The following is a 72,089-nucleotide window of genomic DNA, read 5'->3' on the forward strand; positions in this document are numbered from 1 at the left end:
ATCATGAAGGGAACATAACTCAGCTGAAATGGAAAAGATCAGGAGAAATTTAAGGAATGAAGACACCGGATATCTAACACCGGGTCCATATGGGTATTGACTGACTGCGTAGGATGAAGGCAAGAGTTGAAAAATAGAAGATGGAAAATCAAGTCTTAATAAGAAGAATTGATGTCAAGGAGAAACTCAAATAAGGATTCAGAGAATGGGGGAATCATGGTGGGGATATTTGAGCCCCAAGTTTGCAAAGTTTTATAAAAACTGGGTAAACAGGTTAGAAAATAAGGTGAATAAAGTGGTTTAATAGCTCCTAAGTAACCAATAGAAAGGATAGGCAAGAGCAGTCTTATTTTGATAAAAGTTGAGACTGTTTTGGCTAGAGCAGAGATATACTTCAAAGTGCATGGATTGACTTGAACATCCAGCACTGCTCATGCTGTAAGCAATGGAGTCAAGATTTAAATGCCAGCAGCTTGACTGCAGAGTGCATGCAATCAATCCCCAAAGGCTTGTCACAGGAGGAGAATTTAAGCAAATTGTGTTCTTTATATTGAGCTGCTGTTGATGCTCCGACAATTAATATCCTTTGGAAGTGTACTGCAGTTGAATAAGCTTGGCAGAGGTTTCTAGAAGTTTACAGACCCTGTAAACAATACTGTTCTCTAGTTGGGGGACAATCAAATACCATTGAGAGGGAAATAAAATTGTACAAAATATTTATGCACTTAGAGGTTCCAACCTTGAGAAGATTTGTGGATTCATTGTTGTCAGCTTCAGAGACCCCCTTGAATTCTTCGTCTCCACTCGGAAGTGACCAGGAGCCAGCAGACTGCTTGTCTAGGTACCCTTGATGATCCCAAGCCCAAGGCATCAGATCTCTATAGCACAGCATACTTTTGAACCTGTAATCTAATAGAGTGTTGTAGAATATTATTTTAACGTGTGTTACTTTTGCTCATGCTGTGGAACATTTGCTTTAATGATGCAAAGATGTGCTGCATTCCTTCATGTTGCATTTGTTTAACTCTGTGAAGCTGTGTTACATTACCTGTCTAAAACACCTCATGGTCTAATAAAGAGCTGAACGACCAATTGTGAGGAAGGAGGAAGGATAGGCCAGGCTGGCAGGCAGAGGGGATAAACAGGAGAAATGAGAAGGAAGAGAGAACAAGAGAGCAAGTAGAGGAGGATGCTGGGGACCAGCCATCCAGCCACACATCCAGTCACAGTAAGAGTGAAGTAAGATACACAGAAATGAGAGAAAGGAAAGAGCCCAGAGGCAAAAGGTAGATGGATAATTTAAGAAAAGCTGGCTAGCAACAAGCCAAATTAAGGACGGGTGTTTATAAGTAATAATAAGAGTCCGTGTGTGATTTATTTGGGAGCTGGGTGGCAGGCCGCCAAAAGAACAAAGAGCCCCAAAGAATAAAGAATAAAAAAAAAAAAAAACAGCAATAGAGTCTCACAAACAGACCTGTTTGTTAGCATTGCATGTCTCCAGTTCTTTGAGTACCTGTTTAATAGTCATTTTCTTAAAGATGTGTAGGGAATTACATTATGCGATGATTTAAAACACATCTGGTGTATGAATCATGAACAGGTCCAAAGCATATGTCTTACTTGAGAAATTATACAATAGCATTTTGTAATTTGATCTTTATTTCTAAACAAAAAGTGAGATTATGATTGATATTTATGAAGATGGTCTTAATATTATCTCCTTCGTGTAAACAAAAGGTGATATGGCTGTCAGTGGTATTATAAACTAGTAATGATCTAAAAAAAAAAAAAAAAAACTACATACAAGATCCTTGTGGCATAATGTGCTGGCTTACCCCGAGACATGGGAAATCATCTGTTTCCTGGTGATCAAAAATGCAATTTCTCAAAGCAATGCATGTGTGGCTGCAGGACTTTCAGGCTCTACTTAAGCGCACTAAGGGTTTTGCTTCAGGGGTCAGGCACTTATTGTGGCCTTGAAATACCAGCATTGCCCTCTTACATTTGAGACCTGCCCTATTTCATAACAATCACTTTGCCCCTTAAAATGACAAAAAAGACTGCTTATGGCTGCAGAAATTGGGTTTTTCTCTGGAATCACTTTTATTTTCGCTTTACTTCTTCTCATGACATGGCATCAATGTACAAGATTTTGGGATAAAGAGCAAAGTCTCAGCCATCCTCCCTTCATCTGAACCACCCTCTGATAAGTGGGAGATGGGCATCTTAGCATCTCTACAGCCGAAGCAAGAGACAGGCATCTTGGCATATCTCCCGTACAGTCAGTGACAGGCTGTGTATACCAGCTTCATAAGAGCCAGCGGTTAGGGGAGATCGGTTGTAAGGATTGACGGGTTGTTAATACAGTGAGACAGTTACATTGTCTCTTTTGGACAGTGCTGCCACTTAGCATCCTCATGGGCGGGCACTGTGACCCAGCCTCATAGCTAATGAGGCTTGGCACACCCAGTTCACTCTCTCTGACTCTTAGTTAACATCAGTGTCCATAAACACAAAAGCTCAGCCAGCCCGTGGCATTAGAGAATGGAACACAGTGGTCTTTATACTCAGAAGGAAGGTCCCTGGAGTCTGCTAAGATCCTGCAGATGAAGCTATGCTAGACATAGGAGCCTTCTTCACACTGAGCACTAAATGAAGGCATTGGAGGGTGTCTCAAAAATGCATCTTGCCTGGAGTCTTTACTTTATGAGAAAAGAATCTGAAAGCTTTAGGGGAGGGGACTCCAATCCAATGCTTCTGAGTCTGGTGACTACCTGCTCCACAACAGAAGGTTTCTCATACAGAACCTATTTCCAAAGGAGACTTAGATTTCTATTCCCCTCTGGCTTAACCTGTGATGGTGCCTTGTGGATAAGTGGGAGATGCTGGACCATGACCAGGACTGGACCTCTTGTGTCTGGACCTCTTCCCACACCCACCTGATAGGGCACACATGGCTTCTTTCCTCACCATAGCTACAGCTTCCCAAATGACCATTATCACCCTCCTGGGATTGGGCTTACTGTGTCCTTCGTATGAGATGCATAAATCCTTTTCCTCACAATTCTTTTCTCTCTACTTAAAGAATCTACGTGGAGCCAGGCGGTGGTGGTGCACATCTTTATCCCAGCACTCAGGGGGGCAGAGGCAGATCTCTGTGAGTTTGAGGCCAGCCTGGCCTATAGAGTGAGTTCCAGGACAGTAAGACTGTTACACAGATGAAACCCTGTCTCAAAAAACCAAAACCAAAACAAAAAAAAAAAATCTACATGGTTCTCCATGCACGCTCTCCGTGTTCACTTGAATGCTTACTTAAATATTCAAGGCTCTATTTTCTGTCTTACTGTGTTTTAAATGCTTTCCCTTAAAGTTCCCATCAAAACAGGTTCTTCAGCATCTCTAAACACATTATCAGCATTCTTCTATGCTTAATTTTTCCCCTTCCCACTTTGGAGCTCTTCTCTATTGCTTCCCAAGAGCAAACAACACTCTTTCAAACTTATGTCAAATTTCCATTTTGCAAGGAATGTTACTTAAATATGGCAGCTGCTCCATCCCTCACTCCTCTGTTCTGGACAGACAATGGTCTATGATAACCATTCTCTCAGATTTGAATGAGTGAGTTTATTAATTTTATATCAAGCAAAAGAATAAATGGCAGATAGAGAGCAGTAGGCTGGTAGCAGTATATCATCAAATCAGGTGCTTAGAATATCTAACATGATAGAGAGCGCAAACAAAGGTAATGCTATCACATGGGGGTTAGCAAATATCCATCAAAAATTGACTGGGGGAAGTTGAGGCGGTTGGCTGGCACTCTCCGAGAGAAAGCTTCCCATGGCTAAACTTCTGGCTCCTTGTTTCCACTGGAGTCATTTTTGTATCATTGGATCAACAATAACCAATGCCTGTTACTATATACCTTCTAGCTGACCTCAAATAGATGATATTTTTAATACTCTTGCTGCTTGCTGGATTTTGTTAGTTTGGTTTCTCTGCTTGCTTGCTTGTTTTTTCCCTGTTACAAAGCTAGGAGGCCAGTCTTGCCCAGAACAGGAAGTCATAGAGAACACTTCATATAAGCACGGTTGGGTTCTAGAGTCTGTTTCCCAATAAGTTTAAACAGCATACAGCAATTTATAAACTTAATATTCATTGCATTCTCTAACCACTGACCTCCTGCAGTTACCACCGAGCCTTCATATAACTTACCTGCATTGCTGTTTGTACTTCTGCAGCAGAAAGCAGTGTTTTTTCATGCAACTTATACATAGCTTACAGAAGGATATTATATCTATACTTTGGTTTCCCATAATAGAGGGGCAAACTATCATAGTGTTATTCATTCATTCCCATTCAGGGGGCCTGTAAGCCAAGTCTTTGTCCTCTGTATTTCTGGATAGCACTTATTGCCTGCCACCTTCTCCTGTGCCTTCTGGAGGTAGCACAGATTGTCCCCCAAACATCATAGAACCTCTGAAAACAATTATCACTGTCAAGTCCCCATTAACCTTAAGTGGCTCAAAGCGCAGTTATTCCTTTTTAAAGTGTTCAGTACAACAAACCCCCCAAAGATTCAATGTAATTCTTCAGAATTTGTCATCTAAAATGTGATACACAAGGGAAAACATGTCACAATTTAGTCTAGATATAATCATGTCCTAAGTCTTAAATCTGCCATAGCTCGGTGCTGTGTTAGGTCATACAACATTTCTGAGACCCATTTTCTTGGTCTATATGAATTCCTATTATCTTACTTTTAACAAAAGGAAAGACTAAATGTTTTTGTGAGCTTGAAAGTGCTTAGAATGATATTTGTTATATGTCAAGAGTTCGTTAAATGTTTAGTTTCCTTATGATCAATCAATTGATTGGAGCCCTAAAGAAATGGATCCAGGAACCCTTGATTAGTGAGGCTATTCTGTATTCTGCTGTGGGGTCAAAGGAAGAGTAAGTGCTGAGATCTTTTCAAAGAGAATAAAGGATCTGCCCGTTGGAAAGCAGCACACATTGTTCTCTACTCCTTATCTCTATGCTCGCGCATCTCGTCTCATCCTCTTCTCTCCCTCCCAGAATGGTTCAGACACTGGCAAAGCCCAGCTGTGTGTCACTCACCCCATCAGCACTTGCTTCTGTGCTGCAAAAACTGGGTCCGGGTTCCAAGCACTGGATGGAGCACAAGCAGCCAGTGGAGTAACATTTGAATTTTCTCTCCATCTCTAAGCCCAGTGAAGGCAGGACTCTAGGTTCACATGGAATGGATCTCCAACAGAATGTCTGTTAATCTGTGGTTAACCCATAGAGCTATCACTAAGAGAAGTTTAAATAATCAAGGAGAAATTAAAAGAGGAAAATAAGTGATTTTTTATATATGAATTTTTTTATAGATTTTTTTTTTCATTTTGTGTGTTTGGAGGGAAGACTGTGTGCATGCAAGGGAAGGTGTTTGCAAAGGCCAGAGGAGTCAGCGTCCCTCTGGAGTAGGAGCTACAGCTGTTGTGAGCCATCCAGTGTGGGTGCTGGAAACCAATTCTTGTCCTCTGCAAATACAGGACCTGCTCCTAACCGCTGAGCTATTTCTCCAGTCCCTAAGGATCCTATGGGGATGTTGATTCCCAGTGTGTTAGTCCACTTCTTGAGAGCTTAATATAGTATGTGGTGGTATTTTCTCCTCGAAGAGGCAATGGAGCAGGGACAGCACGGGGCACAGTGAGACCATTCATTGTCCTTGCTTCCGGCACCTCACAGATTTCCTTCATTCTCCAAGAGAGATGGCATTTCAGAACTGACAGCTTCTCTCTAAAGCTATGTACTAACTGTGATAAGTGAGAAAGGCAGGCCTTCCCTCCAGGTGGTGCATTGAAAACAAGAATGAACTGCACAAAATTAACCAGAGACATGAGACAGGGAAGGGAAGTGTGGGGACTCATTCCTACTTCCATCCCCTACCTTCCAAACAAGTGCTTCCGTGAGAATCATGGCAGAGCCATGAAGGAAAGAAACGTGATGTCTCCAGGTCTATCCCTCTGGTATACATCAGAGCTCACACCAAGTCCTCTGCCAGTACTTTGTGAAACAGAGATCTCGTGGCTATTAGCCATCCTTACCCTTATCTTGGGATTACACATGGAATTTAGAAGTTTGTGAAAATCAATGTTTAGATTTTTTTGTTTTGTTTTGCTTCTAGAGAAGCTACTTAAGATGAATCATCATTTAGCACATTGTAAAGCTTGATTTTACTCAGGAGGTATGCTGACAAAATTATAACAGTATTCAGAGGACAAAAGGAAGTAGATCAGAACATCAGGCAATAATGACCAATAATGGAGCAAACATTCCAGTAAGACAGTGAGGTCCTCATCAGTGGAGTGGTCCTAGATGGGCCTGATATGGTCATTATAATATATATAAAACATATTATATATTATATGTATATTATGTAATTCTTTGTGCATTTCATGCACAAAATACAATGTATTTTGATGATGTTCATCTCCTACTTCTCCACAATTCACTTTCTACTTTTTCACCACTTTCTAACTTATCTTTTTTTCTCGTGTGTGTGTGTGTGTGTGTGTGTGTGTGTGTGTGTGTGTTTGTATATGTACTATCTATTTGCTCATGGGCATGAGACCATCCACTGGAGTGGAAAGATGTATGGGAGCTACACCCTTACAGAAAACTGACTCTTCCCTCCTCTGGAAGCATTAACTGTCCCAAGCTACTCAGCCAGGGGTGGGTGCTCATAGCCCTGTTCATCTCTGTACTGGATCAGTGACTGGCTTGACCTTGGGTAGGCCTTTTACAGGCAACCACAGCTGCTGTGACATCATGAATGCAGTTTTCCTGTGCGTCCATGCCTGGAAGACACTGTTTCACTCTGGTACTCCCCAATATGTTCTCTGGTCTTTATGCTCCTTCTTCCTCAATGGTCCTGGAGACCTGGGAAGAGTATATGATACATATGTCCCCTTCGTGCCTAAGCATGTCACAGTCATTCTCTATACCCTGACCCGTTATGAGTTTCTGCATTAACCACCTTCCACTGCACAAAGAATTTTTCTAACGAGCTCTAAGAGCTCCTATGGGTAGGGAGATACAAACTTAGATAATATGTTTCTTTAGCAAATTAATAATAGTAAGTTATAGGATATTAATAGACAATGTGGGTGTGGAGTGGATCAACTTGATCATGCTTGTTTCCTGTACTCTGGGTCATGCAAGAGGTACAAGGCTTGATGTCAGCTGGCATGTGGCCAATATTCCTTTAGTTCTCCTCCTTCCTTGTATGGTCACTTTTTTCTAAGGATGCTTTCGCTTCTCTTTCTGGTGGGGACTTTTCGATGTTAACAAGATCACTGGGAAGTTTTCTCCTTGCCCTTCTTGGTTGTGATTACTCAGAGTCAGCATGTAAGTAGGAAGAGAGCAGAGATGGTTTCTGGTTCTCTTCATTTCTGACTCCTGTTAGTGTCTCACTGAGATTTACAGAGAGCTATTCTTCCTGAACCCTAGTGTGAGGGACAATGGACCATGCTCCTCATACACAGAAACCAATTATTGCTCCTATGAGTTAGAGCAGAAAGATGCAGGCCTGGATCTTGGCATTGCCCTTCACAAGTGCCAGCCATGGTATGATCTGAGCAAGTTGTTTCCACTCTATAAATCTCAGTTTCCTCATCAGTCAAAGGGCTGTGGATGACCTAACTAGCTCATGGGGATTTGGGGGACTCTCTTATATGTTATGTGCTGTCTTTAATAGACTACAAGAGATCAGGTAATTTGCCAATGAAAGAAGCTCTCATTTGGTCTATGGCTTTGGAGGCTAAAAGTACAAGAGCCAGATGTTGACCTCTGATGAGGGTCTCACACTGCAGTATCACATGCCAGAAAGCAGAAGGACAAGAAAGAAACCATAAATACCTCATTGATGGATAAGAGCCTGCTCTCACAGAAGCTAGGCCAATTCCACAAGCAAGATTTTAATTCCTTTAAATAGCCTATTACACCTTAAATAACCCACCTTCCTAAACTAACAACCATGAAGCAAGATTCTAACATGAACTTTGGGGGAACACCCTCAACCCAGAGTCAGTGCTTAAGCTATCTTACGCAGCATTTGTCTGTTTTCCCGTGCTCTATAGTGCTGTCTAGCCCTAATCCCAAGGTCTCTGCCCTTCCAAAGCCAGCCTCCGCACTTGCTTCTACTTCTCTCTCGCATATTCAAGGACATTTCTTCCACAGTTCCGCAGGACCCCTGCATCATCGATTTTTTTCATTTTCTCCTGAAACAGTTCTATCAATATGCAAAAATATTGCTCTGTTTCTATTTCTCTTATCTTAAAGAAAAAAAAAAAAACTTCTTATGATTCTCACTTCCCTTCCAGCCACTAACCTACTTTTTCTCTCCCCTTTGCAGCCAAATCCTTAAAAAAGTTATCTCTACTCTCTACCTCCAATTCCCCCTCTACTATTCTACTAAAGTCACTCTGAGCAATTCCTTGGCTGCATCAGTCCACTGAAACTGCACTTTTCGAGGTCACCTGTGACCTTCGCATTGCTAAATCAATTTTCTGTCCTCATCCACCGTGGCCTGGTGGAAAGCACACTCCTCGTGTATAGCTTTGTCTTACTCAGTTGGCAAGCTGTCAGGTTCTCTCCTGATGCTTTGTCTCCGGCCTCAGCGGCCACACCTTTTCAGCTTCCTTCTGGGTCACTTCTCTCCATCTCTACCTTCTAATGATGGGGTGCTGTGTGAGCATCTCTTGGTTCTTCGTCTCTTCAGTTGAGTTAATACTCCATAGCTTATTATAGCCCGATAAGCTTTACATGATGCCTATGTTCCAAGGATGCTAAGCTGACATTTTCCAGCAAGATTCTGCAAAATCTAAGAATTCACTAGCTCCTTGCCTGCTGCACGGATAAATTGGGCAGTCAATGCTACTGTGTGACAAGCAGATCGTGGGGTTGTCTGCACCAGGGTACATATTTGAAGGGACCTGAATCTATCTTCTAGGTGTGATGGTTGACTTTTCAATCAGTCAATCAGTCAACCAATCCTTTCAACCATCTACTGAACCACTGCACTCTTCACTATGAGAAGATGGGAGAAGTTAACACAAGGTCCTGCCCAAAAGGCAACACTTAGCCACATAAAACAATAAGCAGACAGTGCCAGGCAGTATATCATCAAGTGCTAAATTGGGTGTTATTGACTCTAAGTGCTGCCAGAGTTCAGAGAGGGGAGAAATCAATGACACTAGGGCTGTGTACAAAGCCCTGGGCCATCACTCCTCAAGTTTCTTGAGGGCAGGGGCTGTATCCCATTTGTCTTTTCTTTCTGTTTTTCTTGCTTGCCTTTTTCCTTCCTTTATCTTCCCTCTTGTGCACCCAGTAGAGTGCTTCCCCGTCATGGATATGTAGCAAAGCCTTTCTTTATGTTTCCCTTAACTACTCTCCAAATGGATTTGAAGAAATGTTTAGGGATATAAAATAAATAAACATGTTTCAAAGGTGGGTGTTGAAGAAAAATGCAAAACAAGGCCAGAGAGAGAAAACAGTATGAGGGACGAGGAAACAGAATGGTAATACACAGCCCGTGAACTCTCATTCCTTTGTAACAAACGAGTCATGGATCTGGCTCTAAGGTTTCAGTGCAAAGTCTGAGCAGGAGCACCTGATTCATTACACAGTTCATATTGTCCCTTTGATAAAACAGACCAGTTTCGCAGCAGACACAAAACTATTCTGGATACTTAAGACTTAAATAAAGCCATCTCGAGAGTTCTTACAGAGCAGGCATGATGTAAGGTAATGAACATCACCCTCAAGGAGATCTCAGTGCACACTAAGCTTGGAGCTTTATACAACTGTTTGTTCCATCCGTGTTTTCCACCGTCTGGAAATATTCCCGTGTTAGTAATCTTGAGTGTTGATGGACAACTTTGGCTTAAGTATATAAGTTGAGCAAGATGGAAGGGAATGGGACAAATTCAAGAGGCGAACAACAGCTGTTAGAACTTTATAGTATATAATAACATTTCTACCATATATACCCGCCCCCCACATACACACACTCAGACCCTACAAGGGCAGAAATAATCTTACAATCTCCCACATATGCTATGTTCTTTTTTGCTGTTGTTTTACATTTTTATTGCTACACAATAGCTGGACATATTCATGGATCAGTATGATCAGCACAATATCTGCGTACCATGTGTAGTCATCAGACCACCTTAATCATCTGTCACTCTTGTGTTGGAATGATTCCAAGAATGACTGTCTGTTATATATTTTGAAACCCACAATTAAGGGTCCTCCCTAATGTTATCCTTCTAATCTAGAGAACATTGTAAGGTATTCCAGGGATACACGGACACCCCTGGACTATGACAGCATCATCTCTCCCTCATTCTAACTTCCCATATTTTATCCTCTGCTTCCACGGGATCATCTATTTCTAGTCTCCACATATAAGCAAGACCACATGGAATTTGAATTTTCTCTCCCAGGGTTATTTCACTTAACTCGATGGCCTCCAGTCACAACCGTGTTGCCACAAATCACAGAATTTCATGCATTTTATTTTTGACACAGGTCTGAAAATTACTAAATTGTATACTAAAATGTAAACCACAGAAGTAGTGTCTGTTCTTCAGATAACTCTTTTGCTAGAGTTTATGTTCATCAAGGCCAAGTTTAAAATGGAATGGATCTTTATATATCTCTCATAGTGTCTTGTACCAGGCTTTGGTCTACATGAATAATTTTATTTCTATTAGAAAAACTTCCATCCACAATGGCTTCAAAGAAATTGAAATGCCAAGGACTATGTCTAATCAAGGAGTTGAGGGATCTCTGCAATGGAAACTTGAACATGAAGAATAGGAAATTGGAGAAGACATTAGAAGATGAAAAGGCTTTCCATTCTCATGGATTGGCAGAAATAGGATGGAAGAAATGGCTGCATTGGCAGAAGTAATCTGCACATTTGATTCCATTCTGTCAAAATTCCAATTACATTCTTTATAAATCTAGGAAAGCTAATACTAATATTTTTTATGGATGTAAGAAAGACGAAGTCTAGCCAAACCAACACATCCTAAACAAACACAACAACGCTGTAGGCATCATAATATCTGACCGAGAACCGCAATACAAACCCACAGTAACGAAACTGCATTGCACTGACACAAATAGGCATTTAGGTCAATAAACTGGAACAGAACAGGCTAGAGGACCCAAGAATAAGGCCTCACAGAACAGGCTGGAGGACCCCTGGAGGATCCAAGAATAAGGCCTCACAGAACAGGCTGGAGGACCCCTGGAGGATCCGAGAATAAGGCCTCACAGAACAGGCTGGAGGACCTGAGAATAAGGCCTCGGGGGAAAATGTGCTAGGAAACAGACACTGAAAAAACAAATGGCACTAGGGAAAGTAGACAATGCAAAATATTTCACAGGGGCTAAAAAATAAAAGAACTGAACTTCTGAGATTGCTAGAAAACAGTCAAAATACTTCAAATACAGGTATAGGCAGTAACTTTCTGGGGGGAAAAAAGATTCCAATCGCAGAGGAAATAATCCCAGGAATTGAAAGATGGGATTATGTGGAAATTTAAAAAGCTTTCAGAGAAAATGGTCCAATTTCGAGGATGAAGAGACAGCCTAAAGAATGAGAAAACTATTTTCCAGCAAACAATTGGACTATTGGTATCTAAAACATATGCAGAAGTACAAAAATTTAGTACCTCCAAAGAAATTATTCAATCACTAAATGGGTAAACAAACTGAATAAATGAGTCTCAAAAAAAAAGAAATAGAAATGTCCAAAATATATTTGTGTGTGTGGTAGTGGGCACAGTTCAACATCCTTAGCCAGCATGGGGATACAAAACGAAGTCCTTTGAGAGTCCATCTTACCTGAGTCACTACCGCTATTGTCCAGGAAGTAAACAGCAACAAGTTCGAGGGAACAAGAGGCCTATATACTGCAAGCAGGAAGTTAAACTCTTCTGGCTACTATGGAAGGTCATTGGTATGCTCATCTAAAAACTGCATTACCATTTGACCCCACTATTCTGCTCCTAGGGATACGTATGGAGTCCACATGTTACAGAGATACTCACATATTTGTGATTACCGAAACACTGCTCCATAGCTAAGAAAGTAGAAGAAGCTTAGATGTCCATCGACAGGCGAATGTGTAGAATGGGACACATTCGCACATGCTGTTTCATTGAATTTGCAAATGACATTATGACATTTGCAGGAAAATGGATGCAACTGGAGATCATTATGTTATTTGAAATAAGATGAATGCTGGACAAGTGTGACATTTTTCTCTAATATGAAGAATCTAGATTTGTGTGTGCGTGTGTGCATATATGCATGTGTGAACTTGTGTGTAGCTCATATAACTAAAGGAAACTACAAAATGGAAGGAAAAAATCATAAAGAAGAGGAAAAGAGATAAGAGAGAATGCCAACATGCATGTGACATAAAGGCAGAATGAATGGAATGAATGACTTATTTGGGAGAATAAAAGGGAGTGGCAATAATGAAATGCCATAATGAAACCCATAAACTTGTATGTTGAGTTGTATTCTCAATAACACCAATGAATAATTTTAAAAATTATATATATATTTAAATATATATTCAAATATATTGATATATACTCAATGAATATACCTCCTATTCATTGATGTTAGTGAGAATATAAGTCAGCACACACAGTTACAGGCATATATATATATACACACATATATATATAGTGTGTGTTAATATACTATTTACATTTTATATAGTATACATATATTGTTCTGAAGAATAATATGCCTATTATGCCCAGGTTGGAAGAGAAAGATCTTCAAAGTCTCAGGCTAGGTAATGCTGTAATAACAAACCTTGAAAGCTCATAAGATTGTTTTCTTCATGTAAATGTGATACGGTATCTCTCCAGAACAAATCTCTTTAGATCGTGGCTCAAGGATCCAAGTCATTGCTGACTCCAAGCGCTGCCCTCTTGCTTTCTGTTTCCATGGTAAACAAATCAGTGGTCAAAAAGCCTCATCATTCTTTTAACCTTTGGTTCTGAGTGACTCACACACTTATGTTATAGTTCATTAACCAAAGTAACCCCACATCTCAGCCTAATCACACGAATACAGAGAAACCCTGATTTCCTGTCATCTCAGGCAAAGGAAAGGAACTTAGTGAGCCAGCATTGCCTTTGACAGAGAAGAAAACAAGTCAGACAGCGTTTGAGTTTATGACATTGCGGGCAGGTTAACCTTGATTTAGATCTCATTCAGAAATGAGTCTGCATTATGACAGCAATTCCCAGAAATGAAGGGGTAAACTCGGTCAAGGTCATAATCAATAACAATATCTGGATGACTTGCTTTATGCCCTAGATCTTCAAAAGTTAATAAAATGATGATTGGAGAAGATTAAACCCGTGTTCTTCTGTAAGAGCGACACATATATTATCCTACCATCTCGTCTAACAAAATGACATAAAGTGAACCAAACACACCCGGCAGAAGAGTTCTATAAATTATGATGCTAAATATGTCCTAATAAAGATTTTATATTATTTACCTCTAAGGAATAATAAAAAATATCAATATGTACCTGAGAGACATTACCTACTCCAGAAAATCATTCTGCTAATTTCTCCTGGTGTATTTTGCAGTCTTCCTATTATCGTCTTAAACTAACCTGAGAACACACATTTAAATATTTCTGATCACATGTTCCATCAGTCCCATTCCAACTGGAGTTGGTGATCTCCCGTTAGTTCTGTCCCACCGTCTCCATGGGTGAACGACCAAACCGGACTCTCTGAATGTGGCCGACGGTGGAGGCTGACTGAGAAGCCAAGGACAAAGGTGCTGGGCTTTGATTCTTCTGCATGGACGGGCTCTGTGGGAGCCTTCTCAGCTTGGTTGATCACCTTCCTGGACCTGGGGGGAGTTGGGAGGACCTTGGTCTTAACATAGAGTAGGGAACCCGGATGGCTCCTTGGCCTGGAGAGGGAGGGAGGGGGGTATGGGTGGAGGGGAGGGGAGGGAAGGAGGAGGAGAAGGGGAGGAAATGGAAATTTTTAAATATAAAAAAACACCATAAAAAAGAAAAAATATTTCTGATCAGATACTGTTTGCTTCTTTCAGATGCTTCTCAGTCTGTGTCATCCATGGTTCATGCCTGGATATTAAATAACAGAGGGAAACTGGATTTCTGCCATAAGTAATGGTAAAATGTTTTCCCCCAGGTTCATGTTGTTTTGCTTTTCTCATCACCTAGTGGTTATTTCATACACTTATTGCCTGCTCGTTATCTTACTCTCTGCTTGGATGGTTTTCTCCATTTCCACCTTTGCTGGCCCTTGGTTTGTGGCTTCTCTTCCCACACATTCAGAGTACACTGCTTGCGTAATAGATAGAATACATTTTCCTCCCACCCAAGTACTAAACAAACTCCACCCTGGAGAAAACACATTTCTAAACTTGGATGGATGCGAAAAATCCCAGGTTTCTGACAGAGCTGGAAATCCTCTTGTGTCTTTAACATATTGTGGAGATGCAATGTCATGTTACAACCACACTTGGTTACAAGGCATCCATTTAGACTTTATAATCTTGCTTTTAGAAAATAGCAGTTGTCTAGTTCCAGCAGAAGACAGCCATGAAATCAACTGCTGGAAAATGGGCTCAGCATGGCTGAATTTTCTGCAGTTGAAAAGAAGATAAACAAGAAGGAGACAGAGATGTGGTTCATGGGTAATGATACCGTAATTTTGGAAGGTAATTTATATTTCACTCACTTGTTGTAATCAGAATGTGAAGGCTGCGTGTTCTTTCTGGGCTCATTTTGGTCAGTTCCTCTGCCAGCAAGTCATCCACTTCCTTAAGACGTTAAATAACATCTCAGAAAATTGAAATATACATCTTTTTGAATTTTAAGAACTATGGTTGGAATTTCATAATCTCGAACATGTTTGTGTTTAATCCCACTACTACTTCTGCTATTTATTTTGTATAAATATTTCTCAAACAGCTCTTTAATTTTTGTGTTCAATTTCTATTTTTCACTTTCTGAGTCACTGATTTCTGTTCTACCATTACTGTTTAAATTCTAATTTTCCTATTGATTTTTCTTGCATCTTAATTCTTAAATTATTAGTTTTTACTTTTAATTTATTTTTATTTTATAAAGAAATTATGATTTGCATTTACCTTTGCTCCCCAGGAGTTGAAAATAAAATGTTCATGAAACTGTACTTTGGGAAATTCATCAGTGTTTTTGTTTTGACCTTGGGCATTATTGATTTTTCATGAACATGTCACCATAATTTGAAGAAAACTATATTACCTTAGGCAACACATTTTGATATACATATATAAAATTAACTGTGCTTGTTATTATTCAATCATCATTTCACCTATTCATTTGAGTCAATTTGATCTATAAAGTGATATTTTAGAGCTTCATTCTTTGTGTGATGCAATTATTCATGTATTCTGAAGTCATTTCTGATCTTTAAAAGAGAAACTTTAATGACTGTTATATCTTTATCATGAAAATGACCTCATTAACCTGGTAAAAGGCTGATTTTGAATTCTCCTTTTCTGTTATTAATGACCACTCCTCATTGGTTTGATGTAACAGAATGTGTCATTTCATTCTAAAATTTTATAAGCAAATTTGCTGTACTTAGATCTTATAAATGATACACAGGGAGGCTGTAGGCTTTGTGCTTTGTGGTGTTCTAACAGTTTAGGAACCATTGTGCTTTTAATATGAATATTTAGCTTGTCATGGTTTATTTTTTAACACAAACATTTATTTTAAGTTATTTTCAGGGCTGCCAAGATGGCTTCATGGGCAAAGGTGGTCACTGTCAGGACTGACAGCCTAAATTTAGTCTCCAGCCTGAATTCTATTCCCAGAACCTACATGGTAGAGTTCTGTCATCTGTCATCTACATGACACCCTGTCATCTGACCTCTACATGTGCACAGATACACAGGCACTAACCCATACAAGCAAAATAAGTAAATATGGAATAAATAAATAAGTGTAAAAACGTTTTAGTTCTAGATTTAAGAAGAAATCACAAAGGTAGTACAGAATCCATTGCCTTGGTACCCAGCGCCACCTGTTATGCACACCTACATTAGTAAACTGCACTTGTCATAGCTGGAGCACCAACGTTGACATATGATTACCAACTAAAGCTGGGATCATTTTCAGGATCCCTTAGCTCTTACCAAATAACCCCTCTCTGTGGGATCCAACCAGGGATTCTCACATTACCCAGTATGATTTTAGTTTCCTCTTGTCTGGGAGAGTGTCTCAAATTTTCCTGGTTTTTGATGATCTCAGCAGTCTTGACATGTATCCTGATCATATATCTTACAAAATGTACTTGAATTGAACATTGTTTTCTTAAACTTAGGTTATGTGTTTGGGATAAAATGACCATAGATAGTAAATGTTATCTGGATTGTGTCTTGTCAAGAAAGCACATCTGGCTGAGGAGATGGCACAACTCAGCTGGTAACCTATTTGCAAAAACCCTCACACAAAAATGCACTTGGTCATTGGTACAAGCCCAGCACTGAGAAGGCAGAGAAGGTGGATATCTGGGACTCACTGACAGGCCAGCTTCAGCTACTGGACAGGCTCCAGGCTAAAAGAGAGACCCTGACTCAAAAACTAAGTGGGTTACTCCTGAGAGACCACATCCAAGATTGTCCTCAGGCATCCACATATTCACACACATGCACACACAAGTGTATATACATGAATATGTGCATATACACACAAGTGTACCTTCTGTGAATTTTTATTGCTGATATAAACCTGGATTGCCTACCTGAGGCATAATTGTAATGTTAGACTGTCCCTCTAGAAAGTTACTGATTTATATGTACATCATGGACTTCTATAGATCAATAAAAGGAGCACGCTGTTGACACGAGAATCAACCTGAATGGGTTTTAAAGGTATTACTTCTGGTCCAAAAGCTATTCTCTAAATTCTATATAGTACATGATTCTCTTTATGTAACACCTTCAAAATGGCAAACTGCAACTGTGGAAAGACATTTGGGTTGCATCTAGCTTGGGAGTATGGTGCACAAAGCTGCTATGCGATTTTTTGTGCGGATATATTTTAATCTTTCTGGGATAGGCTCCCAAGAGTGTGACTGCTGGAATCGCCTGTGCGTGGTTAATTATAAGAAACTGCAAAGCCATATTCCAGAGTGGCTGTACCACATTGCCTTACCATGCACAGATCCCATCAGATCTACCTCGTTTGACTTATCTCATCTTTTTATTCTTTAAAAATGTTAGCCATGTAATAGGCATATGGCAATATGTATGGTTTCAATTTAAATTTTCTAAGTGTTTTATGGTACCTAATACATTGAACCTTTGGTTATATGCTTCTGTAACCCCTCTGAAGCATGTCTGTGTTTCATTGGTGACCCATGAGGCTTCTTTGTATATTCTAGTGTGATGACATTAATTGTGAACTTGACTGAATTTAAGATCTCCTGGGAAAAAGAAATCTAAGTATTCAAGTGAGGAATTTTCCTGGTTACATTGAGACGGGAAGACCCATTCACTGTGGGTGGCACCATTCCCTTGGTGGCATCCTAGAATGTATAAATGGAGAGAGGGAAAGAAGCATACACTCATTCTCTGTTTCCTACTTGTGGATGCAACACAACCAGCAGCTTCAAGTCGCTGCCCCCTTGACTTCCCCTCCTCCCATGATTGAATATGCCAGCTGGGAGCCAGAATGGACGTTTTCTTTCCTGAGTGGCTTTTATTAAAGTATTTTATCCCAGCAACTAGAAAAGAAATTAAGATCTAGTTGTGAGTCCTGTTTAATGCTTTGGTAATTTTTTTCTCCCATTCTCCATCTTCATTTATTTATTTTTCATTTCATTCATAGAGCAGATATTTTTTTTATCTATGGAAGACAAATTCAGTAACATTTTCATGGATGATTTTTATTATCATATTTAACAGCTTTTCATATCTATGAACCTCTAAATCGAGACAATTTTCTCCTCTTTTATTCTAATAGTCTTATGGTTTTGTTTTATATATAAATCCATGACTGTCTATAATTAATTTAAATGTCTTTTGCCCACCTTCTTTCATCTAGTCTTATGCTGTATTATTTTTACATCCTTGGCGTTTGTGATGATTAGCCTTACCGATGTGACACAACATAGAATTATCTGGGGAAGAGTTTCAATAAGAGATTGCATATATGGTGGAGGGTTGTTTTATTCAGTTAATTGGTGTCGGAATAGTCAGTCTACTGTGGGCAGCAGCATTCCCTAGGTAGGGAGCCCTAACCTGTATCACAGTGGAGAAATCAAGGTGAATAAAAGCCAGTGAGTGTACATGCAATCATTTTCCCTACTCCAGACTGTGACTGTACCTAACCAGCTGATTCAAGCTACTACCACAATGGCACTTCTACTATGATTACTGGAATTGTAACCGCAAAGTCTTTCTTTCCTAAGATATTTTTGCCAGGGAGCTTCATCACAGAAATTTAATTAGGACATGATTCTTATTTTTCTCTGTCTATTCCTCCATGATTTTGAGTTGTATAATTACAAAGTTTAAAATAATAAAATGAATTTTCATAATAATCCATATTTAAATAAAACAAATCTATTGATTTTGTCATAATAAGATTAGCCTATTCTTGTTTTTCCTTCTATACTATAAAGATGAGTATTTTGGATAGACTTTTTGCCATTTGCATTATATTTTCTGATTACATCAATAACAATTAATTAAATAATTCTAGATTTACTTAATTTTATTGGTCATTGCAATTCTATTTTAAAACAAATGTTTTTCTATAATTTCACTGATTATGATTCATTATTTCCACAATTATTTGAATAATTAAATTTATAATATATAAATGAATGGTAATATTTTTAAATCATACCTAAACATAACTTTTGTGATATTTATCTGGGAATACCAATTTTGAGCAATATTATATTCTAGGCAGGTATCTGTTATCTCTGTATTTGGAAAGACAGGAGTTCAAGCTTATCCTCAGCTACACAATGAGTTCAAGGCCATAAACAAATAAATAATAAACAAATAAGTAAATTAATAAATTTCAAATATTGGAAAGTTTCAAGAGTAAGGAAAAAAAGAAGGAACACTAAGGCCTCTATTTCTTCATTTTGTTATGCTTTTTGTTGTAATATTTCATGGATACTTTATTTTTTAAAAATTTGACAATATGAAAAATAAAGCAAGGTACAGAAACAGTATAAGCTGCTAATTCTCAAACAAGAAAAGGCTGAGATCTGGTAAAGGAAAACTAAATCAAGAATTAAATGCTGTCCCAAAGGTCAAGTAGAATAATTACTGAGAAAAAAATTATTGAATTTGTAATTAGAAATTAATTATGACTTTTGAAAGAATGATTTCAGAGAGATTGTGAAACAAAAGCCCATTTCTTAGATGTGGGCTGAGACTTAGAGATAGCCTTGTATGAAGGATCCACCCTCCTGTCCAGGCTGTGGGGAAGTACTCCCCTAAGGTTAATAGTTAATATTGTATAACACTGCGCAACAGAGCAAGAATGCAGAGAAGCTGTGCACTTCTGCTTGCCTGTTCCGTCTGTGATAGGAGCAGACATGGAGAGAGAGGTACATTCATTGAGTCAAGTGGTTCTCAACCTTTGGTTCACATGACTCCTTGGGGTGGAATATCCGATATTTATATTGAAATTCATAACAGTAGCAAAATTACAGTTGTGAAATGCAACAAAATAATTTCTTTTTTTCTTGGTTGTTCAAGATACGGTTTCTCTGCAGCTTTGGAGTCTGTCTTGGAACTAGCTCTTGTAGACCAGGCTGGCCTTGAACTCACAGAGATACACCTGCCTCTGCCTCCTGAATGCTAAGATTAAAGGTGTGTGCCACCACCGCCCAGCTGTAATGAAATAATTTTATGGTTGGGGGTCACCTTAAAGTGAGGAACTGTATTCAAGGGTCACAACATTAGGAAGGTTGAGACTTCTTGATGTGGGATTTCCCTCTATATGCTCTGATTACCATTACTAAATAAAGAAACTGCTTTGAACCTATAGTAGGGCAGAACTTCAGTAAGTGGGGAAAACTAAACTGAATGCTGGGATAAAGAAGGGCAGAGCAAGGGAGAAGCTATGGAGCCACAGCCAGAGTCAGACATGCAGAAACTTTGCCAGTAAGCCACTGCCACGAGGTGATACACAGATCAATAGAAATAAGTTAAATTAGTATGTAAGAGTTAGCCAATAATATGCTAGAGCTAATGGACCAATCAGTGATTTAGCTAATATAGTGTCTTTGTGATTATTTTAGGTCTAAGCTAGCCGGGAGGCTGGGAATGAACAAGCGGCCCCCTCCAACCACCACTGTTCTAGAATCACTAGATTCTAGTCAGAAGAGAGAATCAGCAACAAGGAGCAGCTATAAGGATATAGAGAGACTCTTTGGGTGGTGTGAACGAAGCAAAATAAGAAATGTAGAATGGTAGGGAAATGGAGATATGCACAGGAAATCTGCAGAGCAGCATATGGTATTTTCAATTTGGAGGGGAAAAAAAACAACAAAAATGTCCTGAGATGCTGTTAGCATTGGAAAGGACCCCACTCTTTCCAAGTCACCGTGGAAATTGACAGTTGCCATAATAGACCTGGAAATCAGCAAAGCCAATAATGCTTTACATTTTCACCCTTACGTGTGGAAGCGGTGATGACAGAAAGTCCAATCAGAGCTGAGCTAGAGAGAATCTATCATATTTACTGTAATTCCTTTAGCCTAAATGACCTAGAACTATCAACACCAAGCTATGCACATCGCCTGTAGACTTTGATGCATGGAGGATGAGGAAGAACCCTCAGAGTCACGGAGAAACCACAGCCAGCCCCAGAGACTGCACTTTACTACACACACATTTCCAGATGTGAAGAAGCATGGGCACTAAAAGCAATTCCAGCTACAGTAGGTAACATATCTTACGTTCTTGGCACTGTCTATTTCAGCCATTCTCATTGATATTTTACTGTTTAATTTCCTGATTTTATATCATACTTGATTTTATACAATACCTTAAATCCTAGTAAAAATGGAAAAGCTATAGCTGTCCCTTCCTTCTACAATAAACCCTCACCTATAAAAGCAGAAGTCAGTAAGTCTGTCAAACGCAAACGGCTTCACTATTATCATCACGGGGACTGTGACAGTGATGGATCTCATGCTGTCCTGCAGGCCACAAAGGGCCTGGGGTCAGCGAGCTTCCCTGTTGGTTCTCCAATCACTCCAGTTCCGAGCCCTCCTAAGCCAGCTGGCAAGCAAACTGGGAGCGCTATCCATTAACATTTGTTCAGTTTTCTGCGGTGTACTCTAATTTATCCCTGTCATTTCGACCCAGGCAGTGGTCTTTAGCTTATTTCTGAGATCTTATTACATTTTTTATTCATAGAGAAGTAAGATTTAGGTATCGAAGATCAATAGCAACCTCTATCATGCTTACATTATTAATAAGAAAGATGTTGTGTGAAGACTGCCTGGTCTATTGGATTTGTTCAGCAGTTGGGCTCATTGCAGAGAGGTAAAAAAAAAAAACCACTTGCCTTGCATTTCCCTCTGACTGCTCTCTCCTCTAGTTGCAAGGTGCACCCCTTCTAGGAATGTGCTCCAGCACTCTCTTGCCTTTCATACCTTGGTTTGATACAAACAGCCATCAAAAGAAAGAAGCAGCATCATTTATTGTAAGGGGTCACAATAAAGAAGAGATCTATGTTTTCTTTGAGTTCTTGGGTTTCCGCTGCTTTGTAGGCTCTCATGACCTGACCAATATCAACAGCGTCATCAGGAGAACAAAAGGAAGGGAAATGTCTGTGCCTTGTTTACCAGGCTTCCTTTTTTTTTCTTTTCTTTTTTCTCATGTGACCCCATGTCAGGAGTCCCCCTCCCATCAGTTCTTCAGCACCAATTTGCTATCCATGTTGCTCTCATACCCTGCTATCTTGGTAAACAAATTAAACCAGTGTTCTACTGAGCCCAAATCAAGAATTTAGTCATTTGTATTGCCCTAGAGTTTACCATAGAAAATGGAAGAAAATCTCAGAGGCCTGGGATAGTCATTTTCCTTGGGTAAGAAAAGCCATAATCTCTCTCTGTCCCTGGCTGTTTTTGCCAAGTGGCCCTGAATATTATGCTATTGTTCAATAGTGATTCTATAACTGAGGAAAATACGTCAGGGTTATCCACACTTTGCTGTGGTCCAGTACCAAACAAAGCCAATGGTAGGCTGTCTAAGCTGTCATGTTAAATTATCTCTGTAGCACTCAACACCATTGGTAACTACCTTCTTGGTACCAACTCATTCTTGGCTCTGTCTTGTCTTCCTCCTGTCCCTTCTCTGATGAATTTTTCCCTGTCTGGGTTTGTTACCTCGTGCTTTCTCTCCAGTCTCTGCTCACCACGTTTCTACTCTCAGCTTGTTCAAATCAACCACCACATGGTTCCTTTACGATTTCATCTTCATTGCGGTGTCAACTACCTCTATACAGCATTGACGTTCAAACCATGAACTATGAATAACGGAAACTAGTGCAAGAAGCTCCAGAGTGGGTAGCTATACCACTATCTGCTTGATATTAGACTTTGAGGTCATTTACAGCTAACATGTCCAGAACAACTCCACTGTGGCCTTAAGTATTCTCCTTCTACCCATGTTTCTGTGTGATTGGCAGCACCTAACAACCGAGTCAATCTGACCCAGGTATGCTTTGCTGTTAACATCCTTCTCCATCATTGTCTCCCTTCAGTCTGTCACAGTTGTCCTACCATGGCTCTGGGGCGGCCTCAGCTGCCCTTTCCCTGCCATGTTCTAAGAGGCTAAGGTTTTTCTTATTTTCCTAGTTTTTAACAGCGCTTCCACAACAATTGTCCCAAAGCACAAGCAGGATCTTCATATTGCCACTTCTAGATCCTGTTAGTGGCTTTCTGATGGACAAAGGGAAACTTGAACCTCCTAGCCCAGTTCCAGCTCCAATTTCTTTGCTTGTTTTTTTATTGTTTTTATTGAGCTATATATTTTTAATCCCCCTTCTTCCTCCCCTCCTTCGACCCTCTCCTGTGACCTTCATGTTCCCAATTTACTCAAGAGAGCTTTTCTTTTTCTCCTTCCTATGTAGATCCATGTATGTCTCTCTTAGGGTTCTCTTTGTTGTCTAGGTTCTCTGGGGTTGTGGACTGTAGGCTAATTTTTTCTTTGCTTTATGTCTAAAAGCCACTTATGAGTAAGTACATATTGTTGGTGGGAGTACAAACTTGTACAGCTGCTTTGGAAATCAGTGTGGTGATTTCTCAGAAAATTAGGAAATAATCTACCACAAGACCCAGCAATACTGCTGTTGGGTAGCTACGCAAAGGATATTCAATCATACCACAAGGACATGTGCTCAACTTTGTTCATAGCAGCATTATTCATAATATCTAGAACCTGTAAGCAACCTAGATATTCCTCAACTGAAGAATGGATAAGGAAAATTTTGTACATTTACACAATGGAGTACTACGTGACAATAAAAATAATGATATCTTGAAATTTGCAAGCAAATGAAGGGATCTAGAAAAAACATATTGAGCGAGGTTACCCAGACCCAGAAAGACAAATACAATTTATGCTGTCCCCAATTTCTATCAATAACCAGTTTCTGCTAATCTCCATCCCCTACATTATATCCTATGCTCATTCATGGAGACCGGCTCATAATTCTATCTCAACGTTCTTTGTTTCTTTCTCTGCTGACCAACTGCATTCCTACCCGCTCCCATGTTCACCTAGTCATCCACCCTTCTCTCTATACCTGGCCAACAACTCTTCACCTTCAAAATCAAATCTTGGTTACCTCTTCTCCTGCTGTACACATTCCTCTTCATAAGACTTCCTCTGTTCTTAGGAATGTTTTACTCTGGTAAGCATAGAAATCCTATACAGATCTCTATACTATAATATCTCATTAGCCTGGAGTTCTCAGACTAGACTAGATTACCTTTCCAGCAAGCCCCAAATACTGTCGATCTCCCAAATACTGTAATTAAAAATCCATTCTACCACACCTAACATCTCACACAAGTTCTGAGGCTGTAACTCAGGTTCTGCCAGACAGGCTCTTTATCAACCAAGTTTTGCCTCAACCCCATAGTTCTTAAATATCATAATTCAAATGATTATTTTTTTTCTATCCCATCATTCCCCTATATTGAAGTTTCTACTTCCTTATTATTTCTTTCACCCTTCCAGGGAGAAAATTCTAAGTCTAAAAAACTGTAAAAAAACCAATAGGTTGATGAATGTCAACACCATCTTACAAAATTTATCTTGGTCTCAACACTATTTCATCTAACTACCAGATTGCTTTTCTCCTTAGTAGATATTGACAATAATCACAAAGGTAGACTCATGATATCCCTAGTAGTCAGAAGATGGCAATTTCTGTCTTACACTGCCTACATTTTTGTCCCTTTCTCACTTCCAAAGTTATTTCCTGCAAATTCTTCACAGTTAAATGCTATAATCTCTATTCTTTCACCACTCTCTGTGGATTTATTAAACATAACCTATATTCTCAACATAGAGCAAAAGTAGAGAGGAATTTTTTTGAGATAGGGCTCTCAAATTCACAAAGAAATAATATTGCTGTCTCAACACTAGAAAGATGAGAATACAGGCTTGCAAAGTTAAGTAACATGTCTAACATCAAACAGCCATCAATAGCAGAATCAAGATACCAGGCAGGTTTTTATAGTTCTAAATCTGTGTTCTTAAGAGAGCTACTCTCTTGTAATAACAATAGAATTCAGAGTGAGAGTTGGTAACTGGAACTAGGGCGGAGAGGATACTTGGAGGTTGCTATATATCAGATCTTAAATGTCATCCAAAGGCCAGTGTTTCAGACTTTGTCACTAGCCTATGATATACTCTGAGAGAGTAGTGGAACCTTTTAGGAAGTGAGTCCCAGTGAAAGAAAATTAGGCAGTGAGGTATGTTCTCAAACGAGATATTGAATGCCTGTTATTACTCTTTTCTCTCCTTTTGTGCTATGAGATAAGCATGTTCTTCTACTGTGGCCTCCTGCCATGATGCTCTATTTTACTTCAGAAACAAAAGCCAAGCCCAACGTGGGCCAAAACTTACAACATAAAGCCCCCAAAATACCTTCCTCTTAATAAGTTGATGGTGTCAGTATTTTATGACAGGGTTAGAAAGCCAACTAACACAGAAAAGATGGGGTCATCAACTAGACCTCAAAGCTCTCTGGAATTGGTTCTAGGAAGAAAATAGGAAAAGAATGTCTCAGGGGCTGGGGCAGAGTGAACACACACACAGAGAAAGAGCTGTGCTCCAGATCTCTAGGGGGGAATGAGAAAAAAGAAAGCAGTCAGCAAAGCAAACGTTGCCTGGAGAGAGCCAGGGGTGGCTCATGGTCTTTTGCCCATCTGCCCTTAAGATCAGGCATCTCTAAGATACTGCTGGCTCACTCCAGACAGACAAGGCCCTTGCAGTTCCCCCATATCCACTCTACCCTGGCTCCCCCTTCTGAACACCAACCAGTGGGCAGCCTAAACACATTTCTCAAAGTCTAATTAACATCAACAATGGTTCAAGCTAATCGGCATAATTAATGGAGAGACAAGGCAGTGACTGAGAGAATTATACATGGGCATAATCGGATGTGATTGAGTCTGGAGCAGCCGCTATTCAGGGAAGCTGGAGTGGGAATGTGTCCCTTCGTCCCCCCTTCTTTTCATTCCTCCTAGCTGGGCTCCCTTGCTACCCTGGCCCCCTGTCAGGCAGCATGAATGCAAGGAGGACAGTCTCATCAAATCAGATTCCATCCACAATGCAGGCAGTGACCTCTCCCAGAGAATTACTGTTATTAGACTTAATTATATAATAATAGTTTCACAATGGCCAGGGCCCCCTCCTCTTGTCTGATAACACCCACACACCCACAGGGAAGATGTTTGCAGAATGAAACTATGTTTTCTGTCCGTTATTGTCTCTCCAAGTCACATTCATTTGTCCTATCCGTCTCTTTACCATCTTCAGCAATCTTTATTCCTCATTTCTCTTTTCCCCTCCCTCCTGCCTCCTCCTCTCCCCCTTCTCTTCCTTTTACTCCCTCTTGCCCCTCTTCCCTTCTTTTAGTGTCTCTTCCCTTTCTCTGAGCACTCCATGTTTTGCAATCATTACGTAAACACTGGGCTTCTTCATTGCTTTGATTTTATCCACACGGTCCTCTTTGTCTCGGCATGTTTAGTATTCATGCAAAAGAGAAACACCAGAGTTCAATCATCTGTGGGGTTCCTCTGACACCAGTCAGAGCTGCCGCGTCTCCAGCTCTGCTGTACACATACTGCTCCACCTCCATCTTTCCTGCCTCTGCGTCACACTTGTGTTTTTCATTATACGGGCACTGGAAGCCACGGTGTCTCTGGAAGCCACAGTGTCTCTGGAAGCCACGGTGGTGTCTCTGGAAGCCACGGTGTCTCTGGAAGCCACGGTGTCTCTGGAAGCCACGGTGTCTCATGCAGTATACCCTTTTGTACAAACAGCTTTACTTGTGAGGAAGGGTTCATTGCAATGAGTTATTGGTTTGGTTTAAGGTCTCTGGCTTCTGCTACACCATCACTACTGGGCCCTTTCCTCCAATCGTCTCAGATATCCTGCTGTTGCCCAGAGTCATGGAGATCTTGTGGCAATGGCTCCGCAGGACTGACCCCTTCACCAGCTCCAGCAAGCTCACAAATAGGGTAGGTGTTGGGGTGGAGCCAACTCAAGGCCCTGGCTCTGGGCCTGGGTGGTAGCTGAGCTGGTCATTCTGAGCCTTCACCAGCCCTCCTTCTCCCTCAGCAAGGGGCAGGGCTAGCTCTCCCAAGTGTGGTGACCAGGGATGAGCAAGGCCAGCTCTCTTGCACCCATATCATTCCTTCCTTCTTTTAAATTCCCTCCTTCCCTTTTAACTTGTAGTGTTGACGGAATCCTTAAAGTATAGCAGACCCACAAATGGCTGAAAATGGCAGCTATGGAAATAAAGCAGGCCACTGCCTCAGAACATCCACCAATTTCCACCTTAGCCCCTCTCTAGCCACAGCATGCATGCAAGTGGTTCTGACTTTCTATGAGTAATGAGTGTTTTCTTTGTCCTGTTTCCTAGTTAGAAACTGTCAACGAACTGTGCTATCTTCAAGGCCGCTTCTTCTTTACATGAAAAAGCCTTCAGAATTCCCACCATTTCCACTTTTATCGCTTAAGCCTATCCCATCCACTTCAGGTCTGTATTTGATCATCAAGACCCTGGAGGCTGGAAGTCCAATTCCGGGCTTGGCCTGGTGTTCAGAGCTGAGGGCTGGATTGTCAGAATCTAACAGAGTGATGTTTCTCTTGTATCCAGGGCAGATGATCTCAATGATGGCTTTTGTTTCTCTTCTCCAAACTGTACCTGTAGCTCTACAAAGCCAGATGGCATATGTCTACTATAAAAACAAAACAGTATGGTGTGCAGCTTGATCCCATCAGTGGACCTCCCTAGACCAGCTCTGAGGACCCTGGAGAGAGAATGTGAGCATAACGGTTGGTGGGCAGACAGGAGTAAAGAGAGATTAAAGTAAATCAGAGAGTCTGTGATTCCAGCACTAGAGTCTGAGGCAGGAGAATCACCGCACATTCAGGGCCAACAGAGGCCACATGGTGAGATTCAAACTAGCTTGTTCTACAGAATGAGAGTTTCTCAAAAACATGAACAAACAAAACAAAAACCAGAAAGAGAGAACCGGGTATCACGTCCCTGTAAAGAAAGTCAATTCTAAGGCAGAGGAAAAGAACAGAGACAGAGCCCGTGAGGACCTGGCCTGCAAGGGTTAATCTATGTGCCCATGCTAGCACTTCATTAAGATGAGTAAATGTTTGGAGTTCAGGAGTTTCCTGGCAGGAAGGATGATTTATTTCCCCTCTCATTTATATATGCAACCCAGGGGTCAGCAAGATTTTTTGGAATTCATACTACATACAGCCCTGGATATTTCAGCAATAATCTTTAAACACCATACCTCTGCTCGCATATATTTGTAGAAAGTGGAATGGAATGATGAAGAATACAGGATTTAGAACCTAAAGATGGGCTCCATAGCATTACTATGTAATGTGGCTCACAGATTTGCTCTGCAAAACAGAATGCAGTAACAAAATTTCAAATAGTGTGTAATATTATCTTTGTATTAATAAGTATCTTTAGTCTGACCCTATGTATTTATAGCAAACATTTCATAATAAAATATGGGCTAAAATGTTTCATAATCATCCGTCACTATATAAGTTGGTTTTCATGTTGTTATCTCCAGAAGCAGGATACGTATAAAATTTCATATAATAGGTATGGACTGATAAGTATCTGCTTCTTGTTTAATACAGAAAGGAATGATTATAAAGAAATGACTAAGTCTGTAGTGTGAAGGTCACATCACGTAGAGAATGCTGCAAAGCTCTTTATGTTCCTAGGAGCCCCAAGGAACACCATGATGGTGACATCAAATAAAAATCCAGGATTGAAGGGAGGCGGTCCCACACATGGCACATCTCGTGCATGATGTGGGAGAGTCTTCTGTTTGAGTTGATTTCATTGGCTAATAAAGAAACTGCCTGGCCCATTTGATAGACCGCCCCTTAGGTGGGTGGAGTAGACAGAACAGGAAGAGGAAGTGAGGTAGAAGGATCAGTAAGATGCCACACCTCTCCTAAGTGAGACAGACCACTGTGCCTCTCCTGAGAGAGAGGCCAGACGCAATGAAGCTCCAGCCCAAGATGGACATACACTAGAAACTTCCCGGTAAGGCACCATTTCGTGGTGCTACACAGATTATTAGATATGGGTTAATCAAGATGTGAGTAAGAGCCTGAAAATAATGGGCCAGGCAGTCTTTAAAAGAATACAATTTGTGTGTTGTTATTTCGGGTTTTAAGCTAGCCAGTGGCCGGGAGCTGGGCAGGATGAAAAGCAGGCCTGCCCACAGCTCCTTACTACACGTACAGATGGGGTTCCTCCTCCCTGTTCAGGCTTGCAGGGCATCTCTTGAAGCCCTGGATAAATGTCCATTTCTGGTTTTCAAAGGTGAATCTTTCCTTTCCTGTGCAGTGTCCAGCCTCCAACATGACATCCAAAAATACCATGTGCCATAAAACAGGATAAAAGTCCTGGCCATTTTTCTTTTGTATGCTTTCTGGGGTGTATCTCCACAATCTAGGGAGCCAGTTTACAAGTATCACAATGAGTCCCATAAAGGCCATTTGAAAGCAAAGTTTGCTAAGCAAGCTGCTAATAGGTGAGACCTGGAGAGCCTTTGAGACGTGTGGTGTGGACTGTGCTTGAGAGTGTCTAGTTCAAATGTAATTGTCCATAATGTATATCCACCATCCCCATGTTACCACTACTGGATAATACTCTGGATGCCAGAGTATTGGCGACTTCTCTCTCAGTGGTGTTTTTTTTTTTTTTTTTTTTTTTTTTTTGGTTTTTCGAGACAGGGTTTCTCTGCAGCTTTTTTAGAGCCTGTCCTGGAACTAGCTCTTGTAGACCAGGCTGGCCTCGAACTCACAGAGATTCGCCTGCCTCTGCCTCCCGAGTGCTGGGATTAAAGGCGTGCGCCACCACCGCCCGGCTTTTCAGTGGTCTTTCTGTAGAGTGTTCTGCCCTCCTGCACAGGTTCATGATGCTCTATCTACTCTCACCCTGCTAACATTCTCACTAGACTGGACACCTAAAAGGTGGCAGGAGTAGAGCCATATTCTCCAACCCTCCCTTTCCTCTGGAGCACAGAGCACCATGTACCCCAAGGTGATATCTACCTCCAGGAACAGTGTCAAAGTTCCCTAAGTAAGATCTGCTCACGTCCAAGGCCTCCCATAGCTATCTAGCAACCTCCTTTGCACAGCCTTCCTTGAAGAAAACTGTTGCCTCTCCGTGCAGTCCAGAAAGGCAGATAGTAGAAAGCAAAAAAACCAGCAGGAAGCTAATAAAAGAACCTCGAGCTGCTATTATGTATTCAGAGCTCTACTTCATCAAATCTCCTGATATATTTGCAGTGCCTAAATCACCCCACTCTGCAGATGACAGAACCAAGACCCACAGTGGTGTCAGGGACAGTGACCAGCACAAGCATGTTCAACAAACCTCAGAGCTCCAGTTCTGAAAGGTTTCCTTGCCAGCCTCCCCCATGGAGGAGCCTGAGCGTGTGCTTGGTGGACCAGCAACACTAGCCAGTTCCCTAGGGCTCAGAATTAGAGCCCAGAGCCCAGAGAATGTGTGTCTGGGAGACTTACACTCTCCGGGGAAAAAAGACATGGTACCTGGGCTCAGTGCTGGCCATTGCACTAGAAACAGCAGAACATTTGTTCAGTCTACTTGGAAACCACCAAACATTCATCCCAGAACACTCTCCTGTTAAGAGCCCCATTCAGTTCCACCTGTGTCTCAGAACTTAAAATTGTTTATATATATGTATATATACATATATATACATATATATGTGTATATATATGTATATGTATATATATATATATATATATATATATATATATATATATATATATATATATATATATTCCTTTTATCCTCTACTGGAAATAAACTTAGTTCTTGATGGGAATGAGAATTTAAAAATGTTAAGTACTTTAAAATGCTCTATTTATTATACCATGGATTGTATTTGGTTTCTGAGATTCTTCTGTCGTTATGTGATTTTGGAGAGGGTTGGGTCCTTTTTACATATTTTTTTTCTACTATTCTCCGAGGAGCGTGTAGTGTGCTTTAAAACCGTGTTACATAATAGATAGTATAATCACTGTAAATTAAATGTGCCTCTGCCAAGCTCTGCTTTATGTTAATTCCATTGTACAGTGGCAGCTGTTTGTGGAAAAGAAACTATAGATTGGCAAGGGAGTGTGCGTTTCCAGATTGGACAAGCATCCGCAGCCACAGGTACCCTGTTCCATCTGCTGCATTGTCCTGTGGTGAACTGGTACTTTGGAAGGAAAGAGAAGCAAAGAATAAGCTAGGGTTCCCTGGTGTGGCCTAGCAAGACCAACCTTGACTTCCAGCACAATGGATTTCCTAGAGACCATCAGGAAGACCTGCGTCTAGATAAGTTCAGAATCATGTGTCTCAAAGCAAAGTGGTTACCCAGTGTTAGACGCTATTGTTATCTGCTGCTGCAGACCCTGGACCAGGACATCAAAGGGGTTTTGGATTTACTTAGAGAACTGGGGAGAAAAAAAACTGGTAAGGATAGACAGCCTTTCTCTGTTACATGACCTTGGAGACTGAAGAATCCTTCTACTTTTAGTGAGAGAGAAGATGTCAGGACAAAGAGGTGACACCACAGACCCAGTCCAGAAGTCAGTTGGAGTGGATAAGAAGCCGGAAAGATGCTCAGGAGAATCTCTTTATCGTGGACACAGAAGACCAAAGACACTAATGTGGAGAGAATATTCCAGAAGGAACAAAGCAGGCTTATTGTTTTGAACATCTATTATTTATCAGCCACTGTGTGATAAAAATTGTATTAAACCTCACTTCATTCATATTATTATTATTATACCAACTCATTAATCCAACACTAAGATTATTATTCTATGGAGAGAGAAACTGAATAGAACAGTGATTAATTTGGCCAAGGCAAATTAATAATAGTCATTGACCATAACTAAACTGTGACTGAAGATTTCCTGTAACTCCAAATGCAAAGTCAAGTGATGCTGAGAGGGAAGGCCAGGGGAAAAAAACTATCTCATCTCTGCAAGCACAGAACTAGCCTGGCAGTTCCAGAACCTGCCATGGTGTGAAAGGGCAGGATGCTAGCAGAAGGGGATGGCCCATTCAAGAGAAGGGAAGAGACCTAAGGACAAGGTTCCATACAGATTGCGCCCATCGGTCATTTTGGACTGACATGCTAAAGCATCCCACCTATATCACATGTTTATCAATTAGAGTCATGGTAGCTGGGTAGTCCCAGCCCAAGGTATCCATCTAGTAAGCTGCTGGCGTGGTCTCTCTTCCTGGCTACTTTCTCATTGTATCCTTGTGCATATGATAGAGAAAAAAGAGGCACTCTATACACACACACACACACACACACACACACACACACACACACACACACACATACTTTTCAGGTCTTTGGTGAAGGCACTCCTTTGAATGGGTTTTACATTTCAGTGGGATATATATTGCATGTTGAGCATATCCACCCCCACTGTCATCCCTTCCCTGGTTTTTTTTCTTTCTTTCTTTTTTCCAGTTTATTTATTTTTTATTAAAAATTGCCATCTCCTCCCCTCCTCCTCCCCCTTCCCTCCCCTCTCCTCCACCCACACCCCCACTCCCTCCCTCTTGAGGCCAAACAGCCATCAGGGTTCTCTACACTATGTTGAGACCAAGGTCCTCCCAACTCCCCCCAGGTCCAGGAAGGTGAGCAACCGAACTGACAAGGCTCACACAGAGCCCGTCCATGTCGTAGAGACCAAGCCCATCTCCATTGTCCTTGGCTCCTCGGTCAGCCTCCACCATCAGCCACCCTCAGAGAGTCCGATTTGGTCGCATGTTCCATCAGTCCCATTCCAAGTGGACTTGGTGGTCTCCCATTAGTTCTGTCCTGCCGTCTCAGTGGGTGAACGCGTCCCTCATGGTTCTGACTTTCTCATGATCTCTCTCCATCCGCTCCTCATCAGAACTTTGGGAGCTCAGTCCGGTGCTCCAATGTGGGGCTCTGTCTCTATCTCCATCCATCGCCAGGTGAAGGTTAAGGCTCACAGTGAGCCCGTCCATGCTGTAGAGTTCACATTCATTGCCGTTGTCCTTGGTTTCTCAGTCCTCCTCCACCGTCAGCCACATTCAGAGAGCCCGGTTTGGTCCCCTGTTCCATCAGTTCCATTCCAACTGGACTTGGTGGTCTCCCGTTAGATCTGTCCCACCGTCTCAATGGGTAAATGCACTCCTCACGGTCCTGACTTCCTTGCTCATGATCTCCCTCCTTTTGCTCCTCATCGGGACCTTGGGAGCTCAGTCCGGTGCTCCTATGTGGGGCTCTGTCATTTTCTCCATCCAATGCCAGGTGAAGGTTCTATGGAATTATATATCTTACTTAAGGGAGCCATTCTAGGGTTGGCAGAGGCTTGACTCTAGAGGGGTTCCCAGGTGTCCAGGAAGACGCCCCCAGCTAGGTCCTTGGGCAGCTGAGGAGAGGGTGCCAGAAATGGCCAGATCCTATTGCCATACTCATGAATATCTTGCATATCACCATAGAACCTTCCCTGGTTTTTAACCCTGCCCTTGCCTGCCTTTGTTCCAGTAGATCATCTCACTTCAACTTTCAAGTCATACATTCATCTATGATTTTGTGTAACCATAACAAAATCTGCCAGCCACAATAAGAGAAAATGTATGATATTTGTCTTTGGGAGATTGTTTTGATTCATTTATTACATTTATCTCTAGTTACATCTATTTTCTTGTAAATGGCGTACATTTTTTTTCTCCATAACTACAGAAAAACAAAACCTTCCACTGCTCTGAGGACTACATTTTCCTTGTCTATTTCTCTGCTGTTGGACACCTCGATTATTTCCATAACTCAGCTATTGTGAACGATGCTGCAATAACCATGGTGTACAAATATCCCTGTGATGAGTTGTGACATCCCTTCTTATAAGGATAGCAATCCTGTGGACCTCACTTAATGTCCATTCCCTCTAGGCAGACTGTTTCTCCAAGTAGTCACTTTGAAGACTGGAACTTTAATAAGGGATTTAACAAGGCCAAGGCTTGGGGAGACACATAAACATTCGATCCATAGCAGTATGATTTTATCCTTGTTTTTTAAAATAGAGTTGTCTTTGTAAGATAAACAGCAAGATGTTTTTGGACAGTTTCTCTTTGCTTGCCACAACTCTCTGAGCACATTTTTGTGGTTGCCCAAAGAACTAAGTTGAAAATCATTTTAGCCAATTAACCTCTCAGGTCCCTTAGCAAAGGCTGTGTGTGCAATGGTTACATTTAGACCCATCTCTTTAGCCTTACCAGCTGGACCCAAGTATTCTAGCATAGTAACTGGAGGTGGTGGGCAGAGGAAGATCCCTGGAATGGATCAACACCCCTCTTGCATCCTTTTAGGCGTCTCCTAGTAGTCCCTTAAATTTGGGGATTATCTTTTCTTTCTTCTCCATCTTTTGATGCTGAGGCCTCATGGGTATTGGGGCAGCTGCCTAAAACACAAAATGAGACCAGCAACAGGCTGCAGAGCCATTGATATGCAAGGAAGAGCTTTGACTGCCTTTGTATCAGGGATTCACAAAAGCAATTCTCTGTGTTGATATAAAAAGGTGTCGGTGGTGGTATAAGTACTGTATTACCAGCAGAGATTTATCTTCCTCGGAGCCCAGCCTCACCTACCAAGGGAATAAACAGCTCTCTGCTTATCTGTTTCACAGAACACAATATTTGTCAGGTCATTTCTGTCTCCAAAAGGACATTTTCTTTGCCTTCTGCAGTTGGTCTCCAGCAATGTCTGAATATAAACAATTCATTCCAATGATGATGATTGGGTTGATAATGGGAGATGCCCCTCACCACCCTCCTTCCTCACTTGGCTTCTGGGGAGGCTGCACAATAAGGACAAAGATAATCCAGAGGACTTTTAAATTGAAAGCAAGTGGGAACATTGAATTCCAAAGAAAGCAAAGCTGAGAGAGCGACAAGGAACATTCCTTTGCTCTAATGGGCTAGGAAGAGATTGGCTAGCTTGCGCACACAGTTACTACAGCTGGCACTATTCCTGACATCACTTATGAGATACTAGGCTTCTCTGGAGGAGGGTGAGGCCACGTGTCTATTTGTCATTTTGAGGATCTCGTTGGATGGTGACAATGCAGACAAATGTCTCCTCTAATGGCCAAGGTACCCGCTTCCCAGTCAGCTCATCTTCACTTTTAATGTCAAGCATGGAACTGTAGAAATCTTGACTTTACTCCTTCTGAGACTAAGACAAGTTGCTTGGCCTCTCTAAGCCTCAGTTTCTTTCCCCAAACAATGAAGATTCTACAAATGGCCCTTATATTTGATGCAGGTGTTATGAGAAGGGAAGACTATAAAACAGGCGCATTAACACTTGTACACGGAAGATGGTGTGCACTCACAAAGTGTGTCTATACACCGGTGCTTGAAATCTGGACAGGTAACAAGCCATATGCAGGGGCTTTGCAAGGCCTATTAAGGGATGGCACTACGTGTCAAAAGATCAAACATTGGAAGTATAATTGTGTGACTGGAGATAAAGATGAAGAAAAATGGTAGGCAGGAACTTGTGTGGAACAGTAATAACAGGGATGGGAAGCTGGGAGGGTTGTCTGTGTAACAGGTGGTATTGATGGACTCTTGGTTGACTGTCTAGTAGTCACCCTGGTCCTTCATTGCTTTGTCACTAACATCAGAGCTGTCAAGTGCTTAGGTTGAAGCTAAATCTAACAAGGTCTTCCCATTTTCCCTCCAATGAATGGTGTAGACAGGGCAGGTAATATTAGTTTATCCAAAACCTGCGAGTTATTACCCAAGCCAATTGCAATGGATACCCCAGGCTATTTAAAAGCTCTTCTAAGAGAAACAGTCACCACTTTGTCTGCCTTTTGATATGGCATCCTTACATATCATCTGGAAATGCTTTAGGTGTCTTGGGACCCCAAAGGGAACAAGTCTAAAAAAAGTCAAGTGACTACCCTCAAAAACAGAAAATTAACAGATGGAAGTACGTGCACATTAATGCCAGTAAATCCCTATCATGATTGGCTTTCAAGATAATAAATTACCACTACCATTAAAGTTAATTTTGTGCATCTTTCCATTAGATTCAGCCAAAACCACCCCAGGCTAATACACCAGAGGAGGACAATGGCATCGTATCTGTAGCCAGAAGTTTTGAGTCTGAAGATCCCTCAGGAAAAACAGATGCAACTCCATAGTGAGCTGTTAATAAAGACCTGGAGCTCCAGAAAGAAACACATCTGGCAGCATCTATGTAGATTTGCTCTTTGAAACCATGAGCAGAGAAAGTGGCAAGATAGCCAACACGCTGTAATGAGTGTTACAAAGAGGGCAGAATAGCCAGTCATGGGGGGCCTTCAGGTAACTTCAGTGCAGGGTAGAGACAGCACATTGTATTCATCAAGGAGGTGGAGGAGACATAAAGAAGAAATGATCCAGTAAAGAGAGTTTGTGTGTTTCAGGTCTGTTGGTAAAGGAGAGGAGAAGGGTGAGTTGGTAACTGAAGAGCAGAGCCATTCCAAGGGAAGAGGCTTCAAGGATGAGTGGTCCAAGCATGTATAGAGAGAAAACAACTGGAAAGGATGCTGAGTGTGGAGGGGAAGAGGGCTCATGGTACATACACAGCAGGCAGAGGACAGCCCCTCACTGGATCTTAACGTGAGAACATTTAGAACTGTGAAGAGAGATACTGACCTGGGGAGGGGAGGGGAGGAGTGCGCAGTCTTCTGTCGCTTAGGGAATGCTTACATCTATTACTACCCGAGGTTTCACCTAGACCCTGAACACCAGGCACTACCATTGTTTCTACTTTAAATATGAGGAGCCTGGGTGTTGGGAAAGTACACAGTAGGCAACTGAAGCTCTAGCGTGCTCCATGGCAAACCCTGTGCCTTTTTATTAGACTTGACTAGAGTGACTGACATCACTTGGGAACAGAAAGGTAGAAGAACAGTGGTGGTTTTTATGCTGGCTGTCTTTGAGAATCTCTGTGCAGAGTCTAAAAGTATAAAGTACTAGACTCTACCCTTTTATCATACTGTTGCTCTTGGCCTAAGACAACCAAAATAGGTCTGTTTTCTGTTAAAACAACAAAACAAAACATTGGAGACTTAGTAATATATAAAGAACGTGACTCACTGGGTTCTTGGTTCTGGAGGTTGGGAAGCCCAAGAGCATTAGCTTTAGCATCGCTTGGCCCCTGGGAAGGATTCCACCCTATATCACAATGATAGGATCACGGGTAGGCCAGGACAATGATATCAGCTCACATCTTTCAGTTTGGTTGCCCTGGGTACCTCCATACTTGAGACCTCACTAATCTCAATTACACTTCAGACCCTGCCTCCAACTTACAATCAAGTTTCAGAGGTAAGTTTGGAATCTTTGACAATTAGCAAACATGTACACAATGGCAGAGAAGTTCTATGAATTTGTTTTGTTAAATATCCTCCTAGGAGCATCACTATTTTATAGAATTAAAAAAATTATGGACACCGGTTTTTAAGCAATTCTATGGTACTTTTGAATCTTGGGCATATGTACTTCCCTGGATTACTTGTGAAAAGCTAAAATAAAGCAGAGAGAAAGAGGAGAGAAAGCAGGAAGTGAAAATCCACATTCATTCCCTTATCTTCTTTACATGGTTCTGTTGACTGGGAAATCTTTATGTTCTCATGTGTGAGACTTAGTTCTCAAAGTGAATACAGTGTATTCCAGCCCCGACTCTGATTGGCTTTGTCTTCAGGGAATAAGCACTATTCTATGCATAATTCTTGCCCAAATAGCTGTTCTCCGATCATTTTTAGGGGTAATTATCACCATGTTAGTCAGCTTTCCATTAATATAATAAAATGCCTGATGCAATTACTTATTGAGATAAAATTATTTCATTTCATGGTCTTGGGGGTTTCAGGTAAAGACTGAAAAGAGCCATTGATTGGCCTCATCTGCGCTGGGCCTGCTAGAAATGAACATACCATCATAGAAGGGTATGGCAGAGAAAACTAGGCAATATCACAAACCAGGAAGGGGCTAACAACCCACAATTTCTATTGAGGGCGTGGTCTCAGTTACCTAAAGATCACCCACAAATCTCCACCTCTCAGAGGTTTGACCCCTTTCCAAACAGGGATGTCTTGGGAACCAAGTATTTGGGTGTTGTTTTGTTTTGTTTCTAACGCATGTGCCTTGTGTGTGGGGGATTGAAGGTCCAGACAATCTCTACTTAAATTGCTTCAATTTATTCTGACCTTCTGACCAGAGAGTAGATAACATGACAGGAGGTGTTCTAAAGTTAGGGAATCTAACTTAGCATGTCTCGTGTTGTCCCTGTCGGAGATGGTTGTGAACTTAGCATACATGTTCACCAGGTCACTTCCACTATGAGCATCAGCAGCTAGTTCCTAATGATTAGGGCAAGAAGAACACGATATGCTGTGTGAAAGCTGATAGTGGGCATTTGTGAATAGAGCCAGGTAACATAAATAGTAAACCAAGCAGAAAAGCAAAACTCTCTAAGGGAGAGGGGTCCTCATATCCCAAGTTGGGACTGGAGAGCTGGCTCAGTGGGTGATCACACTTGCTGGGCACACATGATAGCAAGAGTCTGGATCTCTCTGTCCTTTTTAAAAGCCAGGTGTAGCCTCCCTCATGCCTGTGCCCCCAGCGTGTTGGGGGAACAGGATTACTGGTACTTGCTGGCCAGCAGTCGAGCTCCAGGTGTAGTGAGAGACCCTGTCTTAAAGGAATGAGAAAGTCACAGAGCAGAACGATGCCTTCCTCCAGCTTCATTGAGGGTGTTCATAGGTACATGTCCAAACACGCGAGCACATACAGTGCCTTCACATATGTCCATACAAAAACGGTCACATGTTAAGCTGTATCCTAGAAAGTCAAAGGCTACATCACAGATGGGGGAAGTCTTTCAAACCACCGTGCCTGTTCTTCCTGCTGTACAGTGTTTATTATTATTACTCTTTATTCCCTGCCTCCATCTGCCATAGAAAATCAATACAAGGGCAACATCTGACATATCCTCAACTGCCAATAGCTTGTTCTCAAAGGGAAAAGAAAGAGGAGAAAAGAAACCCTCTGCTTTCTTGTCTGACTGCCCAAAAGGCATGAGGAGGCTGGCACTGCTCCCTCCTGCACCTCGTATGTCTGCCCAGTCCCATATATTTTACATGCCTGCACAATGCATTTTATGAGGCATATAAAAGCCAGATGGGAATTATCTCCCTCTCTTGTATGGGCTCTCTCTTTTTTGGGGTAGAGATAACGGGAGAACTATTTCATTTTGCTGCTTGCTACTGGGTGCTCTGCTATAAATTGAGAAAAGCAGCTCTTTTTTGAAAAATGCTTTCTTTGACCCCATTGTCACTGAGAAACCACAGTGAGAGAAATACCATGCTCTGTGGGATCTCTTTTTAGAGCAGAGCAAGAGTGGGGAGCAGCTCTCTCTCTCTCTCTCTCTCTCTCTCTCTCTCTCTCTCTCTCTCTCTCTCTCTCTCTCCTGTTCTATTGTCTTTTCTTCCTCTGCATTTGCACAGAGAAGAATGCTTAGCAGCAGGGGTGGGGGTTCAGGGAGGAATGGGCTCTCATTTGGAGAAGGGGCTACCTATATGAAGGAAGTGGATAAGAAGAGCTCAGGGAACAGAGTCCTGGGAATCCACCCACCTCACCCCATACACAGAGACAGAGGTAGACTCCTGTGGGAATGCATACACTCCATCCTATGCTGCATCCGGGAATCTCAGAGTACTATCAAATATGCACCACCAATATTTCATTATCAGGTCCTATGCAGCCCAGTGCACGCCTGGGTGAACCTAGAAATTAAACTGTACTTTCACCTCTAAAGAATGTTGTCCCTGCAAGTACTGAAGGAGAGAGATTGCCAGGCCACTGGGCTATCAAGGGAGGAGAGAAGAGAGCGGAAGTACTCTGCTGGCCTTGATGGATGGCTCTGTCTGCAGACCACCTTCCTGGAGCAGAGTAGGCTCCTCTGCACAGTTCATGCACGCTCCTTGTGCAAATGGAAAAAGCGTAACTGTGGTACCTCACTGGAGCCTGGAATCTCTTCTCCTCACGCGTATTTCTTTGAAAGGCAGTATCTTCCCCTGTTAAAATCCAAATGCCTGATTTTAGCCTCTACTTACCTAGCTGGTTATTCTAGTAAGTCAATGCAGATGGGATTATCAAAAGCTGCCTTTCTGGGGGGATTTTCCAAAGCCAGTCAAGAACTTTGCACTTGTGAAGGTTGGGTGGGAGAATGCTAGTGGCGAGCTGTTGCCAAGAAACCAAAGCTGATGGTTTGATGGACAGGACGTATCCACTGGTCATTGCCTTTCTGACTGCCACCGTGTTGAGATAAGAATGGAAGGGAGGGAGTATGGGCTAAAGTACCCCTCTGCATTAGGCAGTGAGAGCCAGGAGGGCTAAGGAAGGGCAATGGGACAGGCATGACAGTTCTCACAATTGAAAGATGGTCATAGGACTCCTGCGTTCAAAATCTTTCAGAGGTTCCGCACACTTACAGTTCAGTCCAAAGCTCTCTATGGCCTGGTTCTGGCAACTCCCTGCCTTCATTGTCCACCGTTATCCCTCCCCTCACTACTCTTCAGCTGAACTGGCGTCTGATATTATTAGGGCCTTCTATGAAAGAGCCTATCTCAGGGGCATAGCAAAGATATATCTCTTTCCCAGGGAAAATACAGGAATGCCAATCCTATCATCCACAAAGGCTTCTGGATATGAGGAACTCACACCAAGTAGCAGAGCTGTCATAAGTACAATCAAGTTAGGGTGATAATTTGAGATCAGTCCCAGAATAGTATCAGGACAAGACATTTCTTGAGACCTATTCCATCTCCATCTCATGTCTAACATTAATGCAGTAACCTGAGGGACACACACACACGTGCGCAGAGAGAGAGAGAGAGAGAGAGAGAGAGAGAGAGAGAGAGAGAGAGAGAGAGAGAGAGAGAGAGACGGAGGGAGGGAGGGAGGGAGGGAGGGAGGAAAGGAGGGAGGGAGGGGGAGAGAGAGAGAGGAGGGGGAGGCCTCTACTCTCAACATTTTAATTAAGAATTTTCAAAAGAAAAGAAAAATATAATGTGAACAGATAATGAATTACATAGGTGTTTGAGATGAACAGAGTTAGTTTTGCCTGGGGAACCAGGAAAGAACTAATGGGAGATGGATAGTCTGGAGATAACAGATTAATATGAGCAGAAAAGAGGTGTCTATATGTTTCTTATGAAATAGGGCATTTTGTTTGAATGTCATCCATCTCACAGATGTGGGGAATGCTGTGCCCATAAGGCTTTGCCCACCTTATTTTATGTAAGGCTCCAAGTTCTCAATCTGTAACCAGGGAAGAGCCTCTCACATATAGGAACCATACACACATGCTCTGTTCTGGTCTCATGCTTGGAGTTGAAAACAGAATAAACTGTTGAGTGATAGTAGCCACAGAAATCTCAATGATTTCTTGGCTTCTTTGGATTGAGAAGAATGGCCCGGTGGTTGGTTCTAAGAGATGACCTACTCTGTCTGAGGTAGGGTCCTGAGGTTGTTGTGAGGTAAGCCCACCAGACACCACCACATGAATGTTCTCAAAGCCAAAAGAAAAAGTCTTATTGTCAGCCAGCAGCTGCACAGAGAACTTTCCCAAAGCACGCAGCCCCAAGCCTTACAGTTGTATGTACAGAAAGCACCTCCTGGCTGTCACAATTTGGTTAGCAAGAAGCAGAACTAGAGACTTTTTTAGAAGTAGAGACCAGGTCTTTGTTCTCATTTTGGCAGATATTAGGGCCTGTGTATTGGGTTTTAAGGTCAGAATTGTATCTCTAACATAACATTAGCCATGCTAAGGTCTAGGGGCTATTACATTCCCTACTGATTCTATGAATATGAGTGAAATTGTGGACTCATCTTGAAGCAGGGGGTTATATAGTCCCCTCAGAACTAAAAATTTCATAGAATTTGCTCTCTGTTTGGAGGTGCGTGGTTGATCGGCAGTTATGATTCACCAGACAAGCTTTAATATATATAATTCAGTTTTAATAAAGGAAAGGAAAGGGAACTTACAAATCCAAGGTTCCAGCGAGGAGGGCAGGAAAACAAAGAGAGAGAGCGGGCCGCAGGCCCGCAAGATTTTATAAGTCAATATTAGCCTAAGGGGGACACGCCCAAGAGGGACACGCCTAAGAGGGACACGCCTTTAGACCAAGGGGGACACGCCTTTAAACCAAGGGGGACACGCCTTACAAAACAAGGTTTTGGGCTAGGCTTCCCCTTCATCTGTTTACATAGCTAAGTAGGCAGTTGAGCAAGCAGGGTCCTATAATGTGGACTAGAAGCAAAAGGATCAATGGCTCAGCAATAGACATAAATAGAATGGTTAACCAGGGAGGGCAAGGAAAGAGTTGATACCAGTTATCAGGTTCTTGGCATCTCTTTCTTTAATGTTATTTCCGACTACAGGTAATTACCCGTGACTGGTCAGCATAGAAGCAACAAGTTTCTCCAGTGCCATACAGAGACAGCCCTGTTTCAGGAAGGGGGGGGGGGGGGCTAATCCTCTGCCATTGTGAAGAAAAAACCACCCCTCAGGAGTCCCTCTGAGTTTTTAGACCGGAAATAGATTTTTTTCCAGATGGCCTGGGTCTATGTCTCTCTGAGCACTGACTTTTTGAAAGGTTTTGTCCACCATGATAAGGGCTGGAGTTTCAATTGAAGCAGAGGCCACTATGCCCTGTCCCTAGCAACAGGGGAATTAGAATGAAGATGGTTAGCCACATAGGAGGAAGTACAGAATCTAGATTTAGGCTCCCTCTTCTGCATTATAGAGAAATACCTGTGGTATGACATACAAGAAGAGGCAAAGCAGTGGGGTCTCCTCCAGTGCAAATAATTCAGAAGATTCACCCTTGGTTAAACCATTAGAGCAAGCAAGCCAGGTAGTCTCTGGGGCCTGGAGGTATACTCGAACACCATTCCCAGGGTTATGTGTGGCTATAAGAGTTTGCATGGGGAGACCCTCTGGGGGAATCTTGGTGACATTAGGCAGGTATTCTTTTTACAGAGGTCTCCCAGGATGAGCTTATTTTGGTCCCATTTATAGTTGTAAGGACTGGAAGTGAAGCTTATTTGATTAATTTCAATTCCAACATAGTATGGGAGTTTGAGGTCCATGAATAGCCAACAGTCTTTATCTAAGTCTCTGTGAGAATTGATAGTGTACCTTTTCTAGCATCCCAAACACCAAGGAACTGGTCTTTGTTGTTTCCTGGATCTTAAACCCCCACCCCCCATGATTATCAAAGGAATGCCTAGAGAAACTGGAGTTTGGGGGCTTGTTCTTATTTACTCAAGTATATGTTACATATCTAAATTTTTAGCAGCTTGGTGTTAACTTATATGGGAGTAGGCCGAGTTATCATTCTATATGGTTTCACAATAGTAGGGGTTTTTCCAAACAATTATTTTATTTAAAGAGTCTACCATTTTATATATTTTCATCTTTCATCAAAGCTCACACAAAATTTCCCAAGGGGAAAGGCATAAGGGAATTTAGCACAGAGTGACAATCATTAAAAATGAGGGTAAAAGGGCGCTGGAGAATTGTGATCTGCAAAGTCAAAATACTGGAACTTTATCAAGCCACAATGGTTCTCATGAGGTAGGTCCACATCACATAGATTTATTTTAGAATAGGTCTCTCCCAATGAGGGGGAAGTCCAGTAATTACTAAGAAGCAGTTGGTCATAGTTCCTGTCCCAAGTCTACTGTCTAAGAGGTCAAGCAGAGGAAAAAAAATCAGCCTATCCTCCAGTTGCCACTTGAATGGAGACTTCCTTGGTCCCAGCATCTCTGTCAGGACTAAGTGGGCTGCTCCCAGCTGGGCAAAGTCCAAACTCTGCATCTCCATGCCTGATGTTAGAACACTCTTCAGAGTGCTTACTCCATTCAGCTGTGGTGACTACAACATACTTCTCTCTTGGGCTGGTTCCACTCCCTGTTAGCAGCTCTCCTCAGCAGGTATCCCATGACTCTGGCATCTTCAGAATATTGGGGTCTCCAAGACAATCCAGGCTTCACCTTCACAGCTTCACACAATGGACTCTCTAGGCCTCCATTCAGGGACACCCCTGACACATGCCTGGCCTCAGCAGCTCTCCTTAGGTGAGGAGGCCAATTCCATAACCTGTTTTTTTTTCTATCCTTAGCTCTAAAGCCAGAACCACGAGGCCAAAGTTGCTAAGTCTAGTGTTTGCTTGGGCTGGAACATGGTTCTCTCATTCAATTGCATCTTTGCCAGCTTTCTAGTTTTGGTTGTTACCTTTACTGCCTGAGCTTGGCTGCTCTTGAATTTACTCTATACACCAAACTGGCCTCAAACTCAGAGATCCATCAGCCTCTTCCTCCCAATGGTGGAATAAAGTAAAGATGTGCACCACCACGCCTGGCTCTAAGGTTTTTTTTTTTTTCTTTTAATTCCTTTTTACAAGTTGGAAATTTAGCTGAGTGGGATCATGCCCTGAGATCACCACTCCCTTTATTCAATTTCTTAGTCCATTTATCTCCTTGAACACCGAATTTAGCTCTGTTCTACTTCCTAGTGGCCCTTTTCTCAATCTGAACATTTTATATTTTAATTTGCTCAGTTTGCTCCTTTTCATCATAAATCTTCACCAGAGTTAACACTAATAAACACACAACATGGTCTCTACTAGGCTGTTTTGAAATTTCCTCTGCCAACAGAATTAATTTAATCCAAACCTGCATGAGGCTAAATTCACTTTCGCCTCATACAAATTCTGGGGACAAGGGCAAAGGATAGTCACTTTCTTTTCACCAAAATATCAGAAGAATAATCTCTAGGGAACATACTAAAACTCTTCTCCTCTGAAACCTCTTGAGTGAACTCCCCACCCCCATTCAAATAACTCAGCACCACTATCTTCAATGCTCCTACTAGTATGGCCAATCAAGCAGTGCCTAAAGCATGTCACTGTTTTCTTAACCCAACTCCCAAAGTCCCTATTTCTCCAAACAAAACATGGTCAAGCCTATCATAACAATACCCTAGTACCTGGTACCAAGTTCTGTCTTAGTTAGGGTTTCTATTACTGTGAAGAGACACCATGACCATGGCAACCCTTATCAAGGAAAACATTTAATTGAGGTGGCTCACTTACAGTTCAGAGGTTCAGTCCATTATCATGGCAGGTAGCATGGTAATGTGCAGGCAGACATGCTGCTGGCTCCATCTTGATCAGAAGGCAGCAGGAAACGGACTGTGACAAGGGAAGTAGCTTGAGCATAGAACACAAAGCCTACCCCCACAGTGACACACTTCCTGCAACCAGGTCACACCTACTCCAACAAAGTCACACCTCCTAATAGTGCCATTCCCTTTGAGTGCCATTTTCTTTCAAACCACATCTTTCCTCCCCAACTTGCTTTTGGTGATTCATTGCAGCAATAGAAACTCTAACTAAAATATATCCCTTACCTTTAATGTTACTTGGAGCTCCTGGAGGCTCAGTGGAATGGAGTCCTGAACTTGTTACTCCGTACCCAATTGAAGAATGGAGCATCCTTCTTCCTTCTTCCAATTCTGACATTCATTCTTTCAATGTCCTTTGTGTTTACAATAAGCACACTGGCTCTTTTTTCAGATGTTCTCCCTCTGGGTCTTTCTGAGCACTTCCATTACTGCTTGGGTCAATCTTTTGTGCTGCTTTTCTTCTACATCATCACAGATATTGTAAACTTTTTATGAACTCTCCAATAACCAGGATCTATTCATACTCTTGAACTCTTCTAACTTCTGAAGTTTCTAATATCTGGGGCTAGTTGCATAGCAAAAGCAATATTGGTTGCTTGCTATTTGTTGACGTGTGTGGGTCTGTGAGGGTAAACAGCTAGGAAACCTCACCCAGGCACTCAGGAATGCAATGGGAAATTTGGGGATTCTTGTATAACCTCACTCACCTTAGACATATCAGTGGGTTTCTAGCAGCTGTCTTTATCCTCCTAAAATGGCATCGTAAAATAATGAAATTGTCCATATCCTCCTTACCTTTGTCAGTGCTGGGAAATCCAGTTATGTCAGGCAGATGGGAAAATACTTCCTATTGGGACTTTCCTGTCCAATATCAATTCCTTTCCTACAATCAAGCCAGATCCTTTGCCACTCTTCAGCCATGAAGAGGGTGGTTAGCAGCTGTGGGCAATCTTCCCAGGTTATCTGGTGGGTATAAAGGATGGTCTCGGGGAAACAAATGAGAGCCTGAAGATTTTCAGAGAAGGGTGGGTTCCAAGATTTACAATTACACAGATCACTGGTTGAAAAGCAAAGCACAAAAGGGGTAGAAGGGAAATCTTCAGATATTGGGTACATTGGAAGGACCTCTCTTAGAGGGAAGATGGGCTCTGCCTCTGCCCCTGGGAAATTCTTCCTGGAGCCCCTGCAACCAGAGTCACTTAATACGTGTGGAGGGGGCAGGTGGCCTGAGGTAGAAGAGATTACCTGTATGGTAAGGGGGAACTATTTCCCTCTCCCTGGGTGTGGCCAGGTGTCACACTATAGCGGTGGGGGAAAGTCAACTTCATCCTTCGTCCAGTGGAACTGACAGAACAGCCAGAGGTTTCAGTTGCTCTGGGTAACCTCATCAAACCAAGAGGATTCAGGTCCCTAGCAGAAGGGGCATAGGTCTAACAGTAGAGCAAGCCACTGGTCAACACAGGGAAACTGGTTGGAGTGTCTGGAGTCTCTAACCACCATATTCTAGATACACCAGTCAGAATGGCTAAGATAAAAAACACCAATGATAGCTTATGCTGGAGAGGATGTGGATTGGGGGAACACTCCTCCATTGCTGGTGAGAATGCAAACTTGTACAACCACTCTGGAAATCAGTATGGTGGTATAGCGGAAAATTGGGAACCAACCTACCTCAGGACCCAGCAATACCACTCTTGGGCGTATACCTAAAGGATGTATAATCATACTACAAGGAAATTTGTTCAACTATGTTCATAGCAGCATTATTTGTAACAGCCAGAATCTGAAAAGAAAAACAAATTAAATGCCCCTCAACCGAAGAATGGCTAATGAAAATGTGCTACATTTACACAAGGGAGTACTACTCAGCAGTAAAAACCAATAATATCTTGAAATTTGCATTCAAATGGATAGAACTAGAAAAAAAAACATCCTGAGCGAGGTAACCCAGATCCAGAAAGGTGAACATGGCATGTTCTCTTCATAAGTGGATACTAGCTGTAAAGCAGGATAACAAGCCTACAGTCCACAACCCTAGAGAAGCTAAGTAACAAGATGAACCCCAAGACAACCATATATAGATATAAATAGATCCCCCTGGAAAGAAGAAATATACAAGATCTCCTGACAAAATTGGGAGTGTGGGGGTAGGAGAAGGAGGGAGGGGAAAAGGGGAAAGGGGGGAGGAGAACTTCAGGGAATGTGATAGTCAAATGGGGGAAGGACAGAGATGAGAGTAATAAAGGAGATATTTTGATTGAGGGATCCATTATGGGGCTAGCAAGAAACTTGGCACTACAGAAATTCCCAGGAATCTACAAGGATGACCCCAGCTAAGATCCTAAGCAATAGTGGAGAGGGTGCCTGAACTGGCCTTGCCCTATAGTCAGACTGATGAATATCTTAAATGTCACTATAGAACTTACATCCAGCAACTGATGGAGACAGGAGCAGAGACCGGCAACAGAGTACTGGGCTGAGCTCCCAAAGTCCAGTTGAAGAGTGGAAGGAGTGAGAATATGAGCAAAGAGGTAAATACCATGAAACAGCTTACCTGAGCTAATGGGAGCTCACCAACTCTGGCTGGACAGGGAAGAAAGCAGCATATGACCAAGCTAGACCCTCTGAATGTGGATGACAGTTGTATGGCTGGGGTAGACTGTAGGGCCACTAGTAGTGGCACCAGGATTTGTCCCTGCTGCTTGTACTAGCTTTTTGAAACCCATTCTCTTTGGATGGATACCTTGCTCAGCCTGGATATACTGGGGAGGGCCTTGGTCCTTCCTCAGAGCAATATGCCTTACCCTCTCTGAGGAGTGGATGGGGGTGGGGTGAGGGAGAAGGTGGAAGGAATGGGAGGAGGGGAAGGAGTGGGAACTGCGATTGGTAGGTAAAATGAAAAAATAGTTTGCAAAATTGGGAACTTGAGGGTTGGGCAAGACTGGGCCAAGGGAAGATGGGGAGAGAAAAGTGTGAAGGGGAGAGCGGGGGGAGCTCGGAGGAATGGGGTGCTTGGGATATAGGAAGGGTGGATATGAGAGCAGGGAAGCATATATCTGAATTTAAGGAGCTACCTGAGGGTTGTCAAGAGACTTGACCCTAGAGGGGTTCCCAGGTTTCCAGGGAGACGCCCCCAGTTAGTTCCTTGGGCAGCTGAGGAGAGGGAGCCTGAAAAGGCCAGTTCCTATAGCCATACTGATGAATTTCTTGCATATCACCATAGAACCTCCACCTGACGATAGATGAAGAAAATGACAGAGCCCCACCTTGGAGCACCGGACTGAGCTCCCAAGGTCCTGATGAGGAGCAGAAGGAGAGAGAACATGAGAAAGAAAGTCAGGACCGTGAGGGAACCTCCAGCTGGCGACAGATGGGGAAGGTGACTGAGCCCCACATTGGAGCACTGGACTGAGCTCCCAAGGTCCCGATGAGGAGCAGAAGGAGCGAGAACATGAGGGAGAAAGTCAGGAACGAGAGGGGTGCGTTCACTCATGGAGACGGTGGGACAGAACTAATGGGAGATCACCAACTCCAGTTGGAATGGGACTGATGGATCATGCGACCAAACCCGTCTCTCTGAGTGTGGCCAACAGCGGGGGCTGACTGAGAAGCAAAGGACAATGGCTCTGGGCTCTGATTGTTCTTCATGGACGGGCTCTGTGGGAGCCTTCTCAGCTTGGTCGATCACCTTCCTGGACCTGGGGGGAGTTGGGAGGACCTTGGTCTTAGCATAGAGTGGGGAACCCTGATGGCTCCTTGGCCTTGAGAGGGAGGGAGGGGAGGTATGGGTGGAGGGGAGGGGAGGGAAGGGGGAGAAGGAGGGGAGAGAAAGGGGAGAAGGAGGGGAGGGAGGGGGGAGGAGGAGGGAAGGAGATGGAAATTTTTAAATATAAAAAAAAAAAAAAAGAAAATAAAAAAAAATAAATAAAATAAAATAAAATAAAAAGTTAGGGAAAACAAAAACAAAATGAAACAACAACAACAACAAAAAACTCACCAGGGAGCCCTTTCAAAAAAAATAGAGAGAGAGATTTAGTTCCAGGACAGTTAGCAAAGTTACATAGAGAAAGTCTTGAAAACCAAAAACAAACAGTAACTCCAGATACCCTGAACCATCTTGGGGTTCAGAGACCCTTCACTGGCTACCTAACTCCAATGATGAGCAGATGAAGCAATTTTATAGAAGTGCTGAAGTTTTCCAAGTAATCAATGAGCACTCCCTTGTTCACAACATCGTCCTTGAAAAGTTTTTAACATACATTTCAACTGCGCCTTGGGAATGAACACTTCCCTTATGTTTTATATTTGTTTCCCCAAACAACAACTGCCAGAAACATACACAGATACACATAAGTAGGCAAGCGGCAAAGACAAGCAGGGGTGGTTACCACACAGACTTAAACCAGAGGTAACATGGATTCCAGGCACTGGAATTAGGGTCGTGCCCAGGCTTTCATTAGTATCCAATTCAAAAGGCACCATACACGGCCTTCTCTCTGGAGGTGACAGATTTAGATGACTTTCTGCAATTTCTCATTTTAGGGTAGAAGCACTGGGAGCCTCTCAGGATGTAGGACTAGAGGTGACCGAAGTTCATGGGGACCTGGAACGTCTCAGGGTTCACATTCCCTAGAAAACTGTTCATTTTCCAAACTATTGCCCTAGAGGGAATCCAAGATCTCAGTGTTCTAGATTCTCAATCTCTGGTGATTCTGATGTGCCCTCCAGAGTGTTGTGAGATAAACCCACCAGAGATAGTCATGCAGACATTTTTTTAAGCTAAAAGGAAAGTCTTCATTAATGGTTAGTAGCTGAGTGGGGAAAATTGTGAAAACCATGGAGCTCCAAGATTTGTTTTAAATGCACAAAACAGCATAGCCTGATTGGTCCACTTCAGTCAGCAAGAAATAGAACTATAGAGGTTAGCATATTTAGGGACTTCTTACTTCGGGACATCTCTAGAACTCTGGACTAGGTTGTTGTTCTTGTTTTGGCAGGTATTGGGGCCTGCACTCAGGGTTCTAAGGTCAGGTAGTGTCCCTAGCATGGTGCTTGCTAGTCATGCTAAGACCTATTACAAGGTCTCCTACCTCTCTTCTCCTCATTGATCAGGAAGCAGAATTTTCCATTCTTTCTAGATGGATCATGAGTATTTGATAGGTGATTGGTAGCACTCAAACTTGGAGACACTTCTTATCCCTGTTCACCAAAGCCTTTCAGTTGCAAGTAAATAAGGAGAGGGAAGGGTTAATCCTTTACTTGGGTATGTCTATGCAAGGATTTACTAGGCTAATATGAAAAGCTGAAACCTCTCAAGGACTGTCTATATGTATGATGCTCATCCTTCCTTTAAGAAATAAACACTTTTATATCAAGTTGTCTTAAGGAAGTAAGGAATGTAGTTCATCATAAGTTTCCATTTGATCAAGTTTTATAATGAGATTTTGGTCATGGAGTTTGTATTTCTATGGATGTTATTATACAAATACAGAGTTACACAATAAATATTAGAATAAAGATGACAGATGATACCTAGGAGATAGACAGATGATAGATAAATGATAGATAGATAGATAGATAGATAGATAGATAGATAGATAGATAGATAGATAATAGATAGATAGATAGATAGATAGATAGATAGATAGATAGATAGATATTAGGTAGAAGTGAAAGGAATATGAATTATTTATAGTCATATTTATTCATTCTGCATTCCAGTGCACTTAATAGAAGTCAGTCTTTGCCTTCTGAGCAATTATACAAACTACTGCAGTGGATGCCAGAAGGATTTGCATCCCACCTGAATGCAGATAAGTTTGTAGTCCACAGAGGACAGCCAGGCACTGCTAAATCCTTGGGTGCAGCGCTTTGGGCCAAAGATCTGAGTTTGTTGAGTTTCTCAGAGGCCATGCTGCTGAAGGCCATATCAAAACAGTCCCTACCAATAGTCTTAAAAGGCAGATTCCTTGGCCTCCAGCCCAGGGGGGATGCTGTGATTCTACCTGTTTATTGACATAAGCCAGGTATCTCTGCCTACACCTACCTGACTTCCTCAGATTTTCTAGCCAGTCTCCACAGCCGGAAGCAAAACAGCTCAGTTTCAAGGCAAAAAGCTGCATTCGGTGATGAAAACCCAGGGCTTCCTCAAAAGCAGTGTGGTATGTGGCTTTCCTCCAGCTCCCAAAGAAGAGGGAAGAAAGAAATGACAAATTCGGAGCCAGCTTCAGAACCTGGCCAGTGGCTAGCAAACCAGAAAAAGAGAACATGCTTTAGAGGAAGGGGGTTTATTCATGGACACCTGTCAGAGGCTGTCATTCCTCTGGCTGAAGTATAGTCTGCATTTTACCATGACATAAATCAACTCCTCCTGCACTTAATAACTCTTCTTTATGGGTTTCTTCCCACTCATAAATAAACCTCATTCCATATGGATATTCTGCAAAAAGCCTCCTTGATTTGCAGCAAGGTTCATTGGTAGAAGTACATGCCAGTCCCATATTACAAAGGGGCTTTAATACAGTTACCCCCTTATGGGAGAACCCTCCCTTCCTTGGAGTAAGGTTAGCCTTGAAGAAGGGTTCCTTCTAAAATGTTCTCATCATGTGCACAAAAGAGCCCATCTGCCAAAGGTGGAGAATACTGTTATTTCCTCCCAAAGAGACAGGGATAAATTTCAGGTTCAGTTCAAGTATGGCAAAGCTGGAAGCCACATGCTTCTTGCTGGGGGTCAGGGAGAGCAAGATGTTAGTCGTGGGCACTGAGTGCCTGGCCAGTTTTACTGACAGATGTTTGAGGTTACAGGCTCTAGTAAGGTGGTCCAGCTAGCCATTGCCAGAGCCTAAGGAAGATCTGGAACATGCTGCCTACTTGGAACATCAAGGAATGATACTCAGGCTTTCAAGCTCTCCACAGAATCACACTCCTTGACACTCTGACTTGTGCTACCCCTCACAGTTGGATTGGTTTTGGACCCCAGATTCCACTCTTCTATAATGTGACGGGATAATAAACTTCACTTTTAAAAATTATGCATTGTAGTATTCAGTTTTGTATAATCTCAGAAAGGCCTCCATAAATATTCAAATTCCAGTTTTAAAAATGTAATTGGAAAGGATGTTAGCAGGCATCATGTCCAACATCCTACCCAAGGAAGTAAACACCCCCACATCCACCCTCACAGACAGACACTTGGGCCATCCCATTTCCCCTAGAACGAGAACTATAAAGGGATACAGTTCTATTTCAAGCACAACTCTTAAGCTTTAGCATGTATCAACTAACTCCTTCTAAATAGTACTTTTAAATTGTGTTATTAAGATCTTGCAACACTCCATGAGAATTCATCATTTAGGAGGAAATATATTAACAAAATATTTAATTACTTGTAAGATGTGCCTTATAATACAGCAGGCACTGCAATTACAAGAAACCAGATAAGTAAAGATACAAGACAATATCGGTAAGTACCTGAAACAAGAGGGCTACACATCAAAATCTCTGTTCACTGAAAGTCAGAAGATGACAAGTGTTAGCAAGGGTGTATAGATGGTGGATCCTTTGTGTATGGTGCCTAAAATGGCTCAGAATCAGGGGCAAGGATTGATAAGAGCTTAAATGGTTAATAATTACCACATGGTTCAATAATTCCATTAGGAAAAAGACTAAGCTAAATATAACAACACACATCTTCCAAGCAGCACTGTTAACAACCAGGTTAACACAGCCCTATTATCAAAACTATATGTGTGTGTGTGTGTGTGTGTGTGTGTGTATGTATGTATACATGTACATATAGTTACAGTTCAGCTGTATTTCAGTTAGCCATATATTTCAGTTAGAGAAATAAACTAAGTATTGGTGCGTGCTATATAAATAGACCTTAAACATACTATGCAAAGTGAGAGACATCAGGCATAAAAGACTATTCACTGTGCAAGTCCATTTATATAATAGATCCATAACAGATAAATCTATAGGGACAGAGAGCAAACTGATAGTTTCCAGAGTTTGAAGTGAAGAGAGAATGTGAAGTGATTGGTTGACGGGAATAAAGTTGCCTTTTTGAGTACAATTCATGGTTGAACAAGATTGTGAGAGTACAAAGTGTTACTGAATGTTTACCTTAGAATGCTAATTTTAGGCTTTGTGAATTTTACCTGAATAAAAAGATTTTTTTTTTTCCAGAAAAAGATTTATGTGTTTGTCTTGTCTCTGGAGCACATTACCCATGTGTATCAGAGCACACTGCTCCATTTTTTCTAGGCTTTTATTTTTTTCCAGGCCTTCTCTACCCCCCGAAATCTACACAAAACCAAAGTCACAATGATCTACCTGAAAGTATCTCCCATCCTCTCTTACACACAAAGCCACCAGCTAACTCGGTGCTGGCTAGTTTTCTGTCAACTTGACACAGACCAAGAGAGGATCTCAACTGAGAAATCGTCTCCATCAAACAGGCTTGTAGGCAAGCCTATAGGGGCATTTTTTTTAAATGACTTAGATGGACACAGCCCACTGTGGGCATTGCCACCCCTGGGTAGGTGGTCCTGGGGCATAGATGAAAAGTAGCCAAGCATGAGCCCACGAGCAAGCCAGTAAACAGCATTCAGCTACAACCTGTGCTTCAGTTCCTGTCACTAGGCTCCTGAGTTCAGTTCCTGCCCTAACTTCCCTCGGGGATGGAGTGTGACCTGGGAGTTGCTTTTGGTCATGCTGTTTAATCACAATGTAACATAAACTAAGACAGACACCAAACAAGAAAAAGATATATAAATGATTACTCACCTACTTTTTTCTTTAAAAGCTGGGTATCCAGTACCCCAAGTTGACCTCAAACTCACTATTTATCTTAGTATGATCTTGAGCTTCTGACCATCATACTTCTACCTCCTAAATACTAGGATTACAGGTGACCATGTTCAGTCTATGTGCTGTTACGGATCAAATCCAGGGCTTTGCGCATGCTAAGCAAGCACTCTACCAGCTGAGTTACATCTACAACTTCCTCCCACGCTTGTAAATAAAGGTTTATAGAAACACGAATATACCCATTTCAGTATATGATTTCCCTAGAAGCAGAGTCTCTCCCAGGAGTTTATTGGGTTTCTCACTAGGCTGGATGGTCAGCAGGCCCAACTGATGCTCCTTCCTTTTCCCCCACCTGTACCCCTAGTGCTGAAATTTAAGAGCCAGGCCCATAGACCAGTCCAGGGTTTTTACATGGGTACCAGAAACACAAATTCATGTCCTTTAGGGCAACAGGTGCTCTTAGCCACTGAGTCACAACCCCAGCTCAATACTTTGTTCTTATAATCACAGAAATGCTTTGTTCAACTTTAGTCACTAAAGTATCTAATGTGTGGGCAGAGATTAAAATTCTTCATCCTCAGATACAGAATGACTTAATAGGAATCTTTTGATTGGAACAATAGGTAGACAAGAAAGTAAAAAACTCATACAGAAAGTGAGATTGGCACCCCAAGGAAAAGAAACAAATTGAGGGCCAGTTGTTTGAGCATTTGCCAACAGTAAATAATTCTGAAAAGCAAGAATTTAACAAACATCTCCAGAAATTAAATCACTGCTATAAAAGTAGCCTAGATAATCGAGTTACAAATCTTGTAACCTCCTAATCATTGTGAATGTCAATAGCCAAACACCCAAATGAAGTTTCAAAAACAGATTGAAAGAGCAAATACCATTTACAAATAATAGCTTCCACCTTTAATGTGTTTTAATCTTCCATTTATTAAACAGAGAAGGAATCATTCTGGAAAAGCACCCTCCCCACCCTACTGCTGGCAACACAGCTATTCAGAGATCAAAGATGTCAACAGTCTAATATCAGTCTGGTTTTCTTCTGTTAAATTGAAATGTAATGCATTTTGAAGCAATACTTTATTTTTGTAGCTCTGTTTTACTAAAATACAACCTACTCTGTATAGCCATAGACTCACAATGACATCTACAATGATATTCACTTGGTTAGGAGCATTATTTCTGAATGGTAAGATTTGGAGTTGATTTTTTATTGCTATTTTCATTTTCACATATTGTTTAAAAACTTTTTTTTTACTTGAGACTCAAGGAAAACATGATGAGATTCTGTCTTTAGGATGCTAGTATCTAAGTAAAGGCCTACTCCTTCCTTTGTATATTTTTGAATGTCTCTTAAACAAAACTTTAAATAATATTTTTATTGATTTTCTGGTAACATTTTTTATTATTAAATTGCCCACAGTACCTAGCATAAGCAAGGCACATAATCCATGTTCATTAAAAATCATATTGATTTTTGTTTTCTAAAATGTCCCAGGGATTGTTCATACTCTACAACAGTAAGAGTTTGAAATATTGTTGACATGAAGTTACTTGTAATTTATTCTCTAACTTATTAATTGCAATAGAAATACAACTAGTTCCTTTCATAATAACAACAAAATGAAAAGGCAATTTAAGCAGTTTAAAGATGCCCCAAGCCCTGCATGCTTACGACAACGCATGACATTGAAATGCACTCTACCCGTTTTCTACTGCCCAGGGCAGCAGCCCCAAACACACTACCCAAATTCTTAAGGCTCTCATTGAACATAGAAGTGGTACCTTTTCTCTATTATAGTTTATTTATTGATAGGGTTTGTGCTGTAGCACACACATACACACACACACACACACACACACACACACACTCCACCACGTGGGACCCAGGGATTGAAATCAGATGGCAAATCTTGGCAAGAAGCCTCTCTACCCACTAACTGCCCCACTCTTAAGTTGCATTTTTTTCTAATGAAGCATCTTGTGTTTCATGGAACTTACTATTCTTTCTACCAATGACTTAGATCAACACAGCAGAACGGGCCTGGTACTACAGAGAAAGAGAGAGCAAGAGGCACATGGCTATCAGGATAGAGAGTCCTCAAGGGTTCTTCCAACTTGCAGTTGATTGTGACTATACTCTCCCCTACAAGAAGACAGCAACTGATTAAGCTCATTGAGAACAAGGCACGAGATATATAATTGAGTCTTTGAATGAAAGTGCTGTTTGTTCGATGAACAGCACAATCGATTGAGTGGACTGAAATAACTGGGAGGTATAGCCTGGAGAAGGTCAGATATTCATAGCGATATTTACTTACATGATGGGGGAAGAAGGTAATCGCAGATAGATAGATAGATAGATAGATAGATAGATAGATAGATAGATAGATAGATAGATAGATAGATTGATTGATGGATGGTGGATGGATGGATGGATAGATAGGCAGACAGCCAAAGCCATCCTGCTAACAATGTACAAGTGAAAAATTCAACATACACTTGCCTATCTCTGAATTCTTGGACCCAAGGTTGATGGAAACCACCTTGTAGATGGGGAAAACAGGAAAAATATGATAAATGGGATAAAGTAAGAGAGAGCTGTGGTTTGACATATAGAGTCATCTGTGGTACCATACCTAAAAAGGTTAGGATTAGGAAGTCAGTACTGATAAAGATGCATTCACAGTCAGACACAGACAGCTTCAGGCACAGGGTGCTGGCTTTTTCCTTCCTGCCCACTCTAGGGACTCTTCCCATTTTGTGCACTCTCTTTTAGCCCTCCTTCCACTTCCTACTCTACAAAGGTAAATAAATGCCTGACCGAAACAAAGAGATTCTGCGGAACAGGAAGAAAAAGTTCTATCAAACAAGGAAAAGAGAAAAATCAACTCTTCCCTATCCATAGAGGAGCTATAACTTGAAACTTCCAAGGATTGAAAAGGAGAGACTACAGTATCACCAGACAGAGCGACATGAAGACACAGCCATAGGCACTGAATTGCAGCTGCTATGCTGGGCTCCAGGCTAGTCTAGATATCTATCTGCTATAGGCGCTCCTCCTCGGTGTCTCGGAGAAATAAACACAGAACCCAGTGTGACCCACAGGGACCACAAGTTCTTCATCAACCATTCCTCTCTCCGTGTTTTCTTTTGTGCATCTATGTTTTGAGGTCCCCATATTGTTTCTCTCTGGTTGCTTAAGGCAGTTTCTCCTTTGCAGAATTTATTGACTCTAACACAACCTCTTCCCTTCCTGTTTCCACTGCTCATTTATTTCCCCTGGTTATATTGCTGACTAAAATCTTTTTACTATTCTCCACGTCTTGGCCATACCATATTAACTATTTCTTTGACACTGTGGCTAGGACTGACTTTAATGCTACCAGTCAGATCACAAGGCTCAGCTCTGAAAAATCATATGAGTTGCCATTACCTGCATCAAGATGTCTAAATTTCTTAGTCAACCCCTGCGTGGCCTCTGAACTATGACTCTGTCCACAGTTTGGGGACTTGCCTCTTCTTCCCCTTGCTTTAATGTACCACTTCATTGATTCCCTTAGAGTTCTCTGATGATGGCACTTGTGCTGTAATGTGTCCTCTGTCACTCTCCTTCCACCTTTGCAACATACATAGTTTATCTGCCACAAGGCTCAATTTTAATCATCTCATCATTTTCTTAGAACCACGCCTAATCGCTCCAGGTAGAATGGACTAGAACACAGTAAACCATAAAACACTTAAGTGAAGGAACCTCATCAACGATCAAAGAGATAAATAAAAAGAATTCTCAGCTTTCTTTGTGGGACTCCCCTGCATCCCACAGAGGCATTTCGTTTTGCCCAGACTGAGCTTCCTCAGAGCCTGCCTATTCTAGTCCATACAAAGCATCTACTGGAGTCTGAATGATGCACCATTTAAATTATAGAATTGGACTAGTTTTCTTGTGGGCATGAGGCATCCACAGACACCTATTGGCTTAACTTCATCATTGTGCCCTGAGGCTTCATTTTTGACATCCCAGATATGAAAACTCACTAGCAGGTTCAAAGTCAGACCAGATCTTAATAAAATGCTTAGAAGGGTCCTTTAAAATGAAAACAATCAATGCCCGTAGCATATGCCTTGAGTGTCCACAGAGGGCAGGTGCTGGGGACCAGCTCAGCACGAAGGGGGCTTTGTGAATTGCTGGGAGTTCCATTCCTTACCACCCAACCTGACTTTCAGACTTGGAGGATTTGAGGCGTTCTGGTTTTAGACTCTCCCTTTTTAAAATTCCCATAGGTGGGGACTATTCCCTCATAGGAATATATATTCTGAAGTAGCACCAATCTTCAAATGCCATTACAGATTTTCTCTGTGAAAATCATTATTAATCTTGAATGACTGGAGAATGTACATGCCCAGAGAAAGCCCTATAATAAAAGTGCTGGGTTGGGGGACAGAGAACATCAGCAAAGGTTAGAGGACCCCAAGCAAGTCACTCTGTGAACATTTTAAGTGGATGGAGAAGATGGCCCAGGAAATGAAAGAACAGAGAACAAATGGACAGAGAGGAGCAAGGTAAGAAATTTCTACAGACACAGATAGTATCTCAGGATTGTAAAATGGTTTTATAGCTCGCAAAATAAATTCTGATACATTGTTCCTTTTGGTCCTCATAGGACAACTATTGTTTTTCTTCACTGCATAGGTGGGGAAACTGAGTCTTTCTGAGGTCTTCTGTTTTATTCAGAATCAAATAGCTACTCAAGGAGTAATCTACCAATGTCAAGCCAGTCTTCTGACCTCTGGTTGAATGGTCTTAGTACCACACTACCCTTACTCTCAGAGAGTTATTTTAGTAGCAAGCCTCTATAAATCTGACAGATATCCTTATACACAGCAGACTACTTACTACCTTTTAATACTGGTTATTATAATGAAAACACTAGGGGCCTAAAGTCCTGGGAATCTATGTTCTTGATTACTCCCAGACTTGTCAATTACCAAGCTCTGAAATGTTATCAAGAAATGGCCAGTGTTACTAAAGCTTTACCTAAACCGTCTCATTGTATCCTCATGCCGGTAAGCATCCCAAGCCAAATTCAGCCCTGAGTGATGGTGAAAACGGCTGCTGAGATCTCCAGCCTGCTTCTCCCACATCCATGGTGAATTATTCAAAATGATAATCCTGCATGTGGCTGTAACTCAGAGAAAGCAGTTCCATCACTCATGTAGGGGTGGCACAGCCTCGCAGGGTCTTACGTCTTTTGCCAGAGACAGCGTTTCTTCCCAAACCCTTACTCATCCTCTGCACAGCTGATTTCTCTAGCATGGCCTTTGTAGATAGCAGCACTGCTCACTCCTCCCAGAGTCGAGCTCCAGATGCCAAGACTTAGGAAGGTTTCCTTGGGGGTGATTTAAAGAGAGACTTGGCTTCCGGGTCATGAGGGGTTAGAGCAGGAATAACAACAAGGGTGGCATTGAATTGCAGCTAAACTCTGAGATAGGACCCGAGTAGGCTCAGTCAGGGAAAGGTTGGCAGAACAGGAGATAGGAAGGGCAGAAAACAGCCCTCTCTTAGCTGTACCAAGCAGCTGTCTACTCCTGTCCTTGGACTTCTACATGTCCTGTTGTTCAGGAGCAGGAACTACTTAGTCCCACCCCTAAGGTTTCTAAAGATAAAGACTTTTTAGATGACTCTCCAAAAGATAAAACAAATATAAGAAAAATGGCACTGTGGGACTCAGCTAATAATACCATCTCCTTTACCTGAGTTTAGAATTGTGAGACAGGCCTTTGAGCTCACCAGGTGAAGACCTGGCGGAACAATGTCACAGTTCCCAGCAAATGTGAAGTTGGAGACTATATACTGATACTGAGATCCTTTCTCTATTTGCAATTTATTTTTTGTTTTTATTCTTTGGAAGTTTTATAGGTACACATAATAGACTTTAGCTGTTTCCATTCCCATTACTCTCTCATCTCTTCTCCCTCTCCTGCTGAGGCTCTTATTTCCAAAAAGATGCCCCCATTTTATACACATAAGATGTGTGTGTGTGTGTGTGTGTGTGTGTGTGTGTGTGTGTCCTGTTGAGTTTAATTACAATCAATGGCAAGATCATAGATGGGAAGGTTTTTTTTTTTTTTACAGGAACATGGGTATCTGATGTAACATACATACATAACATACATATAGTATGTATGTATATATATATATACATATATATATATATATGTATATATATATATACATAGCCTTTGTGTGTGTCTGTGTGAGTGTACCACATGCATGCCTAGTACCCATGGAGGTCAGAAGAAGATGTCAGAGAACCTTTAGGACTGGAGTTATGGGTAAATAGGAGTCACCATTTTGGGTGCTGGGAACTAAACCTGGGTTCTCTATAAGAGCATCAAGTGTTCTTAACTGATGCATCATTTCTCCAGCTCCCATTTTGTGTATATGTTAAGCAAGTGAGCTCAGTAGCTTAATATCACTCTATCCGTAATGACGTTATTAACTCAGGCATCGAAAGCTCTGGACATCAGGCTCACTGTCTTAGTCACATGTTGTGATAAAATACTGTGTCTTGTGTGTTTAATCAGGCCTATGGTTTCATGGGGCTAGAGTCCATGATGGTAGAGAAAAGGAGAACAGCAGCCAGGACAGCAGGGAGCTCATATCCTAGTGTGCAAGCAGGAGGCAAAGGGAGAACACTGGGAATGACACCAATCTTTGGAAAGCTCAAAGCCCACAGTGGCACACCTAATACTTTCCAAGCCCCCTAGGGATGGAGTATCCAAACATGAAGCTATATGGGGCCATTCTTATTCAAACTCCACTCACACATGTAAGGCTCCCTGAGAGCAAGCACTAAAAGCAGCTGCATTCTGTAGACAGACAGGCTCAAGAAAGGTAAGAGCCAGTATAAGATGTGCATATGATCCACCCCTCTCAAACTCATCAACCAGAGAAGTCAGAAAAGTAAGGCTGTGGGATTTCAGGGTTTGGTGTAACCTGGTAGAGCATCATCGGCAGTCTTGCGTTTCTAGAGGCTTGTAGCTTCCTCCTGGAGCAGAGTAGAGCCTGTTTAAACGTGATGATGTTCTCCTTCCAGTGGAACCATATGCTCACTTCTTACAAGGTTTCCTGTGTCTGCTCTCAGTATAACAAGACAGATGGAGAGAGCTAGGGAATTACTTGGGACAAGCAATAAATCTTTTCCAGATAATATGATTTACCAATCATTTCAAGACTCCCCGTTTTTGGTTTTTTTGTTTTGTTCCATTTTTTTCCAATCTCTCTCAGTGCTGCTCGTTATCCTGGTTTCTTACATCTGGTTGGTTGAATTCCTTCTCATACTCCACAGAGGCTCAATTTATGTACTACGCATGCATCTTCTTTATGGATGCAGATTAATGACATTTTTTAGCATCTACTTATTGTACAAATATCATGTGGAGTGAATCAACAAGTGTGAATTTCCTCACGTAGAGTATCTCTCTGGATGCCTATTATAATTAGCCTCCTGTCTGTGCTATTAATTAATCAAGACCTACCCTTTTCTTATTCTTAATTTATTTGACAGTTTCATTTAGGTATAACTAGAAAACAATAAATTGTACATATTTAAGCTAATAATCTGCTAAGATTTGTGTATATTACACCAATGAAACCGCCACCACCATCATAAATATCATCTTCTACTGTTTCCATATGCAATCTTCTTCTCCTTGTCTCGCGTTGTTCCCTCTGACACAGCCCATTGGCGCATCACATTGCTTCTTTTTCTTTTCTAATCGTCTCATTGGTGTCCGTTAATGTACAAAATAGACTAAATTTTTATACATGTTGTGGACTTTGCCATTTTCACTCTCCTTTATTTTATCTTCTTGTCCCTACTGGTCCCCTGTTCTCCTTCCTAGTATTCCTTCTACTATCGGGATTTCCTGCTCCTAAAATTTAATTAATTCATGAAAACATACAATATTTGTCTACCTAATCAACTGTCTTTTTAAGTTTATTTTGCTTAGCACAGTGATCTCCAACTCCATCAATTTTCCTTCAAACTACGTGACTGATTTCACCCCTCTTAGATTAGATCACACATTCTATTAATTTTACAGTCATGTTTTTGGCATGATTCTTTTCATGCAGTAATTTTGAGGTTCACCCATACCGATATAATCCAACAACTCACTTATTTTGTAGTTGAGTAGTCTTTCACTCTAAGGTAGATCATTGTTGGACTATACCTCTATCTTTTGATGGATATTTAGATAACTGATAATTGGAGCAATTATAAGTAGAGTTTCTGTGATCCTTTGTGCATTAGTCTTTGTATGGCTATATGCTTTCCTTTCTTGTGGATGAATACCTGGAAATAAAATGGTTAGACCATATGTCATGTGTATGTCTAGTTTCCATGTGTTCTCTAAAGATTCTTTCCCACTTGCCTTGTCAGCAGCAAATCATGAGCTTCCTTTGCTCTACATTGCCTCCAGAAGTAATAGTATGGGGTCTTTTTAGGTTTAGCTGTTACAGTGTTTATGTAGCAATAGCTCATGGTAGTTTTAACTCATGGATCCTATGATGCCAATATATAGTGACCCCTTTCTGTGTTTTCAGAAACTTCTTGCAGGCTCTTTTAACTGTCTGTACATTCCTTTGGTACAGTTCAAATCTCTTGTTATTTTTAAAATTTTCTTATTCCTTACTACTAAGATTAGAGAGTACTTTACATATTATGAATACATTCTTTATCATATGTATATATTGCAGATATTTCCCAAGTTTTATGTATTGTCTTCCTACTATATTAACAAATTCTTTAATGATCAAAAAATATATTTTGACCAATTCCATTTTACACATTACAGTTTCATAAAGTGGGGCTGGGAAGGTGGGTTGTTATACTAAAGGAATCTTTGCTTGACACTAAACCACAAAGATTTTCAATAGGTTCAACAGGTTTAAAGTTTACACTTACTAACTTTTTAATATCATGAGTAAGTTTGAGCCAAGCTTCTTTTCTTACATGGAGATGCTCAGCTCTTCACTATAGAATGGCCTTTGAATCTTTTTTTTAAAAGCAGTCAGTAATTCCTATTATGTGGATCTATTGCTCAACACTCTATTCTGTTCAGGTCAACAATTTGTCCATCTTTACACACATATCACATTGTCCATTAGTGTGCTCTTTTGTAAACCTTCACAATAGGTCTTGGAGTCAGAAAGCGTTAGCCTTTAGCTTTACCACAGTTTGGATTATTGCACTTCCCTTGAACTTTAGACATGCTTGTCAATTTTGATACAAAAGCATGCGGGGGTTTTATTGGAATTGCATTATACTTAAAGATCAATTTGAGGAGACAGATCATCTGAACACATTGACCCATCAGTTTGTGAACGTGGCGTATCCCTCTATTTATTTAGAACATATTCAATTTCTCTCATCTATATTTTACACTTTTCAAAAAGAGAAAAATAAGTTTACAAGGGAGGCTGAGGCAGAAAGATCACAAGTTCAAGGCCTGCCTAGGCCACAGAGCAAGCTCGAGGCCAAATTGTTCAACTTAGTAAAACATCGTCTCAAAATAAAAAGTAAAATAGGCTAGGGATGTAGTTCAGATGTAGAGTGTTTACCTCTTATAGACCTAGACTCGATCAACCATATAGGATTAAAAAAAAGAAAGGACGGGAGGAAAGAAAGAATATAATTTTTGTACATTTGATGATATTATAAATAGTATTATAAAATTTCCATTTCTAATGGTTTTTGTTAAAAGAAACACCATTGAATTGTTATATAGATCTTCTGCAATTTGGAACACTGGCTAGTTCTAGGAGTATTTTCAGTATATTTCTATATTCTTAAAAGGGCCATTCATTTTCACACAAATATTCACTCATTTGCCTACAATAAAAGACAATACATATTTTCCTTTCTTCCATTTCTGTCTTTCCATTGCATTGCTGCATTGTCTAGGATCTCCAGTAACAATGGTGAACAAACATGGGAAGAATAGATGCTCTTAATTTAGGGAGAAAGTATATGGTGTTAATTTCTAAGATTCCATTAGATGCTTAGTTATATATATTAAATACATTACATTTTATGTAATAAAATATTAAAATATTGAATATTTTTTCTTATCAAAGCAACTCAAAATTACTAATAAATATTAAACCTGAAAATGGCCAGAAAAAGAACAGAGAATAAAGGTAAGTATAACAGCAGATTTTTATATTAAAAACTATGAAAGTGAGAAGACAGTGGAAAATACATTTTCAATGCTAAAAGAATAAAACTGTCATCCTATAACAAGCAAACATATCTTTCAAAACTTCAAATAATGAATTCTATTGAAAGCAGTGACTGTGTTGGTAAACATATACAAGTGTGTAATTTACCTATACGTGTTTTAAATATATATACGTATATTTTTAAGTTTACAATTTAAAGCACATTAAAGGATAATTGGCTATTTTATGGAAAACAGTAACAATGTAGTCTAGAATGTTATGCCATATATAGAGGAGAATGTCTGAAGGCAGGAGAGCAAAGGAGAGGAAAGATACATAATGTGGTGAGATTATCACATTGTGTGTGAATTAATATATCACTTGAAGGTTGACTGTAATAGGTTACAAGCCCTAAAACAACCCTTACAATAAAAGAGTAAAGAATTATGAGTAATAAGTCAATAAAATGCAATAATAAAATTTAGTCAAGACCAAAGAAGATGTGAAAAACACAGATATGGACAAAAAAAGTAGAATGACAACTTTAAATCCTGCCATTAATTTATCAATAATTGGGGGCTGAAGAGAAGGCTCATAAGTTAACAGCACTTGCTTCTCTTGCAAAGGACCTGGCTTTGGTTCTTAATTCACACATAGCATTTTACTTTCATCCTTAACATCAAGGCCTGGGGACCCAGTACCTTCATCTGGCCTCCTCAGGCACAAGGTACATTCCTACATGCAAAAAAACACTCATAAACATTTGTGTGTGTATGTGTGTATGTGTGTGTGTGTATGTATGTATGTATGTATGTATGTATGTATGTATATATGTATGTATGTATTTGCAAACATTTTAGGTTCAGTCAAGTCAGAACTATCACTTTTTATTCCTCCCTCATGGCATCTAGCACAGATCACATACAAGGGCTTTCTTGATATGGGATTCCCCTATGTATGCTATGAAAGTATTTTATTGCCATTGGTCAACAAAGAAACTGCTTTCAGCAATGGCTTAACAGAATATAGCCAGGCTGGAAAATATATATAGAGAAAGTAGGCAGAGTTGGGGAGATGCCATGTAGCCACATCAGGAGACAGATGACGGATGGAACCTTACAGGTAGGCCACAACCAAATGGCAATACACAGATTACTAGAAATTGGTTAATTTAAGAGGTGAGAGCTAAAGAAATATGCTCAAGCCATTGGCCAAACAGTATTGTAATTAAACAGTTTATGTATGATTATTTCGGGTCTGGGCAGCTGGGAAATGAACAAGCAGTCTCTGTCTACACTTTCTGAATAATGATAAGAATATTATTTCATCTAATAGCCATACGAGCTGGCTACTTCCCTAAGTTTGTTCTTAATGATATTGTTCTGTAGCCTCAAACTCCTTCCAAGGATTTCAAATCTGAACTGTTTTGTGTGTTTGAAATCTCCCTGTTATGATCAGCAGGAGATCTGATAGGGAGAAAGAATGCCCCTCTGAGCTTCCTTCTGTGGCTTCTACTTCCTGGAGTCACCAGTGCTTTGCTCACACGCTTCCCTCTGTCCCCCTCCTCATGTTAGGGGTGTCACATAATAGTTATGTAGGCCCATCACCCTCACTAGCAAAGATTTCTAGGTGATCTGAAAATCCTATTGAATAAGTTTAGCAAGCAAGCTATGCCTTCTGAAACAGTATCTGCAGAACACTGCCCCACAGTGTTTCCTGGACTGGCAGTAGCTCACCTTTTTCCCAGTCCAGTGCTTAATGAGGCTTTCTTACAAGCCTGAACAACTTACCTTTACTTTGTAGCTTCACAGCGTGTCATCAGCTCAGGTCAAGTTCTTGGTCCTGATCTCTTGCAAGCCATGTGCCTTATCCTAGCTAGCGAGGGAGGCTAGTCATTCCCTTATAGACTCAGTATGTTTTATGCAATGTTGTCACCTCAGGGAGTAGCCTTTCTGCCCTGGCCCTTCCCCTGTGGAGAAAGGGATGATTTTCCTTCCGTGACAGTGTTCCTCCAGATGTGGCTTCCCATATCCTTGACTTTATCATAATAAATAATCCTGCATAGTTAGCAAAACTCATTGCATCTTTGTTTAGGGATTAGGACTGGAGATATATTCAAACTACACTGAGCACTGGTAATCCTGAAAGGGCTAATGCAATCCTGATAGTGTTACGGGGCTGCAGCAGTTACTGCAGTCACTTAGCTGCAGATGTTATTAAAGCATCAGTCTGGGCTCAGCATGGAGCAGATAAGCAGAGATCAGTATGCATGTTCACATGTGTGCACAGGCTTGCCCTAGCTTGCCAACATACATGCCTGCGCAGTTCAAATGCAGAGACTCGTAGTTAGGCTTGGCAGTCACACAAATTCACATAAGCCTGCACAAGCACATGGGGAATATGGCTGCCTGTGCACATAAAAACATGTGACATTTTAGAATCCTGAGCTGTGGCTGAGTACATAGGTACACGCAGCCACTCCCCTGCACTTTTTCATGGGCAGATCTAGAAATAGTTGCTCAGTCATTGCCTAACCCAGAGGGTAGTGCTGAGAGTGGAGGGCCTGGCTTGCAAACGCGTTCATTCTTCCAAGCAGTGCTGATGACTTAAGAATGTTTTTTCCTACTTTTATGCACAATGGTCTCTAGCTCTTGGGGGTTTTAGCAAAAGTTTCTTCTCTGCCTTATCATGATAGGAAACCCCACTACAGCCTAATCAATTTGGCCCTCTAGCCGCAGAAGAAAAGATACCACTAATAGCACTAAAGTATCTCAGCTCCTTGCCCACAGTCTGGTGTGGGGCCACCACCCCAACCACTAGTGGCTTTGACATTTCCTTCATTTACTCGTGCACCATCTTAGCAGGTGCCTCTCAAATTCCTGCCAGCTGCCCAGATATGTGCAATAGGTTCTGTAGGACAGAGACGCATACATAAGGCATAGACCTTGAAGTCTTGCAGGAGCAAAAGGCTCACCAAGAAACAACAGCTTTACGGTAGTAAATAACAGCTATCAGTGATGTAATAATGATAATGGACCCAATGACCAAGTGTTGAAAGTTCCCAGGAACATGCTAGAATATTCATTCTAAGTACTTATGGAGCTCAGTGTATAATTGGGCTCACAGCTAACATTCACTATGACGATGCAGTAACAACACAAAGACGGACCATAGGGAAAAGGCACAAGGAGCGTCTGGAGGAATGGGTGGGCTGGTTTCTGTATGCTCTCCCTCCGTCAGCAAGAGAAGTACAGTAACGTGTGTGATATGTCTGCCTGGGTGAACAGTTAGAAAGACAGCACCAAGGCTTCCACTGAGGTAGGTCAAAGAGGCACCTTCTGCTTAGCAGGTACCGCAACACTGGACTCCCAGAAGAAAATCAGGTTCACAGAATAAACTGAGTCTGGGCACAGCGAGTCACGCTTATCATTGAGGGGACATATTAAATGGGTGAACAGAAGTAATTGTTTGGTTGGAACCTCCAGCTCACTCCTGTTTGACTCAGAAAACCCCATTCCTCGCTCTCTGTCTCCAAATCCCACCCTCTCAGAGAATCTCCAACAAAGGGAAGGCACCAAAAAGCCCAGTTCCACACTTTTGGTGGCTATGGTAGCTCCTCCCCCTGAAGCTGCTTGCTGTCCAAGTCCCCACCTAAAGTGCTCAGCTTTTGACCATACCTGGGCATAAACCCAGCTTGCGGTGGACAACACCATCAGTCATCAGCCCTCACCTACCACCTAGATAAGCTTCCTCCTTTAGTTTGGGCACGTGACTCCTCCAGCCCTGTCCTCTGGGACCAGAGAACCCACTTGGGAGTTGCTTTGTTCTTTTGCTTTGACTGTTCATCGTCAGCAGAGAAACCTATCACCAGGGTACAGAAAACCTATTAGTGAGCATCTATCAGCCAAGTTCTCAGGTATAATCAGCCAAGAGCACATCTGCACTTGGGGCTAAGACCTGTGGTGCGCAGTCCACACTCTCTTTCCATCATAGCAATGAAAGGTGAGCAGCTTTGGAAAGTGTGGCGTGAGTGTGAGCTAGAATGCTTAATGAACCAGGGGCTCTTGAACCGAGTCATGGACTGTGGTGGCATCTGGCCAGGCAGAAGCGATAGAGAGCAGAGCATAGGGTGGCTATTTTTTTTCCCCTCAGTGGGAGGACAAAGAGCAGTGTCTGGAGAGCAGTGAACAGAATGACGGTCTTCTCAGACTGGTTGATAAAAATTCATGAGGATCTGCTGCAAGCTAGACACTACCAGACACTGAGAATTTAAAGCCAGACCTTAGTCCTTAAAGATTTCTTAGACAAGAAGGGAACCAGGCAGGCAGTGGGATGATAGCAGGCCAGGTGGGGAAGGAAGTCCTTGAGTATTCCCAGCCAGCCAGCCAAGACTTCAGAGACGGAGTTTTCCAGAAGAGGAGGTAGGAAGAGCACGCAGAATCCCTCTACTGCATATGCAAAAGCTTAGCAGAGGCAGGGGTTGGGGAGCCAAGAGTTTGGACCGTGTCTGACGGAATCTTTCTTCCCAGGGTCTGTGAGAACTACGACAATGTTCTGTATGGTAACCCGCAGGCATTCTTCAGTTACATGGGATTAAGTGGGAGAAGACACAAGATCTGTGAACACTATCCATGTGCAATAGCAAAACGGATAAAAAAGAGCTCTGCTTTTATTGGAAACTCTGTGTCCTGGGTGGCCTGCACACACGCCTCTCCCTGACAGCAAGTAAAACTACACCGTTTGTAAGGATGCAGCTCCCCAGCAGATGGTGAATCAGACCTCGATGTCTCTGTGTGTGCTTTGTACATTTTACTTGTTGGTAATGAATTTACAAAACCTTTAAGTACGGAAAACAGAGCCTTCCCACAAACTGAACAGATGGGAGAGGAGGCTTTCTAAAGGCTTTTCAAAGTGGCCCCCATTTCACCCCCCCTCCCGGCTTATCTCTCTGTGTGGCTACAAATGCTTTATTAGTTGGGGGCGAGGGAGAATCTGCTCGGCCTTTCTTTCTCCAGCTCTCTGGAAAATACGAGGCAGTCTGGCCACAGTCAGGAGACCATTAGCAAGATGGCACTGGGTCCTGGCCAAGAACTTCTTACAGCCATGTCCTGGAGTGTGACATAAGTCATAGAGAGACTCAAGAAAGGGGATTCCTTGCAAGGCTCACTCTGACTGCCTGGGGGAGGTCAAGAGGCATAAGGCTTCATTCCAATATAACTGAATAGATTATAGTCACAAGCCAGAGGTTGGTCTCATTAATAGGCCCATGTTTACATGTTTCAAGGTTCCCTTAAGCCAGGGAACCTTAACCTTAAGTTCCCTTATCCTGAACCTTGTCACTTGGTGTTATGCACCTGCCTCAGGGGGGTCATATGAACGACCTCTTTTTGAAATTCTATTTTTGTTAGTGTGTGTGTGTGTGTGTGTGTGTGTGTGTGTGTGTGTGTGTGTGATATACATGTGGGGATACTTATATGGAGGGTATAGGACATCTTTGTAGAGTTGATTCTCTCTCCCCATCTTCACATAAGTTCCAGGAGTCAAACTTGGGTTGTCAGGCTTGAGTGGCAATTACTTTAGTTACTGAGCCCGTCTTGCTGGTCCTACATCACGCATCTCTTGATGCCGATCTCAGTCGGTGACTTTCCTTGTTGAATGAAATGTTAGGTGGCCCGAGGCAAATGAAGATTTTTCTCGATGGTTGCTTTTGTATGTCAAGTTGACAATGAGGAAGGCTGTCAAGAGAGCTGGTGAAAGCATCTTTCTCAGTGTGACCATTGAAGTTGATTCTGGAAGAAACTTCTTTTGAACTGGTTGACTGAGAAATGCGGGTGGCTCTCTTAAGTGAAGGTGAACATCACCCAATCTAGGAAGGACCTAATAGTGAGAGTAAGAACGGCAGGAGCCACAAAGTCCCTAATTCTAAACACTCCTGTCTGTGGCGTGCCAAAATTGCCTTGTGAGTGGGTGAGCCCCTTCCAGGGAAATCCTAGTCATAACAACCGTGAGACCTACGCAGGAAAAATCAGTTCTACTGCATATCAGAAGAAATAGCATTGCAGCACTCACTGGGAACTGTATCATTCTGAGTTTAGGGCCACAAAGTCTATGGATCTCTGGCTTCATCTGTAAAATGGGTCTTCCAAACTGGGGATACCTCCATTATACTCGAGGGATAGTAACTGAGAGAAACATCCCCAACATACTTCCTCTATAACTTCATCTTTGTAAATGTCCCAACTTGCTGCTCTAGCTGTGTGTTTGATAAGACTGCCAGACTTACATATACCTCCACTGCCAGCAATCGATGTGCTAAAACTGTAATATGTATGCAAATACAGTGTGTAGAACTCCGCAACAGTGGAATTCTTCTCTGCCAAAAATCAATTGTGAAAATGTATGTAAAACCACAGTAACATTAACTTCATCTAAAGGGGCAATTGTGCTAAGCAAACACATGATTTCTGAAGAAGCTCAATGCAGCAAGGCTCAACCACACTATGCCACCTGGCTGCAGTGAGGACCATGCTATATTCCAGGTGATTAGAAGGCCCTGGAGGAATGCAAAGGTGTGATGCCAGTCTGGAGATAGCCAAAGAGGCCAGGCTGGCAAGTGAGAAGATCCCCTCCACTAACAAACCCCTGAGTTGGATCACCTCCTTTGGTCAAAGTCCCTTTTATGAGGATAAAAGAGTAAATGAAGTTTAAGAAACAAAGGGAAGGGGCAGGAGAAACTATGTACGAAGAAGAAAGGCAGAAGGGGAGGACTAGAGGGACAGGAAGGAAAGACAGACAGGCTGAGAATGAGTTCCAAAGGAAAGAACTCCTCTGAGGATTGCGGGTCTAGCCAAAGGTCCAGCATAGGCAGGGATTAAAGAATTGCTCATTTTTCAGGCAAGGAGAGAGGGTAAGTCTTAAATGAGCTGGAATCTTCCTTGTATTGAGATGTCCCAATCTTAGAGAACTTGGCATTGCTAAATACCTTATCCCTTCTCAAAATGGTGTTATTACATTTTTTTCCAGTCCAACTTCTGGATCATATATGGTTCTTTCTCTCCGTTGTCTTTGAAAAGCCAACATTCTGAAGATGCTTAAGAAGAGGTGGGCTAAACATCCCAAGGGAAATACATATCCCTAGGTATGGAGATGGTACCTAGTAAATGCCAGACACTGAACAAGCAGATGGATAACACTGGGAAGACAAGATTCATCCAAGAACCCCTGACCTGATAGAAAGAGGGCTACAGTCCTCTGTGCCTAAGCCTTTGGGAGACATAGACAAGGAGAAGGATAGCAATGGGGGAAGGAAATCAGTACCGTTCCTCAGTGTAAAAGAAAAACAAACCAACAAGCTAAACGTCAGAGGACAAGCAGGGCTCTCAGAATAAAGAGTGAAGGGTGGAGATTTGGAGCAAATGCTATGGGGCCAACTAATGGAGACCAGTGTGAAGACATTCAGTTAGACAAGGATTCAGAGTTAGGAGGACTGAAGCAATGATAGTCATCTTTGTTTGACAAGGTATTGTCTAAAGACAAACGTGTCGTGGAGCTGACCCAGGGTTGGTTGGTTGGCTTCTCTACATGGTACACAGATGGCTTACACTAAGCCACAAGCCTTCCCTGGTCTCTGGCTGAGACCCTCTAACAGAGGGAAATCTCTATGCTCAAAGTACTCATAGAGACACTACATCTGGATGAGAAGCAATCCAAGGGGAGAAGAGTTCTCAGGGAAAACCAGCTCCACCTTCATGCCCATCCTCTGGAGAAGGAAAATCCAGGGAAGTTCCTTTTAGAGATGGTACTGGAGGGGACAG

Source organism: Arvicola amphibius, chromosome 13, assembly GCF_903992535.2.
Source record: "Arvicola amphibius chromosome 13, mArvAmp1.2, whole genome shotgun sequence".
Lineage (NCBI taxonomy): Eukaryota > Metazoa > Chordata > Mammalia > Rodentia > Cricetidae > Arvicola > Arvicola amphibius.